Genomic DNA, 53445 nt, shown 5'->3' with positions numbered 1-53445 from the left:
CCTTCCTTCAGAGCCTGAGATGAGGAGAGAGGTTTGGACGCTGATGGACCAGGAGGAGTCTGAGCTCCCAGGTTGGAGGTGATGGGAACTCAGGAGCAGCATCTTCAGAGAATGCACAAGGCACAATTGACCAAATCCTACATTTGGCCAAATCCACCAAATTTTGGCCCTTTATGGCTGGAGTAAGGCTTCAGTTGTGAGCACTGGAGGAGGGGTTTTTTCCTCATTTGCTGCTATAGATTAATGGCAGGCTTGTAGTTCGTCCACCAGCTGGGGACTTGGGAGCCCTGGGCTAAACTCCCAGCTCTGCCACTGACCTGCTGCATGACCTTGGGCATGTCACTTCATCACTCTGTGGCTCCATTCTGCACTGTAAAAGAGGGGCTAACAAACCACCTTCTCCCCCCGCCCCCTATGTCTGTATTGTCCATTGAGAACTCTTCAGGGCACGACCACTCTCTCACATGTCCCAGAGCTGAGCATGACGGGGCCTGCAGGTGCGCCTGTGATGCAGTTAACAATAAAGATGCCGAGATCTTTTATGCGGTGGGTGCAATTCACCGAGCGCCTCCTGGGACTGGAAATATAAGACTTGGCAGGCCGAACCGAGCAGTCAGCAAAGGCACAAAATACCAGTGTTCAAAAAACAGCCTGGGGAATCTTTTGTTCTGCCGACTGCATGCTGCCTGGCACCACCTCCCTCATTAACCCACCCATCCCCTCCGCTCTGGGCCCTCGTTTGCACTGGGTAAACAGCTCCTAATAGCACCTTTGCTCCTTCATGCAAACAATGGCGTCTGGGCCCAAAAAGAACATTAAGAGCCGCTGAGGGCCCGTGTTTACTGGTTGCGAGACCAAAATATTACAGCCCTTAAGACAAGAGTGTTCATTTTCCCTTCACATCCACTTGTAACTCCTCAGAGGCAGGCATGAGAGGATTTTGTGGGCCACATGCTCAGCTGGTGTTAATCAGCGAAGCTCCATTTACATCAATTTACACTAGCTGTGGAGCTGATCCTCTTGGTTGCTTCATCTCAGCCTTTTGGCTTTGAACCAGGCTGTCGTTGTCGGTTTCACCCACATCGAAACGTCTCCCAAAACACGTTGCTTTTTGATCAAAATTCACGTAGAGAAAAAGGAAAGGAAGCCTTTTGATAACATCCTAATGGCTTGTTTCCACCTTTCTGGAATGGAACAGCTCAAAAAGTAATTTCAAAATGAAATTCATTGGGGTTTTTTTTATCATAAAATCGTTTTTAAAAAGCTCAAAATTGGAACGCAATGGTTAGATTTTATCTCAATAAAAGGACAGGCAATGAATCCTCCCCCCTGAATGGGCCTGTTGACTTCCGTGGGACTGAAAATTAAGCATGTGCTTAAGTGAACAGGGTCTGAAAACTTTAACCCCAGGGGGATAAACGAACAATCCAATAGAAAAGCCAAGGGGTCTGTAGCAAGGTCAGGTCCATGGGCTGATCTGATGAGTACAATAGAGGCTCAGCACCACATAGGATTCCACTCATTGTAGAGCGGTGAAAACAAAAGTCAAAGCATAAGATCTTTGCTCTTTGGAAAATGTTTGGTTTTGTAAAAAATCAAAACTGCGGAGTTTCCCATGAGACAGAAAATCCAGAGAGAGAGAGAGAGAGAGAGAGAGAGTTTACAATCGAAGAACTCTAGAGAGACAGTCAACGGACTCAAATGTGGTGTAATATGTGGACTACAAAATCAAGAGAACTGGGGGCTATCCCTGCCTCCATTCCAGACCTAATCCAATTTGTAGGGTGGCATTTGTGGATGCAAAGTGATTACATGTTGTGTCAGATTAATATCAGATCATGCAAGTATTCTATTATAGGGGGCTCCAATCTGGCCTGACTGTAGAAGAACAAACTCCCTGACCAGTTGTGATCCCAAATGCATGCATCTCTGAAAGCCTTTAGAAGCACTTAGCGCCAAATTTACACTGGCATTTGGGCACCGAAGCACCAGGGTTTTCAAAATCCAGCCCTTCCTACTTTGCCTGCAAGTGCTATGAGATGGATAAAGACACCTCCTCTTCCTTATGTTCTCAGTGTTACATGATGAAAATATATGAGCTCACTGGGATCTGGCAACGCAGAGCTGGCAACCCTATTGTATTTATTTGGACTGAGAGCTATAATTGCGTTCTGAGGCTCCCTCTCTGACAGCAAGTACCAGCTGTTTGTGATCTGCGTAGGTGTCTGTTGGTGGAGCAGGCGTGGGGAAGTGTATCCATAAGAAAGGAGTCCCGGGTCAGTGCAGTGCAGCTAGGAAGTGAGTCTTTAGCCCTCTGTTCTGGAGAGAGAGATTATAATAAGAAATTGAACACAGTTTGCATTAATAGCAAAGCAACTTGGTCTCACAGTAACAGCAAGGATCTCAAAGAGTTTACAGCAAGAACCTCAAAGTGTTTACTAGCTCCATTTTATCAAGGGGGAAATGGAGGTAGGAAGAGAAGAAATGATTTGCTAAGGTCCTATGGCAGATCTGGGACCAGAACGCAGTCGTCTCAAGTCTCAATCGAGGGCCACACTCATAAGGCTAAGACAGTTTGGTTGCGCACTAACCAAGATCTGAAATTAATAATTTGCACTGGCTTGGGGGTCTAGAAAGCAGGGCCCTGTTGTGCAGGGTGGTGTATAGACACACAACAAAGATCTGGTCTGAAAAGCTGCCCATCTGAGTGCAAGACAGGCAACAGTTGACTAGACACAGGGGGAGCACAAGGAAACAAGGAAATGACAATGCCCAGTGTGATAAGTAATGGTCACAACACACCCACTGCCTAATCACTAGCAAACTGTAGAGCATTGCTGCTCTTTAGCTTAATCCATAGTAACTCGTGCTTTTAGGCTAGAGGTCCTCAGTTCAGCCCCCAGTGTATCGCAGCCATGGCATAAGTATCACTGCAGAGGAAGGCTGGAAGGAGGACAGTACAATGGCCTTGCTGCGGATACTTACAGGCAGCCTCTCCTATGAGTGGAAGAAAGCGTTCTTCCTCATGATTCATTTATTTAAACTTAACAGAACTAGTTGAATGGAGCCAAACTTTGATTGAAAAAAGAAAAGAGGGAAAAAATTCAAGCACATTTTCACGATTCCCCCCAATTTTTTCAACTATCTGATTGAAATTTTTCAAGTTTGCAAATTTCCATCGAAATTTCTAATTTCGTCGGGAAAAAATTTCAGTTCAAATGCCCCAAACTATTTTCATTCCCATTTTTCAATCAGCTCTAACCTTGCATTTGGTCTTTTTCTCCTTCTCTTAGCTATTTTCTCCTCGTCAGGCTGGCACTTTTGAACTATCTTAGCATCCAAGGCCTTAATTCAGCCAAGCACTTAATTTTAAGTATGAGAATGGGCCTGTTGACCTCGGTGGGACTGAAAATGAAGCACGTGCTTAAGTGAATTGGGGCTGAAAACTTTAACATAAAGAGGATGAAAGATAAGGAACAATCAGACAGAAAAGCCAGGTGGTCCGTAGCAATTTCAGGTCCAGGTGCTGATCTGATAAGTAGATATGCTCAGTATCTGCTCATCCCAGATGATGCAAACAAATGTCATACCTAAGATCTTTACTCAGCTCTACAGCTGGGTTTTATTATTCCCTGTGACTAAATTATTGGATGACTTAAGCCCTGTTTTTCTGGTCAAGAATCATTCTCAGATGGATCAGGATTTCTGTGAATAAATCCAGTATCATTTTGCATCCACCAAATAGTCCTCACAAACAGGCTTTTACCTAGAGGATGTTTGCAACCAGTTGCTACATGGTGACCCTCTCTGCTCCTTAACTAGATGACTGAAACTTTTCAAACCGGAAGAGAGTGAATGACACCCTTTCTGGTGAGGATTTTTGTTGTCAATATGTGAAAGTTTCCAGATCAGCAATGAATAGACCATTTGCCCAGATATTCACACACAACAAAAAAACCCAATATCTCACTTATATAGCACTCTTCATCAGTAGCTCTCAAAGCGCTTTACAAAGGAGGTTGGTATCATTGTCCCCTTTTTACTGAAGGGGAAACCGAGGCACGGAGTGGCTAAGCGGCTTACCCAAGGTCACCCGGCAGGCCAATGGCAGAGCCACCTCTATCTGAGTCTCAATCCAGCACTTCAGCCACTGCAGCTGCCAGCACAGCTGATTTGCTGCAGCTAATCACAAAGATATTCACCAGCCACCATTCCCATTGTTCAGCCGGCTGTACCCAGGCAAAACGCTCAGTGACTGGCAGTGGGAGGTTTGCCTGAGTAGTAAGGACCATGCAGCATCTGGGTAAAGGAGCTTGGAAGTTGGTCCAGGGTGTTAGAATCAGGTTCATGGGCAGAGATGCCTTAGAAGTAAGCCTGGGAGCTGCTCGCATGCTCAAAGAGAGGGTCACAACCACCCGACGCCTGACCTGCTCCTTTATTGCCATTCTCAGTGCTCTTCAGCGCCACCTACGGGAAGTGTTAAAGAGTGACTTTGTGCCCCGCTGGTGCCCAGATGCCAGTCTCGGCTGTGCAACGCTGGTGCGTCATTTGGGACAGTTAGCCCGCTGCGGGTCGACATTTGCTCCTGATCTCAGCCTGCCAAACCCGGGGCAGGATCTTATTTTTACTTACCCTGTCTTCAAACATCTTCTTATGGAGGTCTGATGGATGACTGTTAGTCAATGTGCAGCGGAGGCGGGAGTCACTGGACAGCCCAGGGTAGGTGACGGGCAGATCCAGAGTCAGCCGTGGCAGTTCAAAGCGTTGCTGATGCTGGCTGCAGATCTACAGTTATTCCCATCTGGTTCCTCTTGCCGTGCCACGTACAAGATGCAAATAGGGACAGAGAGATCCTGGCAGCTGCTTTTGTCTTTGTTCAAACATCCCCGACAAAGGAACCATCCCTATGCCAAGTTTACCTTTTGGGCCATTATTCCCTCTCTGTGACATGCAACACGGCCAGCCTACGGCTGCTAGTTTCCATGGAAACAGAACCCATAGCATCTCCCTTCCCTCTCACTCTCTCTTTTTTAAGGAAGCCAATTAGCCTAAAATAAAAATCCCTTTAAAAACGGGACTGGAACTAGCCGCTTCCTAGCATCCACGGAAAAACTTAAAGGGGAAGTTCTCCACTTCCAGGCACTGGAGGGAGAAAGACCTGGGCTCTGGGGTCCAGGAGATCCCAGCAAGTCTATTTTAGGTGCTTATCTGGCCCCCCGTTGTTGTTTTATCCACACAACACACCTGTGGAGCAAGGCAGTGCTGTTAGCCCCATTGTACAGGTGGGGACCTGAGGCACAGAGTCATAGAATCATAGAATATCAGGGTTGGAAGGGACCTCAGGAGGTCAACTAGTCCAACACCCTGCTCAAAGCAGGACTGATCCCCGACTAAATCATCCCAGCCAGGGCTTTGTCAAGCCTGACCTTAAAAACTTCTAGGGAAGGAGATTCCACCACCTCCCAAGGTAACACATTCCAGTGTTTCACCACCCTCCTAGTGAAAAAGTCCCGCAGGAAGTCTATGGCAGAACAGGGAGTTGAATATGGGTCTCCCAAGTACTAGCCCATTGCCCTAATCTTTCCTCTGAAAGAGCTTGGCATCACAGGAGATCCCTGCAAACAGATCCCTGTGCTTTGAGTGGCTGCATGCACGCTGCCCTAACTCACCCCTGCAAATAGATCCCTGTGCTTTGTCACAGGAGATTCCCACAAACAGATCTCTGGGCTGCGACAAAGGAGATCCCTGGAGGCGTTTCCCTTGTTACTGTGTCAGAAGAGATCTCGTCTGTTGCGTCTTAGGAGAGCCCTGGACGCAGTTCCCTGTGCTCTGTGCTAGAAGAAAGCCCTAAAAACAGATCCCTATTTTTATCCACTTCCAAAAATTCGCCTAAGGAACCGATCCCTGTTTTGTGTCTTGAAACAAAAAGACTCCCAGGGCGGGATTCCTGGATAACGGCAGATTCACACTGGCTTCACCGAAGCCTTAATTATAATGAACAACAACATGAACTGGGTAGAATCTCAAGAGCAAACTTTGTAAACAGAGGAGCCAGCCTCATGCGCCATTAGACACTAGGGCGGGTGCAGTCTGCTGCTTTCCAAACAAGGTTCCCGTCGAAATTCTGTGCAGCACCGTTTCATGCTGACATCAAAGGCTTGATTCCAATAAACAAGCCGGAACACCCTGGCTGCAGCGATAGAAGTCAGCTTCCTTTGAAGAACATCCAAGCCGTACAACTATTTCGCTGAGCCCTTCTATCGGGCCATGCATATGAGGGTCTCAAAGCACCGTACAAAGGCATGACTGTTTTAACTATTGTTTAGAGGGGGAAACTGAGGCACAGGAAGGCCAAGCGACTTCCCCAAAGCCATGCAGTCGGTCAGTAGTAGGAAAACAAACCAGGTGTCCTCACTCCCAGCCCTGTGCTGCATCGACTAGCTGTGAGTCCTTTCTGTTCTCCAGGCCAAATTCTGCAATGTCCTGTCCCACAATTTAGCTGCTCATTTGAGTAAGGGCTGCAGGATCGGGCCCTAATTTAAGAACTGATCCTGAAAGGTGCTGGGCATCTTTTCTGAGTACTCTCAGTACCCATTGACTTTAGTGGGAGCTGAAAGCCCTTCAGGGACCAAGTCCTTAGGCTGTCGGCTCTTTATGGCGGGGGCCTTGTCCTTCTCTATGACTGTGGGCAGCCATGGACAGCCTGGAGCATCGTGGAGAAATAAATAACAATAGCCACCACTAGAGTTGGTCCAGGGCAGTTACTTCCCCACCTGGACTGGGAGGAGGGTGAGGCGGGGGGCTGAGTTTGGGTTTTTTGAGGCTAACCCAGGGTTTGGATCCACATCCCAGTTCAGATCCCCCAGGAGAACCTGGGCCCCAGAAGAGAAGGCAGGCGTCATGTGTATTTATTATAAATCTCACGGGCACTTCAGTTTGCCAGCGTGATGTTATCCTGCCTGGCTGCAGAGAGTCAAATCAAAGGGAGGAAATGGACAGGAATCGAAACAGCGAGAAGGGGCTACCATAGGCAATATCAAGGGGAAACACCGGGGAAGGTATTAAGTGGGAAATGGCCCCAACCTGGTGCCCACTGGGCAGGCAGAGTTTATCCTTTCCAGGCCAAACCGAGGATCAAAGGGGCTTTGAAAACCTCAGAGGGGGTGTCTACATTGCTGCTGGGAGCATGTTTCCCAGGGCAGGTGGACGGAGCTGCTAGCTCTGCTCGAGCATGCTAAAACTAGCCATGTGGCTGCAGGAGCATGGGCCAGCCGCCCCAGTCCAACCGGGCCTGAGCCCCCGGGTACGTCCTCGGGCAGCCAGCCTGAGCCACCGTGGCCACGCAGCTATTTTTAGTCTCTACCTGGGCTGGGAAGCAACCTCCCAGCTGGAGCACAGAGGTTGCCTGAGAGACGCACAGAAAGACACAGAAGCTTCAGTGGCTAGATGGGCGTAATTGGGCAGAAGGGAGCTTGCAAGGGAAGATTAAGTGGCGATAAGCAAATAGGCCTGTTTAGCTTTCGACCTGCGCTCTGCCTGCTTTGCTGAGACTATGCGGTATCTGTGTCACTGCAAAGCCTGGAGGATGAGGTTTGCAGGGGCTGAACCCAGTTGGGCCCGTCGTGTTTGTACGGGTGAGAAATAGGAAAGGCTGCTGCCCAGAGATTCAGAGTGCTTGACCCGCGCAGTTCCATCTTTGAGAGAGGTGAAGGAAGTCAGGTCTGCCACCCACGGGGTGCCCTTGAGAGAGACCAAACAACTCTAAAGCGCAGGTCAGCCTGTGATCACGACAGCCCCACCAAGTGGCAATCTCAGCGACTCGTAAGACTTTGGCCCCGTCTGAGCTGAGGATGGGCCGTGTTCGGTCCAGCTCCGAAGAGAGATGGGGATTTGAACGTGAGCCCCCTGAAATGCTGAGTTTGGGGTGCTGGTTTGGCTCAGTCTCTCCTGACAAGAAATACAATGTGCTGAAGGGCCCGCAGGCCAAGGCCAATGGAAGCAGACAGCTCAGCAGGGACCCAGGAGGGGTGCGGAGTTTGCATTTCACGGGGGCTTTGTCGACAGAAAGGCCATTTCAGAAGAGTAAGAGACAGGCAACGCGCAAAGACTCAGGAGTTTGGTCAGCTGGGTCACACGGTAACTTTGTGTGCTCCCTGACTAGATGAGTGAAAAGTTTGCAAATTTGGGTTCTGTTCGGGAAAGCATCAGAGACCCTGGGCTCCTTCTCTGTATCCCCTGAGACTGCAAACAGGGACCAGAGATGCCAAGGGAAGCATCGGCCCATCTCATATTCACACCTGATTTCTGGAGCTCCTTGCTCCAACCGCAGTGAATAAATTCTGCAGTGGGATTTTAGCTTTTCGGGGCCCAGATGGAAGGGCAATGCAAGAACAGGGCAGAAAAAGTTATTTTAATGTTTCATCTTGTCTGGGTTGAGTCCTGCAACTAGCCTCAGGATCAAATGGGAAAATCCTTTTAACTTTACCAAAAAAAAAAACCACATTTTTTCCTTTGTGGCCAACGCTAACGCTGTGTGTGAAACTGAATGTCACTAGCGAGCCCTGGGGGGCCTGGGGCCAGATCCTTAGCAGATATAAATTGGCACTGTGGGCAGTAGATTTACACCAAGTGAGGGACGGGCTCAGACTTCCAAGGCTCTGGCAGTTAAAGCTCATTGAGGGCAACTGGAAGCCAGCAGACCTGAAATGGGCCAAAGGGGGCAGAGTCTGACCTCAGTCACACCAGTGAAGGCTCTTGGCTTCACTGGATTTCCACCCTGGTGTCAATGAGCCCACATTCAGGTCCAGTCTCTCCATTTGTACAAAACACCACAGCAGCTCTCTGCTACCCGAGGTGCCTGTTCTTAATACTGCCCACCATTCAGCTCTCACAGCACCGTACAAAGACAGGGCACAGGGCCATTTTCCACATGGGGAAACTGAGGCACAGCAAGAGAGCAAATTGCTTCTCTCCCGCCCTCCCCACTCACTCAGCAAGCTAATGGCAGGGGCAGGATGAGAACCCACATCTCCTGATTTACAACCTCACCCCCCCTGACTGCGGGAGCCCAGCATCCGTATCCAGAAAGCTTCGGTCTTTGGCTAAATGGGACTCCACGGGCAGGGTTTGAAAAGGTTCAAGCCTCTGCTGAGGCCCCTGGCAGCATCATTTGGGGTGACATTCCACCCCCGCCATGCAGAGGGCCAGCCTAGGCCTCAGGCTGGCCCTCTGCTCAGCGGGGAGCTTTATCCAGCATGCTCAGCACCTCTCCTGATTTGACCCTAACTGCAGGACACTCACTGGCCACTTGCCTGACGGGCTGGACATCTGCAGTGGAAACTGCCGCTGCCCACCCCCCTCGAACGGCGTGGGGGGAGGGGAAGACAGAAATGCTTCCAGCCCCTTGCAACCCAACTCTCCCTAATCCACCTTAATCTCAGCAGCACTGGTTAAAACCCACTCTCGCTTTTTAATCTCTGCCTGAACCTTCCTCACTCCCCCCCTCCTTCTCCTCCTGAAGCCAGCTCCAATCTGTCCTTTGTACTGCAGCACGTGGCATAGCGCCCCCCCTCTGGTGCGCACGTAAACCCTGCAAAGCCCCTAGTGCTAGCCAGCATTATCTGCCCCTTTTCCGTTTTAAATGCATTTGCTCTTAATCACCGTGCAATATCCAGACACCGGACTGGAGGGGCTTCATCGCTACACAGAGCAAGCGAGTCATGGGATGTAGGATCAGAAGGGATCAACTGGATGATCAACTCCAGTGCCCTACTATTTCAGCCAGCCCTGTCATCGTCCGGTTCATAAACTTATCACGCTCCATCTTCTGCTCCTCTTGGGAGCCTGTCCCAGACCCTCCACCCTCCGCTGGTTAGGAGCCGTCTTTGGCTGAAAAAATTTCACCTGGCTCTGCTTTTTCATAGCCCCTGCTGCCTCTGAGCACAGTGGCAACCAGAATGATTCCAGAGCACACAGCCCAGAAGGCATGCCTGACCCACCAAGAGGCGGCAGAGGAAATGTAAGTCCTGGAGGGAATGGCTTAAGGCTAGCTGAGCCACGGGTTTGAATTACACAGATTTCCTGGGACCGTCAGTTCCAGCCCCACAGTACTGAGTCAGCCAGGTGCGGTGCTTACTCTGAGATCCATTTCAATCCAATGAGAATGTACGTGGCCTGCCGTGGAAATGCTGGAAAAGGGTGTGAGAGAGACAGATCCCCGAAGGGGTCTGTCAGAGGTTTTAGGCCAGTGTATGTGGGCTGTGGGCATGTGGGCGTGTGCCAATGTGCGCCAGCTAGCGTGTGTGTGTGTGTCGATGCATGTTTGCACATGTTTGTGCGTGGGTGGGCATGCACCTACATGTCTGAGGCAGCATGGCTTAAAGACTCACTGTGTGACCTTGGACTGTCACTGCTCCGTGCCTCAGTTTCCCCAGATGTGCAATGCAGCTCCCTCTCAGGGGATGGGAGGGCTGAAGCTGTCAGCTATCTGTGGAGGGCTTGGAAGAAGCACAAATGGGGAGCGCTGGGGCTGCTAATGAGCCCCTTTCACTGCTGGGATGAGCCTCTCTGCTCAGGCAGAGGAGCTGGCTGGAGGAGCCCTCGCTGGGCGGACGGGCTGGGGAAGGGTTGACATGAGGGTCTCCTTAGCAGAGTGCTTTCCCTGGTAACTGGGGCTGTCAGCGGCTCTCTCCAGTTAGCTTCCCCCTGCACGGCTGACTTGAGGGATGTCAGAAAGTGAGCAGCTTCTCCCCAGCCCGCCCCCACTGTACAGACACAACCGCCCAGCAACGCTCTTGGAGGGGAAGATCCCTGCCCCGCTCCTGGAGCCCTTTGGCTTTCCTGAAGCATCGCGGCAACCAGGGAGTCCTTGGGGCCAAGGTGCTGCCTTCTCCCTGCACCAGCCCATCAGGGGCAGTCGGAGGTTAGAGCCGCGGGACGTTAGCGAGAGTCACTGTCCTAGGAGAGTAGGAACAAGACAGGGTGTGGGGGGGTGTCTATTACCAAAGACAAAGGCCCAGGTCCTCAAAGGTGTTTAAGCGCTGAACTCCAATGGGCCAATGCTCTTTGCACTGATGCAAAGCCTGCAGACATCAGTGGTAAGACTTGGTCTCCCATCCCTTCTGCAGCCTCTATTCCTGTAGTATCCGAGCACCTCCCAAACATCAGTGTTGGCACAACCGGGACATGGGCGGTCTGGCCTAGCGGGTAGGACCAGGAGTCAGAATGGTCAGAGCACGAGCCGGGCCTGGTGGCTGGAGCAGGAGCCAGGGCCAGAAACCGGGAGTCAAGCCAAAGGTCTGAACCAGAGTTAGGAATCGGGAGGCTAGTCAGAGATCGCAGTTGGAGTCAGGGATCAAGAGTCAAGCCAAGGAACAGAGCCGGGCTCCGAAGCAGGGAACAAGAGCAGGGTACTGCCAGGTTGCACAGACAGCTTCCTGGAGCACCCTCCATGGTTAAAGGGCATGCTTGGCCCAATCAGGGGCCATGGAGGGGCTGCCGATCAGGTTTGCCTTGATGGTGGCTGTGCTGGGAGTGGAGGCGTGTCCCAGGCTTCTTTGTGCTGAGACACCCGAGGATTTTCTCCCCCAGTCAATTGTGGGGGAATTTGTCGGTTCATTGGGGACAATTCTGGGAAGGGCGCTGGAGGATTGGAAGCACTCAAGTGAGTTTTGCCTGCTTCCTTGTTGCGGAGTGGTTATGGAGCTCTAACCCATGCTCAAAGCTGGTTCGGCTAGTCTGGACTTAAAGCACCTCCAAACCCGAGTCAGAGGTACTGTGTGCACAGTAGGGAGTTTGGGCTAAAACCCAGATAAGATCCTGTGACCATCTGAACCCCTATGTTCACCCCTTTTGCAAGACTGTGATACATTTTGTGAGGCTGAAAACTCATAATTTGCTGATTATTATTGTCCTAGTAAAATATGTGTAGTGAGTGTATGTAAAATTGTAAGACTCTACTGTGTGATATTACTAAGGCATGTCCCAGGTCTGGGGAGCTGTCACAAACCAGTTCCCCAGAGACAAAAGGCTAGCCAACACCTTGGCCAGAAATCAAATGGACCATCACTTGGTTAAGTGATCATTCTTTGGCAGGAAAGAGGGTGTGGGTGAAAGAGCAACATCTTGACAAAGAAACAGCTTGGGGTTCCCATCTACACAGACTTTCTGTCTCTTCAACCTCAGCCGGAGGTGATTCTCAAAGAAGAGAAACAATTATAAGAAGGGAGAGAAGATATCCCAAATTATCTCCCCCTTTCTCTCTACCCATAGCATCAACAACATCCAAAGAAGAAGGAAGCAACACTGGACTGGAGGAGAGAGCCTGACTGAAAGAAATTCAGCCAGTGAGACTGTTGGAACATGGGGGGAGAGAGACTTTGCTTTGAATTCACTTAGCTCATTAAGTTGGCATTAGTTGCATTTTATTTTTATTTTCTTGTAACCAGTTCTGACTTTTATGCCTCCTTACTTGTAGTCACTTAAACTCTATCTCTGTAGTTAATAAATTTGTTTTATTGTTTTATCTAAACCAGTGTTTGGGAAACTCCATTTGGGAGAACAGAATTTGGGCATATCATTTTCTATTAATGAAATGACGGACTTTATATGAGCTTGTATTGTCCAGGGGGGAGCTGGGCAGTACAAGACACACATTTCTGCGGGAAAGGCCAGGACTGGGAATTTGCTAGTGTTGCTCCTCAGTGTAATTCATGAGTGGCTGCCCGTAGCGCTCAGACACTATGATTAGGAGTAACTTACATGCTGGAGGCTGTGTGTGGGCAGACCAGGGGTGGTAGCTCTCACAGAAAAGCAGTGTAAAAGTGTGGAGAACTGAGGGATCCAGATTGTACCCTGGGTAATGTCACAGATCCTGGGCTAACTGTGCAGTGAAGACATACGCTGAGAGGTTAAGTGAGTTGCCCAAGATCACACACAGAGCCTATACCAGAGCAGGACATTTGTAGTCTCTCCCCAGTTCCTTCCTCTCCAGCCTGGCCCTCTGACATGGATCCATGAGGGCGGATGCCTTAGGAACCCACTGTGTTTTGAGAAAATTTAGAGGATTTACCCCAACCACCACCGCCCCTCACCGATCCCTCCCCTCCAGAACATAGAGCCAGAATGGATGCACAAAGCAGCAAGCAAGCCACAGTTAGAAAAGGGGCCAGTGCTTTAATGGCATCAGCATCCTCCAGCACTGACACCCCTTTGTACCCTAAATCCCAATGCTGAGGCGTTCCAGGATGGGTTAAAATACAACAGGACAGTGGTAGCCTGCCCTTTGGCAGAAGGAAGTCCAGAGAAGCACAAGGACCCATCTTCACCCCAGAGAGAGTCAGACCAGTTTCCTTTCGGTGCCAAGAGTTGGGGACAGAAGGGGCGATCTCCCAGCTGGGGGTCGAATTTAGACCCGTGTCCTCTCCTCTGGCAGCAGGGACCCTGCACCACCTGGAGAAGTCTCCAAAGACCCAGGTAGGTTTTCAGTGACAGGACGTTCTGTGAGCCTGGCGCTCCAGAGCCAGCCGGGGACAGCAGACATAGAAGCAAGAGTCCCGGTGAGAGCCCTGACCTGGGAAGCAGAGATGAGCCCAAGCTGCAAAACTGAGATCTGGATTTCACATCCCCCCTTCCCCCATCTGGTTGGATCTGTGGAGCGGAGGTTTGTGTGTGGCCCATTAGCGAGACAATGACTAGGGTGCAGGGTTCAGATCCAGATCTGGGCTTTGGCAGCACTGGGGAGTGTTTGGCTCTGGGGATCTGGTCCAGGCTCATCTCTAAGGGGACGAGCCCTGACCAGTCATCAGGTTGTATATGCATCCTCTGAACCGCCAATAACCTGAACGAGTGAGAGCCCTGCATTCTGGCAGTGCTGCCTGTGGGATACATGGGCAGGGATTGTGCACGGTGGATTTAGCATTACAGCCCAGTGTGTGTGTGTTTGCAGAAGACCAGGGAGGAAGATGAGAGCCATGCAGGCTCCCTCTCAGATCCTAAGAAAAACTTGCTGGAACCATAGAGCAGCCTGAAGCTGGGAGGAAGCCGCAGACATGAATTAACCCAGGAGGAAACATGGGCATCGGTGGGTTTTAATGGCTCCCCTTTGGGATGGCTGGAGATGTCAAACCCTGGAGGGGTGCTGCTATGCGGCACGAATTTTCCCTTCTGACTTGCATGCTGGCGCTGCAGGGAGTGGGGGTCAGCAGAGGGGGGTGCTTGGGAGAAAGAGCTGAGGGGTGGGATATCCAATACGGGAGTCATTGCAGGAGTCTCTTCCAGCAGCTCAGAAGTAACATGGGGAGGGCGAGGCAGAGTGGAAGGGAAGTGTCTCTGATGGGGGCGGTTCTGGCGTTGGGAGGAATCCAGGCACTTTCCCCAGGAGACCTACAAGTGAAAGGACTCCTGAGCAGTTACTGGGGAGATATGAATAGACTGGACCCCCCAGAACACCTGTGATGGAAACCTATGGGAGAACTCGGGGGCAGCTTCGACTCAGCGGGGTGGGCAACCTCCAGAAATATTCGCAACATGGCAGCTTGGTATCCACAAAGAGTCCCATGGCACTGAGGATCCCCAAGAGAAACCTTAGTTCGGGGTCCAGGAGCTCTGAAGAGGACCTGCAAAAGAGAGGTCCAAGAACATCCATCCCCAGGTGACATCAAGGTCCAAAAGCCCACCTAGAGCTTGCCTGGGACCAGTGGTCTGGAGTTCCAGGACTCCTGGGGAGCCCCAGGACTCTCAGATTCAGGAGTCCTCCACCACAGAGATTGGAGTGCCCAGATTAATTAGTTTCCCCCTTACCTGGAGATGCCGGAGACCTCTTCCTATAGCTTGAGAGCTGTAACGCGGGGGATGTGGAAGGGATAGGTCTCCTCCGAGGCAGTAGAGCTGCAGGTGGTGGGGAAGAAAAGGAGGGAGCTTAAGGGAGAAGGCAATATTATCTCTGTTGTCACCTTGCAGCCAGATAAACAGCTGCCAGGCTCTGCCCCAGGGGAGGCAGCATTACTCTAGTGGGTAAAACGACTTTCTCTTTGTAGAGGACTTCAGGGGCCTTAAGAAAGTACAGTAACAAGGGGCATGGGAGAATTCAGTGAGCTGAGCTTGGATAGGCCGGGGGCAGGCTGTGGTTCAGGACGGTAGTTACCCGTTTGTCCTTAATCTGCCTCTGAATTATGCACCGCAATTCCTGGATCTATCCCGTCCTCTCAGGGAACTGAGCCCTGGGCAGAAGAGCTGACAGAGCCTTGCAGCACTTAACTAACCCCTGTGTGCAATGGTGCATGGACCACACGCAGGGTCCAGTGCACAGGGGTGGCATTCACCCTACGTGTACGGGGACGAGGGCCTACGGGCTCCAGGCACGTTTGGGGGGGAGCCCTCGAGGGCAGTCGGGTGGAGTGTTGGGGGGTTAACCCTTTCTGTTCTCCTGGGCCAACACTCCAGATGTGGCTGCACCTAAGAACAGGAAATAAGTGCCCTGCACTTGTGCCCCCTGCAGGCTGCATCAGGCGCTGTCACGGCATTCTGCAAACAGGTAAAGCTCTGTGTACGCACAAGAACTGTGACTCTGTGTCCAAGGATTCAAGGAGCGCACAAAGGGGGACACGATCCAAGGGATAAGAGATCCACCCCCTGGATGGATCCGTCCAATGGGCTTACTGGACACAGGATTGCAGGGATCAGAGATCCATCCAGTATGCCTGTAAGGCGCAGGACTGGATCAAAAGCAAATGGAACTTTATCCATCTCCCTCTTCGTTTCCTCGACCCCTGATTGTGGCCCTTGGCCTCAGTCCATCCCGCCTATAGGTAAATACCCCTCTGTATCGAGGTGCTGCTGGGCTCCTGCCGAGCATCTACATTGAGAGACACCGGAGGACCTTAGCTGGGCACGTGCCCAGGGTTGCCAATGCTGGGCCTATTGATGGGGCATTTACAGGGGTGGCTCAAATGCGGTCCCTCTAGGAGCACGTCTACACAGCAGCCAGGAGGTGTGATTCCCAGCTGTGCCCGTACGTCTCCTCCAGCTGGGAACAACACCTGCCAGCTGCTGTTCGGTGCATTCCCCCTTCCTGTGGGTCCCTTGCTGTCCTGGCATGGGGAGGACACTGGGTGGAGCACAGGGCCCAGCACCCGCAGCGCCTGCCACTTACATTAGCCGGTTCCTGATGGGGCGGAAGTGCTTGGTAAGTTTGATGGCGAAGATGATGCTGGGGATGAGGAATAAGGTGCAACAGCCCAGGCTGAACCAGAAGGCGTTCTGGAAGGACACAACAAACACCCTGATCGGCTCCATTGGGCGGGGCATGGAGGGGAGAGAGCGAAACCCCACCCCGGTGGGGAACCAGCCCCTCGGTTACTCTGGATACAGATGGAAGCAGGTTGGACAGAGAGCCTCTAACCCTTTGCTCAAGGGACTATTTCTGGGCCTGATGAAGGCAATGGAAGTTTGGTCACTGCCCCGATGCCATTAGCTTCTGGCCTGCAGTCGCCACCTTACTCCATAGAGGGGCTGTAAGAGGCATGCCCTGTGGGGTCCTAACTCAGAGGGATTCACTGGCTGGTAGTAGGGAGCCTATGACACACAGTGGAACAGCTCCGAGACCATCCAGCAGAGGGCAGTGGCATGCATGTGCTCACACACACACACACACAGAGTAGCCAGTGCATGCCAATATTTATTGTTTCCTAGGTCCGTCCGTAGACGGTCCCCCTCCTGCTGCCAGATCAGGGAACTGGGAAATCCTGCCATGCAATGAATCTTTGGAAGCCCTTCTCCCCACCCTGCTGAGGAGAGCACCCTGTGCAGTACATAGACACCCCCAGGCTGGCTGCTTTCGTCTGGCACTGGCCTATCTCAGCCAAGGCTGCATCTTCCTCTGGGCAACTTAGGCTGCTCAGACAAGATTAGACAGCCTCATTTATCCCCTCTCTGCATCTGTTGTCTCTGGCAGCACCACGACTGGGCAATGAGATAGAGGGAGATGGGGTCACAGGAGACAGGGTGGGGTGGAGGGGCTGATTTCAATTACTATCAGCTGTGGAGGACACGGTGTGAGAGGTCAGTCAGGGTGGCGTCCGCGTCCCCTGACATCAACAGGAGTGGATCTGGCTTATGCCAGGACCGAGATAGTCGCAGCAAGGACCGCGCTGGCCCCCGGGCTGCATCTCATTTTCTGTTCCGTTCACATCCCTTTGGTGGAAGCAGCGTGGCCTAGTGGATCGGGCGCTGGATTAGGTATCGGGAGACCCGGGTGCTCTCCCTCAGTGACCTTGGGCAACCCACTGTCTGTGCCTCAGTCTCCCCTCCCACCCCATGTCTATTTCGACTGTGAGCTCTAGGGACAGGGACTGTCTTAATATGTATATGTGCAGTCCTTTGCACAGTGAGGCCCCAATTTCATGGCCCCAATTTCATGCCCACTCAACCCTGGCCAGGAACAGATTCCTCGGGGCAGGGAGGAATGGGGTCTAAGCCCAAGGCAGCAGCAGGGAGTGGCAGGTCCCGCTGTCCTTACCCAGGGCTCGGCGATGCGGTCGCACAGGATCACCCGGCCGTTATCCAGCGCCGTGGCGAGGGGCTGGCAGGAAGCCACATCCTCAGTCAGCTAGAACAAAAGAGGAGACAGCGAGTTATCCAGGCAGTGACCTGGGTGGAGGATGACAGTCACCAACCCAGTTGTGCTCAGATACCCAACCAGCTGGTCTTTGCCGGCCAGCTCTGATGCACTCTCGGGGCTCAGTTCTCCGCAGAGCTGGGCATGGCAGGTGCTGCGCTGGCCGTGACAATGGGAGCCAAGCCCTTGACAGGGCTCACTCAGGTTCACAGTTGGCATCCATCACCCTAATCTCCGAGCACCCCACTAGGACCTGGAGGTCCATCCCCATGGTGGCAGGTGTTCTGTGGGGAATCAGTGGAGGGGGCACTGGAGTGGGACACAATTTCCAGCTCTGCCACTACTGTGCTGAGTGATCTCAGGCAAGTCATTTTGTTCCCCGTGCCTCGGTTTCCCCTGCTGTAATGGGGGGCAAAGACACGGACGTCGTTTGTAAAATGCTTTGAGACCTATGGCTAAAAAGTACTGGGAAAGAGGTCGGGATTGTTATCTCTATTTCAAATCAGGGGAAACCGAGGCACAGAGCGACAACAAGCAGCTTGTTCACGGTCATACAGGGCCAGGAATCGAACCCACGCCGCAGGCCAGCCCTTTAACCACAAGAACATCCCATGGGGTACTTGCATAGCCGCCCCACTCGGTTACATGCTGCCCTGTAGCATTGGAGGGGGCTTCAAAATAAGAATGCCTTCGGGGAGATCATTCTCCAAGCCTGTCACTTCGACCATAACGCCCTTTGCCGGCTCCTTCTCCATTGTACCGAACATCAGATACTTGTCTTCACTGTCCAGGACCTTTGTGACCGATCTCCGTCCTATCACCTCTCATTCAGTATTGAAAGGTCGACTCCCTCCGCCGACGGGCCACGATCCCACCCACCACTGCCCACTCATTACATTTCAAACAAGCCCCTTCCTGCTTTCTCCCGCACTGCCCCTCACTCTGGGCAGGTGCTCCCTGGATTCATCCACAAAATTCACTCACTAGCCTCCTTCAACCTCTCCTTTGCCTTGATGCCTACAAGAAACTTGACACAGGTTAGGCTGAGACCCCAGCTGCCTGCCTCCATCTGCTGTCTCTCGTCTTACGGCAGGGCTGCACTGAATTCTTCCCCCGAACTCGCTGCCGCCTCCCGGGGACGTGGATTACTGGGGAACGCCTCCCATCACTGCAGTAAGTGTCTACACTGAGTGCAGCTGCAGTATTTTGAAGATACAGCCTTAGATTGTCACCACTTTGTTCTGTGTCTGTACAGCACCTAACGCAATGGGCTCCTGGTCTGGGACTGGGGCTCCAACCCGCAATGGTAATACAAATAAATCACAACAGCAGCAACCCTTGCTCTAACGGGGCTCCTCTGCGGACGTTGGCACCTACCGTGCGTCTCACCCAGTTCAGGTACTGCGAGAAATAGCCCAGTTCTTTCCTTGTGAAGCAGCTGATCTCCTGCAGGAACAGAAGGCAGCCTGAAGGACACACATTGACTCCCAAAGGGCTGGTGAGGAAATCAGGGCCCCAGGGCGCAGCCTGGCCCAGAGTAGGCTCACACAGGCTTTGGGTTTGCTGGCTGGATCTCCAGCTACCCAGGATCTGCCCCGTTGTAGGTCATGCTGCCTCTCTCGGTTTGCAGTCCCAGATGCCCCAGCAAGCATTGGGTTTGTAGGCAGGGCCCATGGAGCTGCTTACGGAGCAGGAGTCGTCCCCCTCCCCCTATGCAGCCATCTCTGCGGTTTCCTCCAGCTGATTGCTGCACCCCAGCCCAACATGCTGCAGGGCTAAGGTCCCCTCCTCACTCACGTGTCTCAGGAGCCGCTGCGCCTGCCCCGGGAGCATGGTCTCGACCAGGGCGATCTCGGCCATCGTCCGTTTCAAGAGGGGCTGGTGGGAGAAAGGGGGTGGGGAGGAGAGAGGCACCTTAGAGGGCACTGGAGAGCTGAATGGTGCTAGGAATCATGGGGAGGGAGGGAGATTGACCTCTGAGGTGGGGAATTCTGGGAGTGGAGTTTCTAATTAAGGATGGAGAGGTAGGATTATCATGCAGCAGCATGAGAATTAACTCGCTGATCCTCACACCAGCCATGGGAAAGAGGTAAATGTCACTATCCTCATGTAACAGGTGGGGAAACTGAGGCACGGAGTGGGGGTAGGGGGGTAGGGTGGGACCTAGGACACAGGAATTCCTGGCTTCTGACACCAAGCTCAGACTGATACATCACACGTAGCTAGGAATGTATCTAGGTTCTTCTATGGCGCCAGGTATCTCCCTGGTATCTGAGCACCTCCCAGTGTTTATAAAGTGTGCCCGGAAGCCCCTGGGCAGGGTGTGACACACGTCCTCTTCTGTGTGTCAGCCACGGGGGTTCGTGGCTACAGAAAAGCCTGACTTTTGAATTTGGGTTGGGGGTTACGGGGCAGGCCTTGGCTTGATTTTTGGTGTTGCTCAAGGTGATGCTCGCAGAGATCTCTTTAGCTCTCTCTTCCGCAAGCAGCAGGGATGGGACTATCTCCAGTCTTTGGTTGGGAAGGGGCCACACGGGTCATAGAAATGGGTTTTGCATCTAGCTTTGGAGGCCCTAGTGAGGGTCTGTGCTGTTGATCTCTTTCAGGATTTCCATCTCAGAAGCTCCCTCTTCCTGCACAAGGCGGTCTCACCCAGGAGATTGAACAGATCTGTCGTGGGAGGTCAGGATCAGATAGGGTGAGATGGTCCCTCAGGCCAGTCCCAGGGTTGTCTTGGAAGGGGAAGCTTTGAGTTTGATCTGGTCTCCAAGGGGAAGCCAATGAGGTGCTGGGCTCTGGCCGATCTGTGCTGCTGGGGAGATGGGCTGACAGATGTCTCTTTCTGGCAGCCTGGGCACCGCAATGTGGATTTGCCGTGGAGGCTGGGAGGCAGTGAGCACTGTGGGGAATTGACTGAAGGTGGATGGTTCTTTCTTTCGTCATTATACAACAAAATTAGCTGGCTCCTCGTGTGGCTGCTGTGGGTTAACCCCATGAAATGCCCACCTGACCCGAACCACCCTCTGAGCGACACAGGAGCTGCGGACAAGCAGCCATCAGGATGGAGAATCCGCTTTACTCTCCTGTCGTTGCAGTGACCCCAGTAGGGTGAGACCATAAGGCTATCCCATCCCTGCTGGGTTCCTTGCACCTTCTACTGATGCAGCTGGTGCTGGCCACTGCTGGAGATGGGAGTCTGGGCGGGATGGACCTTGGGTGTGACTGGCTTCGTATACCTAAGCAGGATTACTATTACTGAGCCTTGATTGATGGGTCAGGGCTGGGGAGCAATGTGTGGGTGTAGCCCAGGACTTAATAAACCCTGAGGGATGAAATGCACTGGTAGCCTTATTGGTACCTGGATATTAGAGAGAAAAAGGGGGGCAGGTGATATCTTTTATTGGACCGACGTCTGTTGGTGAGAGAGACAAGCCTTTGAGCCACACGGAGCTCTTCCTCAGGTAGGACTGCGTGGCTCGAAAGCTCGTCTCTCTCACCAACAGACATCGGTCCAATAACAGATGTGACCTCACCCACCTTGTCCCTGAGGGAGGGGGTTTTCTAAAGTACCTACATGACTTGGGAGCCCAACTCAAGGGGACTGAAGTCTCTCCATTCCCCAGAAGGGGGTGGTCCCTGGCAGTCGGGGTGGGGAGCAGGGTAGAGGGCAAACCCGGCTTAGGTGAACAGAGAGAATAGAAGGCAAATGTCCTTCTCTCCAAGGGCTCAGATTGAGGGAGGTTCGTGGAATAAGGAGCCACACACACACTCACGGGAAGGGGACACACAGAGAGGAAGAGCGTGTCCTGACCAAGGGTGGGTCACCTCACAAGAGCGGGGTCCCTTCAGATCAGGGTGGGAGTCAATGCAGGAAGCCATCTGAGAATGAATGACCCCGGGGACTGAATTCCCCTCTCGCCCCAAGAAAAGGAGCGGGGGGTCCCTGCAGGTCAGGGTCGGGCCCTGGATGATGTCCGTGAAAGCGTCTGTGGGGTGTTTCGTGCACACACCCAGACTGTTGTGTTGCCCCTCTGAAGGTGCCTTACCTTTGCGCCAGGGGGTTGGGAGCTCCTGGCCATGAAGCCACCGCTTGCTCCCCATCTCCCTACAGCAGTGGTAAAGTCCCTGGGCTCCGCTGGGAATGGAGCCCCAAGGCCTTGTTCCTTATGGTCACTACAGGGCCGGGCAGGGTGTTTTGTGCCTGTAACTCCCAGGACCTGGGACCACCACTGCCCACCCCCTTCATGTGGGATCATTCCCCCCTCCCAGTGGCCTTTCCATCAGATGGACGGTCTCCCCCGGCAACCGTACCTGGAGGTGGGGTGCCAGGGCGGACAAGAACTGTACGCTCTCATTCAGCTTCACCTGCAAGGCAAAGGGAGGCTCAGATGCGTCCCCTCTACTTCAAGGGAGGGCGAGGGGTGGCAGCCTGATGCCCAACGGCCTCAAAGGACGGACAGGAGGAGAACAGCCATCCCTCCCCACCTCCCACCCATAGGCCTCAGCCCTGGCCCTGCCCCGGGGGGTTTGCTCTTCATGGCCATTCCCAATGTGAGCTCTCAGCGGTGGCTGCCCGGTCGCATGCGCAGGTTTTGCTTCACCTGCCCGGGAAGAACTGGACCAACTCCAGCAGCCCACTGGGCGCAGCTGGCATATGCTCCCCCCACTCCCCCAGCCACTTTTCAGTCACTGCTTCCACCCCTACTCCCGTCCACAATGTGGGATCCAGGAATCTTCCCTCCACCTTTCCCCTATGCCGGCTAGTCTGGGATTCACGCCCCTAGGGGTCTGTCATACAGCCCCCAGTCCCCTCCCCGCAAATGACACACCCCCATGGAGGCTTCCCGTGATGCCCTGCGCCCTTCCCACGCATCATGCCACCAGGGCTAGGCCTGAGTCATGGCCCCTGCTCCCCAAAGCTCCTAAGCCAAGGATGGGGTCCGGCCCTGGCCCGGCCTGGAGGTGACCGCTGCTCAGTCCATCACACTCACCACAAGGGCCTCCTGGGTGAGCACGGTGGCGTTCTGGATTTTCCACAGGGCCTGGGACTCATTGGCCAGCCGTCCTGCTATTGTGATGTTGTTCTGTGGGGGACACCAGAGTCACTGATGGCTTTTCTGGTCAGCTGGGAACCACAGGAGCCCTTTGGGGGGGAAGGAGGTGGCATCGCTGGCAGCAGGAGGCAAAGCACATGCATCTCCCCTCCCTGCCCCTGGGGATCACTCCTTCCTTTTCCTCCAGGTCGCCTCTGCGCTCACCTGAATTTTTCGGAGGCCCTCAAGGTCCCTGGCTAGGTCTTCCAGGCTCGTCCTCACCACAGGGTTCTGCATCTGGAGAAAGGAGCCAGCCGCATGAACAGCCCCATGTCAGCCAAGGGTCCCAAAGTGCGGGGCACACTTTATGAACACTCCCTGAGCACCAGCAATAAGCCTCCGGCCTGCACGTTACCCCACAAACCATCGACGGGGCCCTGATTTCAGCTACAGCTGTGCTGCCCCACAGGCTTCAACGCTCAGAGGTAACTTGGGGCAGAATGTGGGCTGAGGGCACAGGGATCCCTTCCCTCACCCTTCCCTTTACAATGAACCACCAAGAGGGAGTGTTTTCAGGTGGTTAAAGTCAGGGAGTGGGGGGTTCAGGACTCCTGGGTTCTATTCCCAGCTGTGCAACTGACTCCCTGTGAGATCTAGGCAACTCTGTCTAGCTATTTATATGGCCCCCATCACAATCATTAATGGACTTTACCCTCCCAAAGGGCCCTGTAAGGTAGCGAGGGATTATTACCACTTTACAGATGGAAAGCTGACGCATGGGGCAGATTATGTGATTTACCCAGAGGAGTCTGTGGTTGACCAAGGACTTGAACTGTGGTCTCCCGAGCCCCCAGTCCAATGCCTTAATCCCCTACCCAATATGCCGCCTCTGTATGCCTCAGTTTCCCCATCGGTAAAGCTGGGGAGAAGACTATTTCTCTAGCTCACACAAGGTGCTCAGAGTCTTTCCGAGAGAGTGGGAGCAAGGAAGGATAGGAAGACAGGATGGGGTTGTGGTGTCTGCCTGGGTGTAATTGCCACTGTGAGGCAGAAGGGAGCCAGCTGGAGAACAGGCAAAGGGAGTGGGCGCATATTGACAAGCCTTATCCAGGAGTGGGATGGGCTCAAAGGCAGTGGAAACAGGCAGGGGATCTGTACACAGGGCAGATGCCTCCATCAGGATAAGGGGAGGGTTGGGAGTGGACCCAGGATCTGCAAGCATGAGAGCCAGGCCGGAGCAGCACGATCAGCCAGCCTCATTTCCCAGACACCACGGGAAGAAGGGCTGCTGTGGAGGATGCAAACCGAGAGGGCAACCCCCTGCTTGATGTCACCGCACTGGCTGCAGCTTTGCTCCGGCACTCCTCACCTCGGCTTGGAACGTGGGGTAGTCCAGCTGGTCGATCCCACTCTGCTGGAAGGTTTCCAGGTCCCGTCTCCCAGCCCCGTCGAGGAAGTGGATTTCTTCAAATTGGAGGTTGAAGTTGTTGAGACGCTTCTGGAAGTCTCTAGTGTACTGAGGGCAAGGCAGGGCCATGACCGTGAGCCCCATGGGTGCTGGTCCTGGCTAGGGCCCTGACCCACAGCGCAGGGAAGTCCTGGGGAGCCTTTCCATTGCTTCCTGATTTGGATCCAGCCCTAGTTCCTTATAGACTGGGTGACCCTGCTCCTACCTAGCAGCACAAAACCAGTCAGCCCAGAAGAGCTAGATCTATGGAACGGCCTCCAAACCAGTCAACCCAGTAAAGACAAATCAGATGCCCCCCAAACCAGTTAACCCAGTAAAGACAAATTGGTGTGTCCCATCCTAGTGCTATAAAAGCAGGACAGCACAACATTAGAACCTGTATGGTGCTTCACCCAGCATCTGAGAGGTTCCTCCCTCTTAGACACACACTTCATCTCAGACCCAGATTTCCCATTCGGCCCGCTTAGGCCAGCTCACTGCTGGGGGATGAATTACTCAGCATCCTTTGGAAATGCTGAATGTTGAACCTGAACAGATAGGGCCCATTTTGCATGCAAGAGAAATTAGTCTCATGCTATTTTGCAGTGTTTAAGGGATGGTTATCATCCAGGCTGATACACTGGGGATTGAACAGGGAAACTCCAGAGCTAAAGCGTCCTAACTAGGACTGTTAATAGACTCACACCCTCTGTGGGTTAGGCAGGGAGCTATAACAAACTCAGTGGACTATACACACATTCGTATTTTTCCTAGGCCCCAAGTTTTGCATCCTGCCCTTTAAGCCTCATGCATGAGCCCTCTAGGTGAGGAGTGGCATGGTACGTTATATGCACAGTACTGCAAGGCCAAATTCCCTTCCCACCACAACCTCTCCTGGAAGCCCAGAACGGAGGAAGATGGAAAAGAAAGAGTCTCCCTTTCTGCTAGGACAAACGGTTCCACCACGTCTGTGCTGGGAGGAGGAAGTTGGAGGAAACCCAGGACTGGATGGAAAATGGAGACTGGATTCACCGGGAAAGAGAGGCCAGGAATTGGGTCCCTTGGAGAAGCCCTTGGCTGAATCAATGTAAAGACTAAATCTTTAGTGGACAGATCTGGGGGCAACGGACAGTGCAAGACTGTATGAACGTGGAGGTTTGATTCCCCTCCTTGCTTAGGGATGCCAAAGGGCTGGCGAGAGTGGGAGGACAGGTGCCCCCAGGGGAAGAGCCTCTGCTCACCTGGCTGAGGTGGAGGTGATCCTCAAGATTGTAGGTGTCTCTGAGCTGCAGAATGTCCCAGAGGCCTGTGCCCTTCTTACACACCCTGGAACAGAGAGGGGGGAGGGAGTCAGTGTGGGCGGGAGAGGTGAGAGGAGACTCCCGAGCAGTGCTCCCCGAGGGGATCTGCCTAAAGCCAGCCTGTGCCTTGGCTCCACATGGCTACTGCAGCCCCACACTCCTCCGGAGCGCCCCGAGCCCAGTTTGGCACCAAGCAGCTCCCTATTCAGTCCACGGGAGGCTTCCCACCGGATCAGATTCTACTTGTCTTCGGGTCACATTTCCTCCCATTCTACTGTCTCCATTAGACCTGGTAGGCCATTGCCTTGAGATTACTGGGGACGGTAATAACAGAAGGTGCATCAAGAACCTCTGCATCCACTAAACCCTTGTTCCTGTCCCAGGGATACGGCCAGACGGTGAAGGGCTGAGACTGTCCGTTGGGGGCTGGGATGAATTGCTTCCAGCTGGCCCTGCACCCTGGAGCCTGTCTGGTACCAGAAGTGCTGGCTGCAGGTTCCACTACCTTAACCCTAAAGCCAGGGAAGTTGGCAGGTGGCATAACAGCCAGTCACTGGTGTCAGCAGCAAGGTGAGGCGATTTCAAAGGAGCTTAGAATGGGCCAGGTGGGCTGGAGATCGCAGTTTGCTGAACTAACCGTGTGAGGTGTTTTCAGGTCAGCGAGACTGGCCCAGGTTTGGCCCTCAGTTGTATGAGGGGCAACCAAAGGTGGCATCTGAGCTGCTGTTTGAGTATTCAACTGTTGGACACTTAATACATATGGGGACACCTCAATGAAAGGCATCCTGGTGCACCCACAATACGAGCTGGCTAGAAAATGAATATTTCTGCCCCCGGAAAACATCAATAAAACTGAAAACCAAAGAATTCCAGCCTCAACCTGCTAAAAACCAGAAATGTTTTTGACCTGGGCTGAAAATGTCTGATTTTTCATCAGAAAAAATCCAAACTTTTCGAGGAACGCCATGGCTGCTTCCTGCGAAAATGCCCATTTAGCCAAAACCCCAGTTTTTCAGTCGAAAAAGAGTTTCGCTGGAACATTTTTGACCTGCCCCATCCACAGAGGTCGGTGAGAGCTGGGACTTCGGAAAATCAGGGGGCTAGTTCTGATTTAAGCTCCACCCTGAGTTTGAGACGGTGGGCCTTCGTTTCAAGGAGTTTCCTAATGAGGCCAGTCTGATAGGGAGGAGCCTGACAGCATTCAGGATGTCGGGGGCTGGGGGGTGGGGTGGGGTAGGGGTCTCCTGGGCAGCCCCATAGCAGAGTACTCACTGGTAAGCAGAGGTTAGGTTAAGGTTCCTCTTCAGGCTGAGTAGCTGGGTGAGGTTCATGGATGGAGGCAGGTTCCCGGGAGTGTCGATAAACTGGGGAACAGGGGGAGAAATGAGGCATGAGGAGGGTCCCGGTCGGGGAGAGTGGGGTGTGTTGGAGTAGAGAGGGAGCACCACTGTGCTGATCCCAACAGCATTTCGGGAGGCAGAAAAGAGTGATGAAGGGATGTGGTCCTAATTCCGGGAACTGGCGGGAGCAACGTGGGGCTAAAATCACCCCTAGCAGAGAAAGTCACTGACGGGCTTTGGAAAGCAAGAAGGAGAGGATGGGGTTCAACATCCATACCTTTAAGGATCCCCATCTCCAACCTAGTACTACCCCCTGGAGTACTGTGCATAGCTCTACCTTAGCACTAGCCCCTGGCCCCTCCTCTCCCTGCAGTTGGGGTGGCCATCTTGGGGTTCATCAATGGTCCGTGGCAGGTTGACAGACCTGGAATCCCTCCCTCGGAGCTTCCCTGCTATGCTGCGAGCCCCGGCTCCCTTTAATCCGCGTGGGAGACTTGGTCTTTGGGCAGGAAAAGGAGCCTTGCTAGCCCTTCTGCATCCAGAGCTGTCCAGCCCCTGCCACTCTGGGCTGGGCAGAGTCCCTCAGTGCATCTCTCTACTTCCTGAGCTCCAGCTGGCCAATGGTGGCGGGGGGGCGGGATGGAGAGCTGCGGTGACAGTCGGCTTCCAAACAGAGATCAAACGTTAACCGTTGTTTGAGGAGGTTTAATTAATTCGCTGGAACGATCCGTGCGCATCAACTGTGCCCGGGGTAAAGCAGTGGAAAGGGCCGAACGTGGGCATAAGTGGATCATTCTGCAGCATGCAGCAAGCGCGTAATTAGATCACACGCAGGACGCTGAGGAACAGGGCGAGGTGACGGGACTGATCATCTCCTCGTTGGGTCACGTTCATCCCTGGGGGAACTTGGCTGATCTCGGTGGAATTGGAGCGAGAGACAGAGCGCAGCTCCATGGAGAAAGGAGGCTGCATTTGAACCGATTTACAGTATTTCTGTGTGCACACAGCTAAATGTATCCATGTACAACAGCGGTACGAGAGCAGGTGTGTATGTGACACGATAGGCCAGATCCTCAGCCTGCCCTCCAGCTCCTTTCACTATGCCACGTGCGAGGCAGACGAGAAGCCAGTGTAACTGGCCACTGAGAGAGATTTCTCAGCCTCAGGGAGCAGGCTGGAAGCCTGGTGGAGGGAAAGGGGCCGTAACCCTGGCTGGACACTGAGCGGGGCAGATGTGAGCCTGGGTCTCTTCCATCACACCATGTCACACAAGATATTGTCATAAACCATGCACGCTCACACGTGCCTGCATTGATTGCACGCTCACAGGCTGACAAGCCCACCGCTCGCTCAAGGTGTGTCTGCTCTGCAACCAGAGCCTTGGCTGCAGCTCATGTTGATATACCCAACCTAGCTTATATTTAGCTAGCTCAAATCACAGCTGTGAAGCAACAGCAGTCCGGGCTAGCTGCTCGAGTCCATACCCACGGTCCTGGATGGGCTTGTACAGGCTTCCTGCGCTACCATGGCTTCACTGCTATTGTTATTTAGGCTGCTAGATCAAAGCTAGCTTAGATATGTCTCCACGTGCACCCCTGCCTGCGGTGGAGACGTACCCGACACGAATTATTCTGGTGATGGAGAAGAGAAGTTTTTTTAATGAAGCAAAAAGCTTCCAGTCGAGGCGTCAGTAGCCCGCAGGTTGCTACCTGCCAAGTATAGTCATTCACGTCCTGATTCATACACTTATACACACTTGTGCAAATGGTTGAGTCTAACCCCAGGGCCCCACACATCCTAGGGACCGGCCCCAGGATTAGATCTGACAGCTTTATGGCCCCAGTATGTCAGGAGAGCATAGCGGCCATAGGGCAATGATAAACGAAGGCCAGAGCGTGCCTTTGCGATTGCGTTGGAGAGCGGGGGTTTGCGATGATGGCGCGAGTCCGCTGCAATGAGTATGTGCGAGAGAGCTGACTGTGTGTGTGAGACATGGCATCTGCAGATGTGTGTGTGCACTGAGCATGCAATAGTGAGTATGGTAATGAGTGTGTACATATTTGGTAGGGAGTATGCAGGTGCGTGTGGTGATGAGTGTGTGATGGGGGTAGGAGGGTGAGTAATAAGGACAGTGGGTACGTCCGGCAGTACAGAGTGCACAGGTGTGAGTAGATGGTGTGTGTGCATACAGTAATCAGCACAGGATGCATACGGCAATGAGTGTGTGTGCTGGGTAGCTTTGTCTGGTTAACACAGCCCAGCCCAAGCTGGTTCTTCTGCCTGGGGAGCTTACTGTCCCCTTTATCCTGTGCCTGGAGCACAGCTCGCCAGGCTCGGCACTCCAAGAAAGCAGGGACCCACCTTGTAAATCTCCTGATTGGCCCAGTTCTTACACAGCAGCGTCTGGACATTTCCCCCAACCAGAAACGTGGCGAAGACCAAGAGAATCAGAAGCCAGGAGAAGAGGAAGCTAAAGCCAATGCCCCTGCAATAGAGAAGGAGATGCGTTACAGGGAGCGCCCTGCCAGCTAGTCCTCCACCCTAGCATGCAGTGACTCTGCAGGAACAAACGGGGAGGAGGGCAAGTTGGGAGCTGCTCTGCTTCTCTTTGGACTCCCTGGCATCCGCACGCATGTCTCCGCAGCTGCACGGAACCATCCCCCAACACTGCCACGCCCGCACCGCAAGGCACTGACCACAGACCTGCCAGGCCACTGAAGGGTCCCAGGTGGGCTTGTACTGCCCAGGCTGCTGCAGCTTCACTGCTATTGGTACCTGAGTTAGGTAGAGCAAAGCTGGCGTGGCTACATGGGTCTCCATGTGCTGAGGTCACAGCTCTGATTACAGTGTAAACATACCATATGTCTCATGAGGTGCCTTAGGCCTGCGGGGTCCCTCTGCTCAGAGGGAGTCCAGGCTCCAGCGTGCTCGGCGGTGGATCACAACACGGGGATAGTGAGAAAGACTCTCTTTCATCCCCCAAGTGCACAAACCAAACAAGAAACTCACTAAGGCCATAGATAAATAGATTGTAATGCCAGAAGGGACTGTTGTGATCATCTTGTCTAACCTCCTGCATCACAGAGACCAGAGAATGTCACCCAATGATTCTTGCACCAAACCTATAACTTCTGTTTGAGCAAGGGCAGATCTTTTAGAAAGGCATCCAGTCTTGTGTGAAAGACTGCAAGTGATGGACAATACACCCCACCCTCGGTCACATGTTCCAATGGTCCTGTGAGACCACACGCCCCAAAGGGGAAACATCTTAAGTAGCACTGGTTGAAAAACATCAATTATTCTTTGTGGGGAAATTTCAGAAGTGTTTCTTTTGTTTACAACTTCTTGGTTTTTCATTGAAAAACTGAGTTTTTAACCAACATTTTTCAGTTGTTGGTTTAAACTGGAAAATTTTGACCAATATAAACATTTTCCACACAGATTTTTTGTCAGAAAGCTATTTTCCATTGAAAAAACTTTCCATGAAAAAGTTTCATACTACGTCTGTACAACTTTAAAATTAAACTGGGTTGAAACATGCTATGGTCATGCCAACCATGCAAACGTGACGTGAGACATACTATGGCCATGCGAACCACACAAACATAACAACAAGAAGTGCAGTATGGACAGATTCACATTAACTGAACAAACTTCACATGAAACATGCAGTGGTCAGGAGAAGGATTCATTGTAAAGATCAACTAGCTTCTGTAAAGATGGGCCCAAACCCAAGCCGTGGCTGGGAACACCCTAAACTCGGGGGAAGGTCAGATCTAGATACAAACTTTGCAGCCCAGACCGGTCTCTGACATGAATCGCGCAAACCCAAGCGTGAAGCACGTACTGCCAATAAGGAACCTGCTGCTGGTAGCAACCATGCTCAGGTCACCTGGCATCAGATGTCCACCGGGAACATTTTAGTGAGAGGTGGAGCTGCCTCTTAGCCATCCCCGAGGAGACCCAAATGGGAAGAGAAGCGAGAAGTGAGTGCCTAGGCAAGCTCCTGCATCTGCTGGGCTTCACCTACCACCCAGCCAGAGGACCCCTCCGCTCCCACCCCCCCACACTTTGACCGTGACACCATCCACCCTTTACAGTGCCACATCACCATGGAGAGCCTCCCCGCTGACAGCGGAGGGCTGGACTCCAGTCCACTCCCAAAGCCATGTGCCCGTCACAGAGTTTAAAGGCCAGATGGGACCACCAGATCATGTAGTCTGACCTGCTGTGTAGCACGTGCCACCAATGCCACCACATCACAGAGATATTCTCTCCCCATCACCCCCAGCTGAGGCGTAAGGGCCCTGAACTCGCCCCTGCCCCCCCAGTACAGTAATAGTCCCTTACACCAAAAGGAGTTTGGCCCCAGCTTCTCCCCTGCTTTCGTAGTCGCTTGGATCCTCCCGCATGGCGAGCCCACAGGCCCCAAGGGACAGCCCCAGGAGGTTACAGGCTACAACCAGCAGGACCACGGAGCACAGCACGATGCCCACAATCCACCTGCGGAGAGAAGAGGTCAGAGGAAGTCAGGAGCCACAGGGGAGTTAAAGAACGAGCCCCCCACTTCTGGTTCATTCCCCCAACCCAGTGGCAGCCTGCACCGTCGCCTGCCACGACTGGGAGCGAACCCTAAATTCAGCCTCAGACCCGAGCCAACAATCATTGTTAGTCAGCAGAGGCAGGAAGTCAAAAATGACCCTTGGAGAGAAGGAGATGGGAGCAATGCACCTATTCCTCTACTTCAGATTTCTACACTAGGCTGGATTTGAACTCACTGGGATGGGATTTCATGACCCTGACACAGCATCAGAGCCACCCAGGGCCTGCTAGCAAGAAGTCAAGTGATCAGCTGGAAGGTTTTGAAGAGAGCCCTGAACTCCTCAGTGGACTATCAGCAGCCGGGGGGCTTCAGTCCAGGAGCAGCTAGGGCTGGTATGATAAATTCTGAACCCTCTTAAAGAAGTGTGACACACTGACAGTGTGTGTCTGTTCTCTTCTGCTAGTGGTGGTCCACCAGAGGATAACAGCCTACTACTGCTTCCTGCTAATAGAGTGGCTCCTTTAGCTCAAATGGTGGAGGGTAATACAAGGGATTTAGCCATTCCCAGAGGTTGACCCGAGAGAATTCTTAGCCTGCTTCTGATTTCACTTCCCCTGGTTTTATACAGGTGTAACCTGATTGACTTCACTGGAGCGACTCCTGATTCACACTGGTGTGAGCTCAGAATCAGGTCCATAGACTCACACAGCTGCAGCCACTCTCCCATTACATTACCTGTATTTCTCATAGTGTTTCACCTCCTGGAGGTAAGGGCGGCTCTTGTTCTCCGCGTGCATCAGGGCATCATTCAAGGGCTGAGTGTAATCAGAGACTGGGAAGCTGTCCGCAATAGACTGGACCTTCTCACTGACCTTGTTCACTTCGTCCTTTAGCTCTGCAAGGTGAGAGTGGGAGATGTAGGGGGGACTTAGTGGGAGCCCTGCAGCTGGCAGGGACGGGCGTAGGCAAGCACTGGTCCTTCTCTGCGGCCCCAAGGGGCTGGATGTTACAGGACCATTCACAAAATACACCCCTCCTCTGTTCAGGACAGACCCTCTCACCCAGCCTGTGCTGAAGTCCTAGAAGTGTCTGCCCCTTACCTGGTGCAGTAAACACACCCTAACCCTAATCTCTGACTGAACCTTTCCAAAATGGTTTGGACAGGGTTTGGACTCAAGTCTCAGGTACAGACCAAGCTCTCGGGCTCAGACGGGTCCTAGGACCCAGATCCCGAATGCTTGTTGACCTGTGTCAGAGAGATTTGTGCATGGACAGTAAGGGGGTTTGGGCTCAAACTTAAGTCTGAGGCTGGGCTTACAATGCAGTGTAGACACACCCTCAGAGACTCATATTACCCCAGTTTGAGTCCCCTGTAATGGGTAGGATGCTGGCCTGTGTTTCAGGATACATAGGTCCTACGCTCAGCTCTGCAGCTAGGGTTACCAACTTTGGTTGGATAAATTCCTGGAGGTTTCCTCACATGACATTATCTTTAAGTAAAGATTCATCTTTAATTCCTGGGGACTCCAGGGCAACCCTGGAGGGTTGGCAACCCTGTCTGCAATTGATGTGCCGGGTGACCCTGGGCCTGTCACTTAACCCTCTCACTCTTTGTCTCTCCTGTCTATTTTGACTGTAAGCTCCTATAGGGAAAGGCCTGTCTCCTACTGTAACCACACCAAGCACAGTGGGAGCCTGGTCTCTGCTGTGGCTCTTTGGTTGAGTCTCTCACTTCCCTAAGGTTAGGGCCTTTCAATATTGCCACCCTTCACTCCAATTTCCAAGGGTTTATGACCCCAATATAAAGATTTTCTTGTTTCTTGCAGTTCCATTGAATACAAGCGGGACCGTTTCCCGGGGCAGGTATTTTGGTGCCTAACTTCCATTGAAATCGGTGGGAGTTAGGTGACTAAATATGTCCGAGGGTCTGGGCCCCAGTGCCTGGCAGGGGCATGGATTAAAGGAAACAACAAAGTAAGAGGGAACAAAAGTAAAGTTCCAGGAGGAGAGCACAGGGGGTGCATATCCTAGCAGTCTGAAGCCATGCTGGGAACAAAATGGCTGCTGTCTCTGCAGGCCGGCTTTTTTCTTAGGAATTTAAAAGGGGGGCAGCTCTCAAGAACCAGAGGCATTGTGGTTGCATAGCTGCATGTACCAGAGTTTGGAAATGCAACACCCTACTGACCACAGAAGAGTTTTGCTCACCCTGCACAACCTGGGCCATCTTCACAACAGCTAGGTCTGGCATCGAGTTGAACGTGCTGTTGCCCTGGAAGAGCAAAAAGAGCCGTTTTCTCCCCCAGAATCGAACCAGCTTTCACATTTGCAAACAGGCCCCAGGCCTTGTCCGTCACATACCTTATCAATCAAGTCTGGGAAGTTAGCTTTGGGGAGACCAGACAGCGTCTTCAAAACCTGTTCCACGGAAGGAACCTGCAGGAAGAAACCAGCATTCCATGAACAGGTGAGTTCCCCTCCTCAACTCGGCAGAGTGTCCCTGCTGAGTCAGCGTACCTGCGTGGAGCAGCGTTGAGGGATGTCCCGCACCAAAGAAATGGACACAAAGGTGCCCAAGTGGCAAGAGAGACCCATCCCTCCATCAGACCTGGGAGGAAAAGGCCCTCTCTCTACAACCCTGCACTCACCCTTCTGTAGTCGGCTCCCGGCTCCAAGCTCTGGGCTTTGCCCAGTGCCCGGGCACAGGACGTGCAGCGCGGACTGTCCAGCAGGGAGACTGTGCTCTCCTTGCGATCTCTCAGCGCCAGGCCCAGCTCGTCCTGGAAATGGGTCAGAGTCCGCACGGTCTTGTTGAGAATCTGTAAATGGTGCAGCGAGTTCTGTAGGTCTTAAAGAGAAAACCCAAGGCTAGTTCTGGTGCTCCACTCCGTCTGTGCCACGAATGCTATTCCACCCGCTGGCCCCCGCCTTGCTACTACGCAAGTAGCTACGGAGCTGCTCAACAGACGGCCATCTTCAGTGCAGATTCCACCCCCCTGGGCCCCAGCCTCCAGCTAGAGATAGCGTGTCTGGTCACCAGAAGAGGGGAGTCGAACAGGGGAAGTTCTAAGGGTCAGAGGCATCTTCAGGATATGAGTGTGGGATGAGATGTGAAGCCAGCATGCCCAATGCAGGGCAGAGGAAGGGGCAGGGATCCCAGCATCAGGCAGAGGGGATTTCTGGGAGGTAGAGGTTTGGACCTGTCCCCAGCCTAGTCTGGCATAAGAAGGCTCCAAAGACTGGTCTGAAGGACTCTAAAGTCATCTCCTTTCATTTCTGACAGTGAAGGACAGTCCCACTCACAGGAGAAGGTGAGCCTCCATCTTACCTTGTGCCCTTCCCTGAATGGCCTCCAGCACTGAATATACCTGCTCCTTCAGCAGCGAATGGATGGTGAGGCCAATGCTGCGGCTGACATCTGAAAAGCACCAAACCACCCTTTGTGAGCTGCTGCCTCCGCCCTGCGTGGGGCAAATGCTACTCTGACTCACACCAAGCGGGAAGCAGCTACGGGCAGAGTCTCCCGCACATGGGGAGCTGGAATTTGGAGTCTGGCAACCCAGCATAATAAACACCAGACCTGAGCATAAGGACACCTCCTACAGCAGGCTGGAGTGGCAAGTCTCTCAGCCCCTGTGGGCTGCAGCCATTAGATGGTGCCGTCCCTCACTAACACACACAAAGCCAGTATGCCGCAGAATGCAAACTTCAACGACTGCCATGATGTTGCGCTGATAACCGAGAGCAGGATCTGGCATTATCTCCGGCTTTTCCTCCCCCTCGGGGCGAACCTTGGAGACGGCCACGCTCTCTCCCTGCCCTCGTGGGGTAAGAGACCCAACGTCCACCCAGGCCTGCTCAAAATCTCTCTACGGATTGGACAACCGATGCTGATTTGAACCAACAATGAAGACCCATTCCCAGCTCTGCAAAGGGTTCGGGAGAGTCTCCCCCTGCCCCAAAGGGGGCTTTGCTTAGGGTTCGGGAAAGGGCAACTGACATGCGCGCAAGATGCCCACTAGAGCTTGGGGCAGGGCTAAAGCAAAGCTGATGAGAAATCACTCCTTGCCGTTTCAGAAGGCTGCTACGTGGTCCAGTGGGAATTTTCCTTTTGTAGGGCAAGCACTGAGAAAGACCCAGGTGCCTGGGATAGATTTTATTTGGGGCGATGGGAAGCGTTTTCCCACACGATCAGGATAACTGTAAGGGTGATCAGGGAGTCCAGATGCTGTGGATACAGTTGGGGTTTAATGACTTGATTCTGCTCCCGTCCAAGTCAGTGGGAGCTTTGCCATGACATCACTGGGAGCAGGGAATGGTGGAAGGGAGTTGGAGTCATGCAAAGAAACATGTGACAACTGCTCAGAGAGGAGAGCTGGGACCAGGGGTCATGGAGCTGCTTTCCTCTCCCGCAAGTACCCAGCCTCCCAGGAATAGGGGAGACTGCTCTGGCCTAGAAGAGGAAAGGCCAACAGCCAGACACTCACTGTTCAGGTCGCCAATTATTTGCTGTCTGGGCACCGCAAACTGGTCCACGACAGACTGCACCCCCTGCCGGAGAGAGAGAAGCAGAGAAAGGTCTCACTCAGCCTCCTGGAGGCTGCATCAGCATGGTCAGTTGGCTTGGGACCCACGATCGCTTGGGCCCATAAGGCCTGGCTGGGCTCTGCCTCTGAGCCTGGGCACGATTCGTTGTGCTTTCGGCCCCGGACGGGGTCCTCTGGGTGAGCAGAAAGCCCCTGGGTTTATTCCATTCCATGTAGCCATCCCAGTTTTGCTCAGTTAATTTCTCCTGGACCCCAGCACCCTCCCATTCTCTGCAGACAGTAACGCCCCACCCAGTTCTCGTGAGGGACTGTCCCACTCAAGCCTCGTCCTATTGCAGTGGATTGTGACCATAACGAGCCGAGTCAGCTGACCGTGGCCAAGGATGGGTCGTGATCTGCATTGTGTTGTGGCTAATGGCTGGTCCCAGTGGGGTCTAATCACAAGTAACATCATGGCCGCCCAGGGAAGGCACATAACTCCCCAAGATCCCTGGCACTGGCTTCTCCATCCACCACCCAGAGGTGGGAACCCTGCTTCCTGGGCAAATCTCCATGCAGCCTTAGTGAGTGGCGCCTCCCTAGACAATAACCGATAAACTCCATGCAACCAGGGCGCTCTCTCTACTCACACAGCAACTGAGCTGCCCGCTTGGCCCTGGGCTCTGTGGCCAGGTGCTGGGCTGGGGACCCAATGCCCTACACGGGGGACTTCTGGGAGAGATGTATTTATGGCACCCTCCTGGACCTCCCTTCAAACACAGCTCCCAAATCATCGCCTGGCCCCTACTGAGGTCACCGCTGGATCAAGCCCTGGGCAGCCAGGGAAGCTCATGTCTTTAGCCTGCCCCAATCAGCGCCATGGGGAAAATACAGGTCCCTGGGCAAAGCCTGAAAACATTGGAGAACTTGGGTGTTTGAAATCCTACTCCAGCGGCAGGCCCCAGAGAAGCCACGCTGCCCCTCACCAGCCTTGGGGCTGAAGTACCCTTTACGTGCAGGGTTATTTGCAGCATCATACTGGCTTTGCTCCCGCCAACACCCAAACCTCAGCTCTGCCGACGTGCCTTAGGGGCAAGGTAGGCCACAGGGAGTGGGAGGGGCCCCCCAGATCAGTGGGGCCACGCCAGATCCACTGAATTGAGGGCCCCAAGGATTTAGCCCTAAGGGAATGAAAACGCCATTGCATTAGAGCGCTGATTATTAAGAGCTGTGTATCTCATTAACCCCACCCTCAAGCCCGTGGCTTCCCTGCTGGCTCCCACGTATGTACCGGAACCCCGGCCGGATCGGAGCCCCTCCTTGGCTCTGTTCGGCTGGACGGGGCTGTGCAGCAGCGCAGAATGCAGACTGAGCAAACAGCCTGGCCAGGCAGCAGCGGGGAGGGAAAGAAACAACGCTTTGCAATTAAAAATGAATTTTTAATGAAGCTGCAGCACATTGTGCCTGCTCCAGCCGTGAAACCCGGGCGGGCCCCACCACGCCGACAGCTCTAGGTCCGAGGGGAAGCCCACAGGACAGCCGGGAAAGAGATGAAGGTCAGAGGCTGGAGCCGGGGGGTGAAGTATGGTATTTTCCCTCCAGTGGAGCCTGATTAGACCGGGGGCCCAGGGCAGAGAAGAGGAGCAGGAGGTGTTGGGAGAGAGCAGGACCCCAATCTGCCTTGCTCTGGAGAAAGCAGTGGGCACCCGTGAAACCTCCCCGCACTTGCTCTGGCATTGGCCCCTACACCAGCCATCCACAGCCACTTCCTGTCATGCCCGGCCAGGATGCTGCCCTGTGAAGGAGGGGTGGGTGCCCAGAAAGGCGGATCTGGGCCAGTGCGGAGCTGCTGAGAACTTGGGCTGAGACCCCTCTGCTCATCTCACATGGAGCCGGAGGAGTCTCCGCAGGGCCCGAAGGGAGTTCCAGCTCTGTCCCCAATGCAGGCGGGTGAGTGAATCCAGCAGCCGCATCTAGTGCTGGACAGGCTGCTGCTGAGCAGCATGAAAAGCAAAGCAGCTAACTGTAGCCAAGCTCCATCTGCGCAGTTAGCAGGGCAGAGGAAGGGGTCCCCTGTGTGACCGCGGCACAGGATCATAGGAAGGGGACGTGTCGGATCACGGTGAACTATCCTGCCCCACTGCTAATATTCCCTGGGCCCACAGGAAAGCCAGTGCAAAGGGCTCCACCATGCTGCCAGCAGTCCAAGGCACAGCACCCCACTACAGCATCCCATCCCGAGGCGCAGCACCCCAGTATATGGCGCCCCAATGCACAGTGCCCCCAGGCATCCCACCGCCGTGCACAGCGCCCCACTGCACCGTACCCCGTTCTGCTCCACCTCCCCACACAATGGACCCAACCCCACTGCAGAATACTCCGCCCACCTCGGCGGCACCCTTCTCAAGTGCTCCAGACCCCACCCGGCTGCCGTCACCCCAAAGCACAATCCCCACCCCACTCCCCCCAGCACTGGACCCAGCGCTCTGCTCAACCCCACAACGTACTGTACACTTCATCCCATCCCGCAGAGTACCCCATTCCACCCTGGATCACTCCGCTCAAAGCACCTGACTGGCCGCGGATCACCCCTCTGCACAGCACCCCTAGTGCACCTTTGCCCAGCTGGCCAGGCTGAGCATTGCCCTGGCTGCCAGGCCCCTCCTTGGCCTTGCCCCCGCTCGGTACTTTCCCCAGCACATTGCAGAGGTGACATGTGTCATCTCCAGGCTCAGGGGAGGTTCATGCTGTTTTCCATGCCCTGGATTCATGGCTGTCTCAGAGGATGCCCGCCTGTCTCCTTGCATTAGTGCACCAGCCTTTGAGGAGCCCTGCCACTGCGGTGGCCGGGCAGCACACTCAGCCTGCAAGGGGGGGTTCTTAGCTGACTAGAGCAGAAAACTCCACATTTGAGCAAGTGACTGACGCACCCGCCGTGACAGAGCCTCCTCTTGTGCGGCAGCGGACGCTTGCTGACGGAGACACGGTGCTGAGTCGGCACCCGCAGCATGTGCAGGGGTTGCAGAGTGGACTGGCTCAGACAGGATCAGACCCTCCCTACGGATCTTGGGGCCAAATCTATCCATCCCCATACATACCCTCTGTATCGACTCATCCCCATAGACACCCCTCTACCATCTGTCTATCCCTATACACCCCCATCTCTCATGTATCCATCCACCCCCATACACTCCCCTTTACCAATCCATCCATTTATCTATCTATTCATCCGCATACACGCCCCACCACCTATTCTTCCCAAGATTTCGATCATCTATCCACCCACCCACCCTTCTTCAGGTATCTATCTATCTAATGTGCCCATCTGCCTGACATCTGACTGCTCTAAGTGAGTGCAGATCGTTGATTTCAATGGTTACATCCCTCTGTTTGTGCCACATCTGAGAGTATGAAGAAGGGCTGGGAACTCATTTGTTTTCCTGATGGCACAGAGCTCTGCGCGCACTGGTTTGGTCCAGGGCTGGGCCTGCCGATTCCTGAGAGGGGCAGCCCCAGCTCAAACCAGGAGGTACCTGTGATGTTTCACTCCATATTCTTTAGGAAAATATGCTTATGAAATGAATATGACATCACTGAGATGTACTTTATGCACGGTGGGTCTTGTAAGAGATCATTGGAAAGGTCGTAATTTACTGAATGTGATTATCCAAAGTGTACGCCTGTATCATTTCTGTATCTGAAGTTAGGAATAGTGACTATGTATCTGTATTTCAATTATGCTCCTTTGGGTGATGCCCACTGCTAACACTTCAGGTACAACAATGGAAAGGCCAGACAGGGCGGACGGCCCATCAGCGAGGACAATGGGCTGTGAAAAGGTTTGGCCCTCCTACCGACCCTCCATACTGCCACTGGATGCTACAGAGTCAGGTGGTCTTGTCACCTGATACTAAACGTTACCTGGGACTTCTTGTAATTTTTCACTGGAAGGGAAGGGGGTCAAGTTTGGGAAAAAAAGGATTCCAGCCTTATGTAAATCCTATTTAAGGGTGGGGAGGAAGGCAAACGGGACTCCTTCTCTCCATGGCCTGTCTGCCTAAGAAGAAAAACTGCTAAAGGCACCTGAAGGGAAGGCAAGGGGAGAGTCCAGACTGAGACAGGGATCCAGTCTGAAAAGGAATATAACTGCAACTTTAAACCACAGAAACTTTGCAACCTGCCTAAAATAACATTTAGGGTGAGAATTGACATTTTGTATCCTGTTTCTTAAGTATACTGAGCTTAGCTTGTGTACTTTGTTTTATTTGCTCAGTAATCTGCTTTGTTCTGTCTGTTCTCTCTTATATTCACTGAAAATTCACCTTTTGTAGTTAGTAAACTTAATTCTTGTTTATAATATAACCCAGTTTATGTAATTTCTAACTGGGGAGGGGGCAAGAAGTTGTGCATATTTCCCTCCACATTGAAGGAGGGGGCAAATTTCATAAAACCTTTGGGTTTGTACCCCTTAAAGGGAGCGGGCACCAGAGTGTTGGGGCAAGCCCCTAAGGCTGAATCGTTCCAGAGCGGATCCCTGTCTCCCTGTGCAGCTGGGTTTGGCCCTGCCTGTGTGCGTGGCTGGAAGAGGCTTGTGAGCCTGGTCCGGCCAGGCCGGGTAAAGGGGACCCAGGCTGGCAGAATAGGCTCACTCAGTGGCACCCCAGCACATCAGGTGACACCCCAAAGGGCCCAAACCCATCTCAGTACCAACCTAAGAGAGTCGCTTTTTATCAGCCGTAAGGGCGAGTGACGGTGGGAGGGGGCGGAGAGGAGAGAGCAGCAGACAGGATCCTGGGGGGGAAGAGGCAATGTAGTGGGTAGGGCCTCAGGGTAAGGGGAGGCAGCCCCCCACGCACACACTTTTAGGGAGCTTCCACCACTCCTGATCCACAGCCCCTCTCAATCCAAGTCCTGGGCTCCCCCCTCCTGCCGATGCACCTCAGTCCTGACCTGGATCCTCTCCTGCTGTCCCTGGCCTGGGTTCCCTCCAGCATGCGTCTTAACCCCATCCGCAGCCCCTGCTATCCCAGTCCTGGGCTCCGTCCCCACTACCATGCACTTTAGTCCTTACCCACAGGACCCTCTACAGCCACCACCGGGGATCCGCTCCTCGCTAGTGCTGCAAAGCTGGGGCAGAGTTGCCCATCCGTCCCATCCCCAGCCAGCAGGCAGATGACGCCCATCTTGCCAAAGTCTGCACAAGCAACAGGGTCTTGGAGGGAGACTTAGGGCCTAGACAGGATTCCAGAGCCCCTGATATGCAGCATTGGCTACCGGGACCCATACCTGCATGCCTCTCCCTCTCCAGCATACGCACACCCCGAGATCCCTGCGCGGCTGCTGTTCTCAATCCTGGCCCTGCGAGCTGACAGCCAACAGGCAAGGTGGCTCCAGCTTACCTGTGGGATGCTGCCAATATTCTTCCTCAAAGTGTGTAGAGTGGCTGGCACGGCTCGGGCCCCAGGCTCCATCTGCTCCGTCACCCGCTGGTTGGCAATGAAAGCACAGATAACGCCAGCCCTGCGGGAGACGAGGCCAAAGCAGGTCACCTTAGTGCTCCAAAGAGCAACCAAATCAACTTGTCTAACAACCCTCTGACATGCAATGGGCCAGAACCAACCCCAGAGATACTGGGGGGTCTTCAGATCCAGCTCTGGGCTCCATGGCTGGTCCAAACCAAGTCCCCAGGTCTATGCAAATGACCCCAGACCTTGTCCCGGTTCAGAGTCTCATCCCAACTCTGTATCTCAGCTGTTCTCTGTGCTCTCAAGAGCGGGACAGAGGTGAAGAGGAATAGGAACCCGGGGGCAGGTCAGAGGGGGATGACAGGGTGAGAACAGGGGGATGGGCCCCTGGGGATTGCTGGGGTGAGGGGGAAAAGCTGGGTTGAAATTCAGGGTTTCAGGCCATGTTTTTCATATGCAGCCTCTGATTTGGGGTGCCTCCGTTTCTGGGTGCCCTACTGCCAGAACCAGACCGAGCCCCTGCTGTGATAGCCGGGGTGCCCTTGCCCCAGACCCTCTCCTGAATGGAGGGCCCCTAATGCCCCTTTTCCCTCGGGCCCTGACGTGCCAACCCTGGTGCCCAGGAAATGCCCAAAGGGAGATTAGCCCCCAGTGGCCCCGCCCTACCCGGAAAGACCGGCACTGCCCCCACGTGGTGCCCTACGGTACATTGTCCCCGCGGGGTGCCCCCTGGACTAGTTCCCGCGGCCCATCCGCCCCCTCCGCTCCCCTCCGTCCACTGCACACCTGCCTGAGCCCCGCACCCCCCAGCCCGGCGCTGGCCTCACTCACAGGAGGATGGCGGTGGCGAGGGAGAGGCAGGACGCGAGGAGGTTGCGCCGGCAGGCGAGGGAGCGGCGGTCGGCCTTGAGGCGCCCCCCACAGCCCCGGCGGCGCCGGCAGCAGCAGAAGCACAGACCAGTCGCCGGCACCGCCACGAAGAAGAGCGCAGCGATCAGGGCGCAGACGAGGTAGCCGGCCTGGTAGCGGACCACCTGGGGGGAGCGAGCAAGGGCCTCCTCGTGGGGGGGGTACCTCTCCTGGCCCCCACCCATTCCCCTCACCCTCCCCTTGCCCTGCCTCCCCACCCACCTCCCCCACACACCCCGCTCTCCCACGCCCTCCCCTTGCCCTGCCTCCCCACCCACCTCCCCCACACACCCCACTCTCCCACGCCCTCCCCTTGCCCTGCCTCCCCACCCACCTCCCCCACGCTCTCCCACGCCCACCCTTTGCCCTGCCCCCTCCCCACAGCTCCTTGCCCAGCCCCTACTAGTCCCCCCACCCATCCCCCACACCCTCGTCTTGCCCCACCCCCACTAGCCCCCCCACACCCTCCCCTTGCCTCACTGCCACCAGTCCCCCACTCCCTCCCCTTGCCCCGCCCCTCACTTACTCCTTGCCCCAAACCTTCCCTCCCATTCACCCATGCCTTCTCCTTGCCCCATCCCTCCACCACACCCTTCTGACACCACCCCACACATCTCCCCCTGCCCCGCATTTCACTCAGCCAGCCCCAGGTGTCCTTGCCCTCGGGCCCATCCTTCACCCGCCCCACCCCTCACCCCCGCAGTAACCCAAGGAAATCCCGGTGTCCGCTGTGCCACAGGTGGGCCCCCAGAGGAGTAAGTGAAGTGGGGCCACACAGGACAGGTACAAACCCGCCCCCCACCCCGGCTCACCTGAGAGGTTCTGACTGACGACGGCTCGTTCAGGGCCATCCGGAGCAGCTCTGTGAAAACAAAAACCAACGGCCCGTCAAACCCCCAAACCCGGCCGCCCTTCCCCGTCCTCGCCTTCCCCCTGCTACCACCGCCCCGTCACGATGAGCCAAGCTGCCGGGGAGGACGCTCTTCCCCTCCGTCTTGTGCCCAGCGGTGGGGCCAGGTCTCCCAAGGAACTCGGAGCCGGCACGGCTCACAAGCCCCCATCAGGGCCCGAATTTCAGGCACACACAGTACCCGGGTTGCCCCATGGCTCTCTGCCCCCGCCCCCATCTGGCTCACCTGTGGGGAAGGGGTTCTGCTGGACCACATCCAGGTAGCGCCGGACGACACCGTAGAGCGGATCCAGCGAGCTCGGGACCCGGTGCTGGGCGGGGACCTGCTGGTCAGCGCCTATCTCCGTGAACTGGTGGACGAGGAGAGGGTTTCCAGGCGGACATTTCTGGGAGCGAACTGGATCCAGGAGAACCCAGGCTAAGGCCAGAGACAAGTGCAGAGGCACAGCTGAGGCTGAGCCCCCGACGCCTCTGGGCTGAGGGGCCTGCATTGGTTCAGAAACAGCCCCGGGGGGGCAGGGGGCTCTACCGCCTGGATTGCAATGGAGCCCCAAGGAGCCCCAGCCCTCGGGGAAGAGAATTCCCCCCCGCAGGGGCTGTGCCTGGAAGCCGCTGAGCCGGGTGGTCTCCTTGGAGGTGCCCAGACCCCCTCAATGCTCCCAGCTCCCACACACAACACGGGGCGCAGGGAGAGGCATCCCTGGCTCTGGCTCTCCCTCCTCTTCAGCTGATTGCCCCTGCAGCTGGAGTGCCTCCGAAACTGGCCCGACTGGTTTGATGCCTCCCGAGGGCCCAGGTGCTGCAGTGGCTGGCTTCCTTCTGCTCCGGGGATGGGGCAGGGTGGGGCGAGGCGCTTCTCCCAGCAGCTGTTCCAGGCCCCTTTCGCAATGCGCCCTGCTTTCCCGAGCCACTGAGCACTTCGATGCCAGCACTCCCACTCCGCAAGGGCGGCCTGGAAAGACCAGCGGGCCCAAGGGGGCGGGAGAGGGGACAGGGGCTGTGCACTCCCCTCACTCCCTGCCCCCAGGGAACTGGCAGTGCAGCTCCTCATGCCTGGGGAACTACCTAATCTAGGCGCTCACCCCAAACTGGGCTGATGGCATTACATAGCCGATTCCCTAAGAAGGAGAAGTTTAAAGTGGCTTTAATCCCCATACTCCAGGGGCCATGCAGGGCCCTGTCTGCTCTCCTCAGTGTAAGTCACAGCAGCCTAACTTACGCTCTGCTTCCCATGGCCCCAGGGAATGATAGCATAGCTGTTGCACTGTGCGCTCTGGACATGACCCCCCACACGCCACCTTCAATGAGGATACGCAGAGTCAGAAAAACAGCTCTGCTCCAGCCAGGGAAGGCGCCCAAGCCGGGGGTTATTTGGCGGGGGCTGTTTCTTCCCACTTTCAGATCTCATGACACTGCCAGGGAATGTTGAACTGTTTGGTTTTCACTGCTAATCAGAGCCAAACCGGATCAGAGGCCTTGGTGAGATGGCAGGGAAGCGCAGCATGCTGGGTAATGCAGGGGGAGATGGGAGCACAGAAAAGCCAGACCTGCAAGTCAGGAAGGCGATTTGGCTAAACATGTAATTTTAAACCTAATGGAAGTGGAATGGAAGCTGAAGAGAGCTGAACAGCTTTGGCTTAGCAATGATGAGTGCTCTGCTCAAAGACTAGTACTGCAAAAATGGAAATCCAAAAAGGGACCAACAGCTGAAGACTGGAACTTCGACATCGTGAGCTTGGCCACCATGGCAAGAACTGTAAGAGAAAAACCCAAGAAAAACTCAGAGATATGGGATACTTTCCTGGAGGTATCTGAATGTTCCTATTAAAGTATGGGGCCCTTCACATGTCCCCCTCTTTGAGGGGGACCAGACATCTGATTTACCAGCTTGTTACCCTTCAACGCCCCTCCCCTACCCAGATTTTTCACACTTGCTATCTGGTCACCCTACCCTCTTCTCTACCCACTTCCTTCCGGTCTCTATTCCCCTCCTCCTAATTTTGCTTCTATTCTTCATCTTATTTTAATAATTTTTCTTAAACTAGTTGGATTTTGCTAAGCAACATTGGTTTGTTTTTCAAATAATTGATTTCTTTTGTAACCATTCATATAATAGAGAACTAAATATTTAAAAAAAAGAAAAGGAGGACTTGTGGCACCTTAGAGACTAACCAATTTATTTGAGCATAAGCTTTCGTGAGCTACAGCTCACTTCATCGGATGCATTTGAAGTATAGCTAAGGCTGGGCAGCAAATGGTTCATATATTCTGAGAAGTACGTTCGTGTATATTTTGTTGTTTGTTTTTTCTGCGACAAAAGAAAAGCCAAACCACAGCTCTGCCTGGGAAACACACAGCAGAAGGCACAGAAGAAGAGAGGCTTGAGAATAACTAAGCTGCACAAGGGAAACAGAGTCACAACAGGGCACGGAGCTGTGTCAAAAGCAACCCAGCCCCATGCAGGTGCCAATTCCCTCCAGGAATTGCTACCCAGGTGTGGGCACAGAGATCGTTGCTCCATGGAGCTGACAAACTGACTCTCTTGCAAGCAATCTGGGAAAGACACTTCAGTGCCAAGGCTTGACTCAGGAGGGGATCTGAGAGACTGTGTGGCACTGACCCATCTCTGCCCACTGGGGTGACCAGCCACAGGCACCCACTGTCCTGAGGTTCAGGAATAATATGGTGGAGGCAGGACAGAGTAAGCCAGAATCTGACCTGGGTCCAGCTGCTACCGTATAGTGGAAAGCCTGGTAAATGGCCAGCAGGTGGGCAGAAGGGAGTAGAAGGCAGTGGAGCGGAGAGAGAGACGAACTGGCTCCAGGCGTGACTTTGGCGTTCCCACTCTGGAGGCCAGCACAGACTTGCCGACTGGATGCTGACGCATCAACAAGCTGGGGCAGGGTGCTTGCTCCAGCAGCTTCCCATGGAGGAGGAGGGAGAGAGCTGCCTTCCCCCAGTCCTGTGCATGGTCTGGGCCTGCTGGACCTGCAGGGGTGACTTATTTCCAGCTCAGATGCCAGAGGTTTCTCTGCCCACAGGGAGGTGTCTGTACACACCCCACCCAGAGGCTCAGCCCACTGAGCTTGCTGCCATACAGTGTGGGGATTGGTGAAATGTAAAAGAAGTAACTGCTGGTTTTTACAAGCTCACCCTCAACACATCTAAGGATTAGAGCTCAGAGCAGGGAATCAGGACTCCTGGGTTCTCTCTCAGCTCTGCCACCGACTCCTTTTGGGTACATCATTTATTGCCCAATGTGAGAGGTGCTGGGCACTCTCAGCACCTGCTGATTTCAGTGAGAGCTGCAGGTCCTTGGCACCTCTGAAAAAATCAGGCCGCTAGCCTCTCTGTGCTTCAGTTTCCCCATACATACAATGGTGATAATAATGTTGGCCTCTCTTCCAGGTCTGCGGTGGGGCTGAATGAGTTGGTGTTTTGGAAGGTGCTTAGAGATCCTTGCATGAAAGACACTAGAGTGATGTAAAGTATTGTTCCCCAACCTTTTGTTTTCGGATCTGTCTATCACCACACATCCATACTTTATCATCCATCTATCTAATGCTCATCATTGTATGAGCTTCTAGTTTTAACCAGCATTAAACAGAAATCCGAAGGGCCATAAGCTGCAGTGTTATTGCCCACCGATTTGCTGTTTCTTTGGCATGAAAAAAACCAGCTCCTGGATTGCCAGCTTGTTTTTGGAGACAACCTCAAAAGACCTTGTTTGGAAATGACAGGTTTCAGAGGAGCAGCCATGTTAGTCTGTATTAGCAAAAAGAAAAGGAAGACTTGTGGTACCTTAGAGACTAACAAATTTATTTGAGCATAAGCTTTCGTGAGCTACAGCTCACCTCATGGGATGCATTCAGTGGAAAATACAGTGGGGAGATTTATATGCATAGAGAACATGAAACAATGGGTGTTACCATACACACTGTAACCAGAGTGATCACTTCAGGTGAGCTATTACCAGCAGGAGAGTGGGGGGGCTGGAGGGGGGCTTTTGTAGTGATAATCAAGGTGGGCCATTTCCAAAGATGGCCCACCTTGATTATCACTACAAAAGCACCCCTCCCCCCCATCCCCCCCACTCTCCTGCTGGTAATAGAATCATAGAATATCAAGGTTGGAAGGGACCTCAGGAGGTCATCTAGTCCAACCCCTGCTCAAAGCAGGACCAATCCCCCAATTTTTGCCCCAGATCCCTAAATGGCCCCCTCAAGGATTGAACTCACAACCCTGGGTTTAGCAGGCCAATGCTCAAACCACAGCTCACCTGAAGTGATCACTCTGGTTACAGTGTGTATGGTAACACCATTGTTTCATGTTCTCTATGCATATAAATCTCCCCACTGTATTTTCCACTGAATGCATCCGATGAGGTGAGCTGTAGCTCACGAAAGCTTATGCTCAAATAAATTTGTTAGTCTCTAAGGTGCCACAAGTCCTCCTTTTCTTTTTTTGGAAATGGAATTTCTTTTCCTCTAGCTCATTGGTGCCCTCGGATGGTGAGAACTGGAAGCAAACTGAGAGCAATACAGCCCCAGTCCTGAAACGGGACCAGGTAGAGCTGAGCAAATAATTGATTTTTTTTGGTTCAGTGGCTGAACCAAAAATCTATTAGTATTGAACCGAAACTGAATCTTTCGATTTTCCTCAGTCAGATGAAAAAAAACAAAGAGATTTAGTTCAGGTCAAATGAAACATTTCAAATCTTGATTCAAATAGAAGGGCCGAAATGGTTCATTTTGACATTTCCAAAATTTTTGTTTTCAGGTTTTTTCAGCTGGAACTATTTGCCAGATTCAACCTGAATTTTTGAATGGTTTCAGTGCTCCCCAAAATGAATGTATTGGCCAGTTTACTGTTGATACTAAAATGGATGAAATCTGTCATGCGATTAGGGTCGTAAAGCCAGTGGTAAGTATCTTGGGTCTGACCAAACTCAAGTGTCTTGCAAATTTCTTCTGCTCTGCTACTGAGCCAAGCCAAGAAAAAATGGCTAAGTCATTTCTGCCTTTTGTATGGATTGAGCCTTAGAGCACCAAAGAAGACAGGAAAGCTGCAAGTGATCAGCGAGACAAAAATGGAGACTTCTAGAAAGGTCCATCGCCCTAGAGATGGAGGCTCGTAAGAGTGACCAAGGAGATGGATACCACCCAACCGAGGGCCTCAAGGGTCTTCCACAAACAGTCCCAAGGTGCCCTTGGCAGGTATTCAACCACACCTCCATTACTAAGTTCTGTAAATAAGAGCCAAGGAAAAGCCCATAATGTGTTTCACATGAAGTAGATGAGCTTTGAGCTCTCGTAGCTACCAGCAAAACTCCAAGGGAGACTGTAACAGGGTTCAGAGTAACAGCTGTGTTAGTCTGTATTCGCAAAAAGAAAAGGAGTACTTGTGGCACCTTAGAGACTAACCAATTTATTTGAGCATGAGCTTTCGTGAGCTACAGCTCACTTCATCGGATGCATCCGATGAAGTGAGCTGTAGCTCACGAAAGCTCATGCTCAAATAAATTGGTTAGTCTCTAAGGTGCCACAAGTACTCCTTTTCTTTTTGTAACAGGGTTGGCACCCATGCAGTTCGTGGAATGGGTGGCACCCACCTCTCACAAGTCAATGGTCAACGGTTTCTTCGATGGGTGCTCAGTGACTCAGCTCTCCAGCTGTCTGTAGGTGGAACAGAACAAATCCCTTCTGGGGTATACAGTCTTTACCTTCTCCTGGCCCTGGAATGGGGCCATACCCCCATGGCTTCCTCACTGGAGACACTGTCTTCTTGCAGCCCTCCCTGGGCTCAGTCTTGCTCAGTCCCAGTAACCAGCCAGGACCTCCTTCTTAGCTCCCCCGTCCCTGCTCACACTGAGCTGTCTCTGGTTCTGCTGGTCCTTCAGTCAGCAAGGAACCCAGTCCTCTCTTCCAGATCCAGGCAGCAACTGACTGACTCAGCTCTGCTGCTGCTTTTTATATGACCCTCCTGGCCACTGATTGGCTGCACTCCGGCAGCCCCTCTGATTGGCTGCTTTCCCTGCAGGCCTCTTGGAGGACTTCTCTTCTGCTCCTCTCTGGGATGGGGTGTGGCAGGACCCTGAGGCCTCCAGCAAGGGGCTTCTGGGCCTAGTCTATCCCTTCCCAGAGACATTCGTTTCATCTCATTGGATGATGAAAAGGTGACCACTCAGGGGAAGAAGATTAGGGTTGGACAATCACAACTCCTCATGAGAGATGGGGACTGTGGCATGACTGGCTGGGTCAGATTTGCAAAAATGAAAAATTGCCATCAGACAACCCACCAAAGGTCTTATTAGAGAAGAATCCATCAGCCATCAACACCCTGGTCTTCCACGTCCAGAACCCTGGGACACCAGAATGCCAGGAAGAGCAGGACTTTGTTGACTAGCCTCTGGGTAGCACCTCCTGCTGGTAGCTATCAAGTATTTGCTACAAGCAAACTCTGAGCTGACTCTTTGGGTCAGACCAATGGACCATCTAGCCCTGTATCCTGCCTTTGACCGTGGCCTGTGCCAGATGCTTCAGAGGGAATGAACAGAACAGGGCAATTTCAAGTGATCCATCCTGTGTTGTCTAGTCCCACTTTTGGACAATTGGAGATTTAGGGACATCCAAAGCATGGGATACATCCCTGCCCGTCTTGGCTAATAACCATTGATGGACCTATCCTCCATTAATTTATCTAATTATTTTTGAATCCAATTATACATTTACACTTCACAACATCCCCTGGCAACAAATTCCACAGGCTGACTGTGCGTTGTGTAAAGAAGTACTTCCTTTTGCTTGTTGTAAACCTGCTGCCTATTCATTTCATCAGGTGACCCCTAATTCCTATGTTATGTGAAGGGGTAAATAACACTTCCCTATTCACTTTCTTCCTTGGATACATAAGTCTCTGTTGGTACCAAAAAGGCCGACTCAGAGATCAGAGAATTAGTCTTATACCACTATTGTGTAATTAACTGAGGATGTAATATTAGCATAAAGTTTACCCTGGGGATGACATTTGGTGATAAGTTCACCACCGTGTGATTAGCTTCGAGGAATGAGAGCTTGGTTTGCAGTGACTGGCTCTTTCTTTCCTCAGAAGTGTTAACATTCTGTGTTAACCTCAGTCTTGTAAACTTTATTATAGTGTTGTGGAACTGTCTCCATTCGAGTTTCCGTAACTTCCTGTTTTCTTAAATCTCTAGTTTAGTTCCACAACAGGACATCAAAAGAGCTGGCGAGAGACATTGCAAGGGCAATTCATTCATATACTTGCTTGACAGAACTGTAAAAAGGAATAAACGGGAAGGATGGAAGGTAAGTGGTTGGCACGGGGCATGGGAATATGGGGGAGGAAGAGAACAATGGGAATTGGGTTCAGAGCAGGGGGATTGATGGAAGAGGAGTGGTAGGGAGGGGGAACCTCGAAAATTTTGATCGGAGTGGGATGCAAGGGAGGTAGTGGGTGGAGAGGTGGATGCAAAGGAAGTGGGTGGAGGGAACAGGGAACAATATAAGAGGGAACTGGTGAGGTAGTAATCCCAACGCTCCTCTACAGCTGTGAGACTTGGGTGACCTACAGAAAACACCTCAGAAACCAGCACTTTCTCCAGAAGATCCTCAACATAAAGCGGGGAAGATCACCGCACTAATGTCAGTGACTCCTGGAGGCCAACGCTTTGTTGAGGCCCTGATTACCCAGCACCAGCCGAGGTGGAGCAGGCATTGTGTGTGCATGCCTGATGCATGCCTACCAAAACAATTGCTGTACGCCCAACTCAACAAAGGAGAAAGGAAACAGGGAGGCCAAAGAAATGCTTTAAAGACACCCTCAAGACAAACATCCAGAGATGTAGCGTTGATACCATGCTGTCGAGACAGCAGCCCAGGATAGGGCTAACTGGCGAAGACTTGTCAGAGAAAGAACACTCACTTTTGAGGAAAATTGCCTTGCCCTGGTGGCAGAAAAACGCCAGAAAAGAAAGGACAGACGACTGTCACGCAGCAACCATGACCCAATCCTGCCTTCCAACATCACAGGCAATGTCTGCCAATGAGTTTGCAGCTCAAGGATCGGACTCCTCAGTCACCAGAGGACCCATAGTTGGTCACCAGCTCCTTGATACTTATGATGGCTGCATCATGTCGAGGTAATGTCCATACTGTATCTTTGTCCAGTCACATCAGGGGTTCTCACACATCTGGGAGGCTTGGAAGAAATTGTCTGGTAGTTTAATCCTAACAGTTTGATTGACTGATAAACTGATTTAATATATTTAGATGTGGCCATCTTTTGCCTTTTTAGGGTGGGGTCACAGACAATGAGAGGTCATCAAGTTTCCTGTGTATGGTACTGCAGTGCATCACAATTTCATCTTCTTTTTAATTAATTCTAGATTTACTTCCCTGGCCCCTTTCTAGCAGGCAGGGGAGGTTATGGCCATGGTCTGCCACAGCTTCCACCATGCTGTCTCCATGTCTGTACTCCAGAATGTCTTCAGCAATGACAGCAATCCCTGCAAGTCCTGTTAGCACATCTTGTTGATATTCTTCCACTGCAGGTTTGATCCCAAACGGCATTCTCAGCCATCTGTATCTGTCGGCTGGTGCCCAGAATGTGGTGAGGTAACTGCTTTCCTTATCCAGTAACACTTGCCAATAGCCATCTTGGGCATCAAGTACTGAGAATACTTTTGCTTTTGCCAAATCAGGTAATATTTCTTTAGTTGTAGGCATCAGATACTGAGCTCTTTATACTGCTATGTTTAAGCTGATTGAGTCTATGCAAATGCACAGCTTGGTTTTCTTCTCAATGGCTGCCATGCGGCTTATCCAACTTGTGGACTCTGTCACTTTAGCAGTGATTCCTCTCTCTTTCCATTTGCTTTATTGCTTCCATTATTTGTTCTCTTAATGCAGTGGGTACTCTGGGAGCCTGCTGATGTACTGACTTACTTGTTTTATCTATTTCTAGGTATAACATGCCTAGAAGACAGCCCCGTCCTTCAAAAATATCATGGTAATCTTTTAACAGCTTTACTGCAGGAATGCCATAATGTGTTGTCTGCTCTGGATATGATTTTTGCATTGCTTGTGTGTCTATTGTATGAATTGTTTGTCGTGGATTTAGTGTCATGCATGCATCTGAGGTTTTTACGGTTTTAGAGGTTTTTAAGGTCAGGCTTGACAAAGCCCTGGCTGGGGATGATTTAGTTGGGGATTGGTCCTGCTTTGAGCAGGGGGTTGGACTAGATGACCTCCTGAGGTCCCTTCCAGCCCTGATATTCTATGATTCTGTGATTTGTTTGAGTAAAAAGCAGTAGCTTCTGTTTTGCCTGTATTACCTGAAATTTGAGCCTCAGTACTCTTCCTTGGTATTCTGCTTGTAGCTGACATGGTCCGAGTGGTATTCTGATTGTGCCCACTATTCCATTTTAATTTAGCTTTGCTCGGTGGCGGTTTCACTTTCTTCTCTCGCATAATGCTGAAGAAGCCATTGTAGCTTTGCACGTTCCCTGATAACCCACCGCCTATTTGGCATTCAATTTCCTGTTTGTTTGTGCGCTGCCGCCTTGTCTTTGCTAGTCTGGGCGTTTAAGCCATGGGTTTTTGCTGTATTGTTCCTGCATCTTTCATCGCTACTCCTAATGTGTCATGAGTTAGGTTCATCTTTTAATAATCACTTGAGTCAGCCATTTTGCATATTGATGAATTGTTTTTCCAGATTCTGGATGACGCTTGTTGAAAAGATCCCTTTCATATCGAACATGTTTTGTGGGCTGAAAACGCTTTGGGCACACGTCTAGGATTGCACCTGGGATTGTACCTCCCGCTCTGCTGCTGCCATGCCCAGATGCCATTGGCGCAGGTCACTGCCTTTGTCCATTACAGCTAATAGCATGGCGGCACTTATGTTGTTTTCTTTTTTAGACAGCCCTGTTGCAATTTCATAGCTTTCCCATTGTGATCTAAAGAATGCCCAATTTCTAGGCACATCCCCTTTCATGTCCATCTGTTGGGAACGGGAATCTGGTATAGCGCTGGGATGCTGCTTTTCTCTTTGGTTTCACAATATTCTTGGTTTCTGATTTCAGTCCCCGCAGAGCAGACTCACTTCTGACACCATGCCCTGTGTGCCAGCATCCAGAAATAGAGTCAAGAGAGTGCAACATTCAGGCTGTATTCCTCCCTCCACTTGTACTGTCCTTTCTCAACTAACACGTCATGAAAGTACAGTTCTCTGCACTCTTAGACATGCTCAGGCTGCAAACTCGTGCTTTAGGCTCTGGAGGCCCCGGGTCCCTCCCCCGTGGGGGTGTCACACACAGGCACAGGGTTCTGAGCAGGACCTG

General features: G+C 53.0%; 1 protein-coding gene across 1 annotated transcript; it reads right to left on the bottom strand.

Moving 5' to 3' along the window:
* Positions 1–13148: 13148 nt before the first annotated feature.
* Positions 13149–51673, bottom strand: PROM2 (prominin 2). Its single transcript, XM_077805563.1, has 26 exons — positions 51496–51673; positions 43312–43503; positions 42988–43037; positions 42098–42300; positions 41201–41321; positions 35763–35826; positions 34946–35095; positions 34604–34693; positions 33924–34123; positions 33637–33711; positions 33484–33592; positions 32014–32173; positions 31086–31238; positions 29097–29220; positions 26668–26759; positions 25336–25420; positions 24017–24163; positions 22873–22944; positions 22606–22698; positions 21926–21979; positions 19412–19492; positions 18992–19060; positions 17516–17605; positions 16151–16257; positions 14800–14886; positions 13149–14615 (listed from the first exon to the last, which is right to left on the bottom strand). Exons 1-25 carry the CDS (start codon positions 51671–51673, stop codon positions 14823–14825), a joined length of 2823 nt encoding a protein of 940 aa, XP_077661689.1. The 3' UTR covers positions 13149–14615; positions 14800–14822.
* Positions 51674–53445: the final 1772 nt, after the last annotated feature.

This window comes from Eretmochelys imbricata, chromosome 26 (genome assembly GCF_965152235.1).
Source record: "Eretmochelys imbricata isolate rEreImb1 chromosome 26, rEreImb1.hap1, whole genome shotgun sequence".
NCBI classification, from domain to species: domain Eukaryota; kingdom Metazoa; phylum Chordata; order Testudines; family Cheloniidae; genus Eretmochelys; species Eretmochelys imbricata.
This window is presented reverse-complemented; position numbering and strand designations above follow the sequence as displayed.

Excerpts from the sequence above, each read along its gene's own strand:
- PROM2 (XM_077805563.1), bottom strand. The coding sequence starts at position 51,673 with ATGCCGTTTGGGATCAAACCTGCAGTGGAAGAATATCAACAAGATGTG. Across the intron at positions 34,124-34,603 it reads CATTCAGGGAAGGGCACAAG|ACCTACAGAACTCGCTGCAC; the intron begins GTAAGATGGAGG and ends TTTCTCTTTAAG. Across the intron at positions 33,712-33,923 it reads CGGGAGCCGACTACAGAAGG|GTTCCTTCCGTGGAACAGGT; the intron begins GTGAGTGCAGGG and ends TTCTTCCTGCAG.